Source organism: Nyctereutes procyonoides, unplaced genomic scaffold (genome assembly GCF_905146905.1).
Source record: "Nyctereutes procyonoides isolate TBG_1078 unplaced genomic scaffold, NYPRO_anot_genome, whole genome shotgun sequence".
NCBI classification, from domain to species: Eukaryota; Metazoa; Chordata; class Mammalia; order Carnivora; family Canidae; genus Nyctereutes; species Nyctereutes procyonoides.
The window spans coordinates 60,439,078-60,511,166 of NW_026575140.1; the positions used below are offsets into that span (position 1 = coordinate 60,439,078).

The 72,089-nt window shown below is 43.8% G+C and overlaps 1 protein-coding gene across 1 annotated transcript; it reads right to left on the reverse strand.

Annotated features, from left to right (window-relative positions):
* Positions 1 to 7,534: 7,534 nt before the first annotated feature.
* Positions 7,535 to 55,328, reverse strand: MMP20 (matrix metallopeptidase 20). The gene is made up of 10 exons (XM_055304756.1): positions 55,203 to 55,328; positions 47,669 to 47,916; positions 44,338 to 44,486; positions 42,530 to 42,655; positions 41,606 to 41,767; positions 39,239 to 39,380; positions 28,641 to 28,777; positions 27,331 to 27,487; positions 8,563 to 8,666; positions 7,535 to 7,635 (listed from the first exon to the last, which is right to left on the reverse strand). The coding sequence occupies exons 1-10, from the start codon at positions 55,326 to 55,328 to the stop codon at positions 7,535 to 7,537; spliced, it is 1,452 nt and encodes a 483-aa protein (XP_055160731.1).
* Positions 55,329 to 72,089: the final 16,761 nt, after the last annotated feature.

A 72,089-nucleotide genomic window follows, 5' to 3' on the forward strand; every position in this document is an offset into this window, starting at 1 on the left:
CTTAACACACTATATAAACTTAAGCACTTGTTATGACCACTGCGTTTTGCCTATCTGCCTTGGGGTCCAAAGGAAGCTCACAAAGGGCAGGAGCTTTTGTTTTGTTTGCTGATATAATCCTTGGGTCAAGTAGATGCTCTACAATTAATGTGGAATTGATGCTGGCTGCGAGCACAGATAAGAAGTCACTACCAAGACAGTCAGCCTGACCAGTCTCTGAAAGATCCCCTCTCTCACTACGCTCCAGACTAGACAGTAGAAACATTATAGACACAGCAGCAGCCCCCACAAATCCACAGAGCCTAATGCTGAATTTCTGAGATGATGCTCAGGCTAAGATGGTGGTGAGGATGAGAGATGAGGGGGGCTGAGCCCAGACATCATCACAGGACACCCTCTCTGCCCTCTGGTCCTCAACTCCTTCTCGGTCTCTAAACTCAGCAAGGAAGCCAAGGGTGGGGGCCTTTGCCCTTCCCATTGCCAGAAACTGATAATCCCATGGAAGTGGGAGCTCACAGAGGAAATAAGTGAGACAGCTCTAGAGAGCAGGGTGTCCAGAAACAGCCCTCACACTGCAAACCTATGTCTGAACACACAGAGAACATTTATAAAAATTAGATCACATAGTAAGTCAAAGGACAACTTGTCTGAAATGGACCGTTTCTTTGAAACATATAATTTCTAAAACGGACACTAGGAAGCCAGAAAATCTGAATAGCCCTAGAAATTAAAGAATTAAGGAAATGGAGTTGGTATTTAAAACTTTCCCCAAAGGAAACCCCAGGCCCAGGTGGCTTCACTGTAAATTCTATTGAACATTTAAGGAAAAAATATTGATGATAGATAAGCTCTTTCATGTCATGGATAAGCTCCTAACTCATTTAGTGAGACCACCATAAACCAAATGTCAAAACCAGACAAACACAAGAAAAGAAAATCTCCGGATGAAACCCATCATGTACACAGATGTGAGTATTTTAAACAAAATGTTAGCAAAACAAACCCTGCAACATATAAAGAGGATAATGTATCATGAGTAAGTGGGTTTTATTCCAGGAATAGTACAAGGTTCTACTGAAGATTTGGAAAGTCATTTTATTTAACTGATGATAAAAAGCAAAGAAGTAAGTAAAAGAAATCTATTTAGTCTTTTTGGTATGCAGATAATCATTCTTCAAAATTCAGCGCCTGTTGGTGATAACAGAAGGCAAGTCCTCAGCTGGCTCCCAGTGTGGTGAGACCTTCATTAGGACGCATGTAACCTGTGCAGCTTTCAGGCTTTTGGGGAGATTTGAGCTTATCTCAAGGCCAAAACTTATCCACATGTTTCTGTGACTAACTTGTAATTGACAGAGAAAGAGGGGCAGAGAGGGAGGGGCTGAGAGATTGATGATGCAGTTGTACTTCTTTTGGAAAGGTGTAGGTCCTGTTGGTTAAGCCCAACCACTGGGTGTACTAATGTGAAAAATGTGAGCTTCTTGTTCTTCTGTAGGAAGGAAACTCCAAGCCTTCTTTTCTCTTTCCTTCCCTCTGGCCACGTCTAAGTGATTTGGGCTCCTGTAGCATGTGTGGTCCATGCTGCTCACTTGGTGGTCAGCACTGATTGTCCTTCCTGCACAAGCTAATGTGCATTCCTTTTCTTACCTATGACATGAAGGTAGCAACACCTGTCGGGGTTACTGTGAGTCTCCAAGCACGTTGGTATGTGGTGAGGCTTGAGGAACTCAAGTGTTGCATGCAATTCTGGGATACCAACCAAGTTGTGTGGGGATCAAAGCAGCATTAGAAACCTGTGTGCCGGGAGAGGAGACTGAGGCAGAGGCTGGGCCACCCATGCTAGGTCATTCAGGAAAGAGATTCCTAGCTGGGATTTGTCCCGGCCCCTGGTGTGTGGGGCTGCTGGAGAACAACAGGCTCCACTGACGGGCTGAGTGGGTTCCCAGCATGAATGTTGACTCGAACATTGATTTGGGGACCAGGACATGTCTTGGCCTGTGGTAGAGACACGGAAACTCTGGTTTTCAGGCAAAGACTGCAAAATGTGGTAGAGACCTTGCCAGTCGCCATCTCTATATGGTCTGCTGACAACACAGGGTGTTTTCACTGTAGGAACAAATGGATATTTAAAAGTCTTGGGACATCTTTTATTGTTTTCAACTAATGTTCCCAGGTGACCAATAATTTTCTTCCATGAGAGCAATCCTTAAGATTTTGTGTTTCCTTTTGTGATTGTGCTTTGATTTTTGTACCAAGAAAAAAGAAAAACCAAGCCTCTTGCTGAGAATTAAACCATGTTCTTGAAGAGGGAAGGAGAATGGGTTAGTAAATGGAACAGCACATGTGATTATAGACTGCTTGAGTTCACTTCCCCTGCCTTCTCATCCTTGTAGAATCCGTTTTTGCCCAATTCCTGCGGCAGTCTGTGGGGGTGGAGCTCCCCAGGGTCATGGAGGGCAGCAGGAAGGCCATGACCCCTAGGGGGCTGCCTCCAGCTCCACTTCCTCTTGGCACTCAGGAGACCTTGTCTGTCCACCTGGTCAGCCCCTCCCCTGGCCCATTGGATGGGCAGCTCACACCAGCTGATTCCAGATGGCATGCTGCTCTCACCCTATCTCCTCAGCCCCAAAACCTCAGGGCCATTTTTTACTCTCGGCTTTAATTCCAACGTACTCTTTAGGAGCAAATCCTATTGGTTTTACCTGGAAAAATCTTGTTCACCTGACCTTTCTTAGCATCTGTGCTGCTGCTTCCTTGTCAGTGCCGTCCCCATCTCTACCTGGGAGAAGGCCACTGTTAGGCATCCTTGCACCCCTTGCTCTAGCAAGATGTTTGCTGGCAGCCGGAGTGATTCTCCCAAACATAACTGAGGTCATGTAATGCCCCTGTTCAGAGCCTTGCTTGTCTAATTAGCCAAAACTGATCTTCTTTGGGGGCCAGCAAGGCTTTCTGCAGTTGGGTTGGCTTTCCCCATCTCCTTCACTGCCTCTGGCCTTGCAGACCATCCTGCTACGCCTCCAACATGACTGGCCCCTTCTGTCCTTGAGGCCTCAGCCTGAACCTAGTGCCTCCATGCCTCTCATTCCCTTTGCTCACATCCCTGCGTGAATATCCCCAGCTGAGTAAGTCCTCTCCCCAAACACCTTTAGTAAAATGGCACTCAACACACTTTATCCCCTCCTCTGCTTTATTTTTTTCAAAGCATGTTCGATGTCTTTCATTATATCTAGATCTGTTTATTCATTTGCCTACTGACTGTCTCTCCCATCAGAGGGTGTGTTTCTTGGGGGCAGAAGTTCACATAGGAATGCAGCTGAGCCTTGCTGGTGCCAGTGTAAAGGAAACGCTTCATGAAAACGAATATTTCTCACTGGATTAAGAGTGGACATGAGGGTGGAGATGGTGGGTGGCCAGATCGTCGGGAAGGCTGAAGTGGTTATTTTTGGAGATAAACTATTTTAGGGAAGAGATGAAATCTTTCAAAAGAAACTGCTGATAAAACCACTGACTTCCAGAAATGGCCAGTTCATATGCAGGTACCCGTCTACCGTGTGGAAAAGTAGTACTCCACTGTGCAGCCTGCAGCTCACCTGACGGGCTCTAGTCAGATTTGGGAAGCCCCAGCCTCCCCACCCCCCACCCCGCAGCTGTAAACATCTACTGCCCATCCCCCATAGCTCACATTGTTTATCCTTCCTTAAAAGCTGGGGATTTTCCAAGGATAAACACATTGCTGGCTGCTTACACAGACAGGCTTCCGTTCCTCCCTTCCCACTGTGGATGATCTAAAATGGATTTATGTTACATTTCTCAAGTGGTCTTTGCAAATGTTTTCTCACTGAGTCCCTGTGGTCCTTCTCTCTTCTGATCTCTCCTCCCACTCTTGTCAGGACAGCATGCAACAAAAGTTTAATTTCATCCCCAACCATTTAAAATGATGTCCCAAAATAAAGGGAAGGATTAATGGCAGAGAGACTAAGGACGTGTGCATTACAAGAATCCTCCTTAGAGCCCAGACTCATTCACTGATTTCCTATGACCAGTCATTCACCAGCCATCTTCCTGGTTCTCTTCTTATTCCAGTTACAGGAGCAAGGTAGGCACTGTGGCATGATGAGAACAATAGGATGTGCTTTAGTCTGGTCACGCTGACCGGTCACTGGGGGATGGGAATGGCATCGAGGATAGGCTCAGCAGATGAGAGGAGCAAAGGCTCTCTCTCATCCTTCTACTCAAGTCTATAGAGCAGACATACAGAAAATCTTTGGCTTGGACTTTCCTATGCTCTGGATGGGAGTCTGAAACTCCAATATATTGACCGGCATTATACATTTCTTCTCAAATGGCACTCCATTGGGTAATTTAGCTATGAATATTCACAAAGAACCTCCAATATCATTGTCTATAGAAGGAAATGGTGAAAAAATAAGAATAAAAAGAAAGCATCTGGATAATATAAACAAAAGCACTTGAAGGCGCTGTGATAATTTAAATATATATCAAACACAATTCCAAATAAAAGCCTGCATAGTTTGTTTCCCATCTGCCATGTGAAAGGGGGTCTAAGGCATTTCCAAATGACCACGTGGAAAAGAAGGGAGACCTGATGGACGACGGGGGTCTGCCATTTCACTCTAGGCTAATGGCAAGCAAGGTTCGTTCTTGCCACAGAAAACTTGGTACAGAGCTCTTAGGAAGCTCCCCACCTGGGTGAATCCTCTCATCCTCCCTGGACCCTCTGGTGCTTTCCAGAAGCTTCTGGGCAGTCCATAAACAGTTATCACTGAGGTCAATGGGACAATGATAGAGGTCATGAGAAAGAAAACTCTGTTCTGCTTACTCTTGCTCTCAAGAGGAGTGGTTGAACCACATTGTGTTCAAAACTTACTTAACAAAACATGTTTGCCCTGAGCTACTCTGAAGCCAAGTGACAAATATATATATATATATATAAATTATTTCTACACAAAATTCTTGTTTCAGGTGAGCACATAAATATCCCAATTGAGTTTTGACACAAACACAGTCCCTGTTTCTTCAGGTTTAGGGACTGTCTTTCTGGAATACAGATGACTGTATATCTCTTACCCAACAAAGGGATAATGATTTGTAAGAATTATTTTTTGGGGGGATGGGAGGTAACAACAGTTAGTATAGCATCTGATTATTGATTTCATTTGGAGTTTGGAAAGGAAAACTTCCAGGTGGCTGGTTATCAATCCTCGTGGTGCCAATAGCTCGTCATGTCTTCAGCTATTTTGAGGGATATATATACACATTCTCTGAAATGTTTCAAAACAAAATTATTTCTAATTGCTTCAAAACAGCAAGTACAGAGTCCCTATAGGGCACCAGGTACTATCTAAAGGGCTTTGCATATTTTGACTTATATACTTAAGCCTCTAAATATCTCTAGGACATAAGAACTATTCCTATTCTAATTTTACAAAGGAGGAAACCAAGACAGAGATTAAGGAATTGACCAACATCACACAGCTAAAAATAACAGATCTGGGGGTTGAAGCCAGTCAGACCTCAAAGCACATGCTATTTTGCTTTCAGTAACATTCGTCTAGTTAGTGAAGTGTCTACACTGCATGGGCCTTCTGGCTGGTGGTGCTCAGCACCAGGTGTCTTGGGGATAGTGCTTCACTGCTGTGTAGGCCTCCCTGCTCCCACCCAGCTGGCCAGCCTGTGCACCCTGCAGAGATCATCAGGCCACCTGCATCTCCTTGCTTATTATTAAGACAACAGGTTTATTGGGATGTAGTCACATACAATTTATCCACTTAAAATGTACAGTTCAATGGCTTTTAGTATATTCACAGAGTTGTGCAACCCTCGCCATTGCCACTTGGAGACAATTGTCATCAGCCCACAAAGAAACCCGCTCCCCCCCCTTAGCAGTCATTCCCGCTAAGGCCCCTCCTCCAGCCCCTGGCAGGCACGCATCAGCTTTCTGTTTCTATGGATTTTCTGATTCTGAACATTTCATATAAACAGAGTCATAGAATACGTGGCCTTCCGTGTCGGATGTGTTAACGTGCTGTTTGCAGGCTTCATCCACGCTGCAGCGCGTGGCGTCCGTCTTACGGGCGCTCACTTGAGAGTGGAGCTGCTCGCTCAGATGCTAACTCTGTCTTTAACCTTTGAGGAAGCACCAGGCTGCTTTTCCTCCTTGCTTGTTGCCATTAAACACTTCTCTTCTGCTGACTGTTTGCAAAAGTGACTTTTCTTCCTCAAAAAGGAAGTTGACATTAGAAAGCAGGCATGCTGGAGTCTGTCTTCAATGGTCAAAGATTTAACATCTGGTGGGCTATAAATAGTCACTTTCGGTAACAGAAACCAAGTGGAAGGCCTACAGAGACCTCCAGGAATGGCCCCGTCATTTTCACGCTATGACAGGGGTTCAATCATGATGGTGGCAGGAGCAGCTAATGTGTGTTGAACACTATGGCCTATGAAGTATGCTAAATGTATTTATCATCTAATTTTAGATTCACTTAACCTTTAGATCCTTACATTCTAGAAGGTAAGATAAAAAAGTCATAAGAATGACAAACAGTTGTGGTTTCCATACTGAGGAGTAGATAAGAAAGAGAAAAGTCTCAGCATGAAGTCAGAAAAACTAAATAGAGAGACTCCCCTAAATGCAAAAGTGCTCTGAAGAGACTCACTTTGCCAGGTTGAAGGCGGTTTGCCCTGGTATTTTATTGTCAGGAAGCAGGAAATGGAGCAAGTTACAGTCTTCTGGGTCTGCATGCTCATCTTGGGTTTTGACTTTCCCCTAGCTACATAGAGTTTGTTGCCAAATAAAGTGGGATTGAAGCTAGTAAATATTAACTGAAAGAAATGAGGAACTGTTCTTGTATAGCGTTTTTTTATTGGCTTTTGTTAAAAGTTTCCTGTTGCAGAGTGTCCATCTCTTGCCTAGTGTGAAAAGTCATTTGAGTGGATTTGCCTGCTATGAGCTGCTTCAAAGACCAGTGAGCACAGTTAACTGCCATCAACGAGAAACAAGACTTACACAGTATTTTGTCATGTGTTCAAGGTAAAGATGGACAAATTTACAGTCATCACAATGAATGTAAAGGCCATGAAAGCCACTGCTTGCAAGGAGTGATTATAATTTGTATGCTAATAACATTTCCTATGAAAAAGAATTATAATAGATATTAGGAATAGATATCAGAAACCAAATAGGCCTCTTCTTGGCAATAAGAACGAAATTTATCAATTTGCTTCCGTATATTAGGTAAGGGAAAAAAGCAGTGGGTGTCTCATGGAAGAGAGTATTGGGTTGATTCTGATTTTATGTGATGCTGACCACATAGAAATTGCCCATTTAGATTAAAATTATGAATCTGCAACCATATAAAAATTTAAAAGCATAATAATTTTTTATGAGTTCTATGTTCCCCTTAGGATCAAGGCCATGGGAAGAAGCCCTATCCTACATTCTGCGTTAGTCCTTGTGGTCCCGGGACCCGCTGCTTGCGGTTGTGTTCACTGCTCAGAAAACACGAGACCCTTCTGTTTAGCAGCCGATCCAGGAGCTAGATTTCAGCACACTGACTACATCTTCCTTCTCCGTATCATACTTGTACGCTTTGGGTCCTGAAAAGAAGTAAATGTAGCCTAAAAGAGACAAAGTGGAAAATGTTGTTATTGGAAATGGCTTGCAGATCCGCAAATGGAGGATTTGTAGGTGGCCTCAGGCGTAGCTGCAGTCCTGTGCATGGCTCTGGCAGACCCTTATGACCTGGCACCCCTGGCTTCTCTGTCACTGCTCACCTTTCTTCCAGGGACACTTGCCTGGGAATGTTTGTGCCTCTGCCCTCCTCCAGGAAGTCACCCTGCTTCCTCCCTAGCCAAACCTCTAGCCTGTCCCCCAAACTCGCTGAAGTCCTGCCGTGCCATCTCCACTGTGGATACTGGCTCTCATCTTTCCTTTCTCAGCTTGCCTCTCGCTGTGGCTGTGAGGCCTGTTGCACCACTCCATACCACATTAGAGATAGTCAAGGTGACTAGTAATATAATCTCTGCTGAAGGGGGCTTTTCCCAGGGTTAGTGGCCATTCTGCAAGCACAGAGAATGTGTCTGGAATCATCTGTGAACTTCTGAACAGAGTCCAGCTCTGTGCTCTAGGCTCAGGAAGGATGCGTTGACCAGTCTCCAAGATTTGGTCACATTTATCCTACCCTGTGTGGTTCAACCTTCCCCGCGATGCATCATAGTTCAGGATCAGGTGATGGGGTGGGGAACAGGCTCTAGGAGGTGGACAGTGTGACAGTGTGTGCATTCTCAAGGGCAGAGAGGCAGTGTTGACCTGGTGGGCTTGAAGACGTACCTGGCTTAGGGACTCACACTCTACTTCTTAAGACTTTCTATTCACAGAGAGAGAGTCTCGATGGCAGACAGTTTTACATTCTGGTTAGCTACATTTATAAGGGACTCAGGACCGAGGACCCCCATTTGGAAACCTGCTTTCTGTCATGTGAAAGCAGAGCCCAGATGTCTTGTTACGGTTTTTCCACAAAGGAAGTTTTGGGTGGAGATGCTCACCATTTAGTTCCACTGCAGCATCTATCTGGCCATTAACTCCCGAAAACTCCTCTTCAGTGTTCTTCGGGTAGTCTTTCTCCATTTTCCTTTTTCGCTCATCATAGCTGGAAGAAGTATTATTTCATAAATAATGTTAATAAGAGGTTTTTATTAATTGTAGGTGACAATGCGCTTGTCAGGCATCATTAACCAGGGCTTGCTTATGACTTACTTTAGATGCATATCTGTGTGTCTCTCTACCTCTCTGTGCCACACACATGCACCACACACACACACACACACACACACACTCATACATACATGCACACAGAGTTATCACTTCTCTCTCAAGTTCCTGAGATTCTAAGACTGCTCATTTGTTCTACATAGTCTGTGAACAAATATATTCTTAGAATTAGTCTTAGAATTATTCTCTATATTATAGCAACATGTTCCTATAATTAAAAAAGATATGTTGCCTTTCAAAAGGAGCTCTACACATATTTTTACTGCTTTATTTACTGTTGCAATTATCCCCCACCTGCCTCCTATGTAAAGAATTTCTGGGCTTGGATTACGCAAGAATCCATTGGAAGCCCTTCACAAGGGCTCTTATTCAGGGGCCCCTTGCTATGCATCTGTAGAGGAGGGATTGGACAAAAATGCACAATGAATGAATAAACACACATGTGAATGGTCAATAGATAAGTAGCAAGAAAGTCTCTGATGACTGAGCGTCTGCCTTTTACATTAGATGAATTGAATTAAAACATGCTTTTGTTTCCCAGAAGGATTATATAACTGACCAAATAGTAGATCAGGTTTCTTTTTCTGGATCAGCAACCACTGTGTGATGATAACCCCGAGGAATGTCTTGTACAGCTCTTTGCGATCCGCGCTGCCTCTTGAACAGAGGACTGGCTCATATGAATCAGCATGATGGCTGTGAGCTCGGCATGTAGGCACTTGGGCAGACTTTGTCTCAAGCATGACCAAGTTCCTTCTTCATCTGCACAGTGCCCTCATCAGGGACATTTCTGGGGGGACACCCCACTCTTTTCCCACCAAAAGCTCAGACAGTTTCTGCTGGTGCCCGGGGCTCTGAGCTGCTTCCTGCAGCCACAGACGACACCTACCTTCTGATGTATGCCTCTCCTATGGCCATGACCATGACCATGCAGCCTGGGGACTGGTGTCCCCCGACGCTGAGCAAGCAGGACCAGACACGGGGCAGCAAGTATTCAGGCCAGCGTGACTAGTGGGTTGAGCTGCTCGGGGCAGTGTTGATGGGACTGTACGCTGACTGTCCCTGACGCCCTTGGCAGGAGGGTCAGTGAACCTTGCAGGGGCTCAGGTGAAAACTGTGGTGCAGGTCACTGTAGCACAGACACAGATGGAGATCACTTCCTGTGTTTCCTTGTCCACAGAAGGGCCAAGACAGTGGTGGGGACAGGGCACCTGTGTCATCCCAGTGACTGCAACGGCTCAGGAGTGCAGTTAGGGACAAACTGGACAGAAAAAGGAGTAGCCTGGGCACATTGGCTCCCCCGTGACCCAGACTTGTTTCTTATTTTTTTTCCAGATATGTTTCATTCACTTCTTTCCAAAGCCTGAAATCTGGAGTCCTATATTAAAAATTGTTTACATATTTATCTTTGATCATGAGGCTGTTTTCTTCTCTCAGGTCTCCAAGACAGCTGTACACAGCAAATGGAGGCTCTGGCAGAGGGAGTGAGGAAGAGGATCCTTCAATATTGGTGGGTGGGATGCAGATGAGAGGGCAGAGTGACGGGGAGGCTGCTTGCAGGTGCTGAGAGCACAGGCAGGGCATTGGACAGCCAGGCCTGGACCCCAGCCTTTGTCTCATGCTGCCCGCTGCTCAGGGAGAAAGGTGGCCTCACTTTCACGTCTCTGCTCTCTTCTGTCTGCACGGAACCGAAGATCCAAAGCTGAGCTTTTTTCTTTTTTTTTTTTTTTTATTTTTATTTATTTATGATAGTCACAGAGAGAGAGAGAGAGAGGCAGAGACACAGGCAGAGGGAGAAGCAGGCTCCATGCACCGGGAACCCGATGTGGGATTCGATCCCGGGTCTCCAGGATCGTGCCCTGGGCCAAAGGCAGGCGCCAAACCGCTGCGCCACCCAGGGATCCCCAAAGCTGAGCTTTCTAAACTAAGACTGCGCCTTACCTTTGAGCATGTTAAGCAAACATTTAGGAGGGATTTTAAGAACATAATCACCATTTATATTGTTTTATGGCAAAATATGTTCTCAGTTCCGAGCAGATGACGGAACAAAGACTATCTGGAGGGAGACTATTACAAGTAGGGTCTCCTGTATTCTGTTTAAATTGGATGGGGAAGACTGGAAGGAATCAAAGGACAGAGGAAATATCTTTTTATTCTTGAGAACAGAGAAACAGTTTAAATACAAGAGTGCATTTAAAAGAGAGAATAGTGACTATTAATCCAATAGAAAGATACGGAAGAAAGATTTTTTTCTTTTATCTGTCTGCTTATTTCACTAAGGTGGGCGGGGGACACCAAAATATGATATATACCTGTTCAGAGGATAATGGAGGTCATACTATTATATATAAAATATGTTTCATGGGGTGCCTGGGTGGCTCAGTTGGTCAAGTGGCTGACTCTCGATTTCAGCTTGGGTCATGATCTCAGGATCATGAGATGGATTCCATAGTGCATCGGGGCCCCTGCTTAGTGGGGAGCCTGCTGGAGAGTCTCTCCCCCTGGCTCTCCCCCCCTGCACCCATGCTATCTCTAAAACAAATAAAATCTTTAAAAAAATTTTAGGGAGAAATTTTAGAGAAGTAACATCTAGCTGGGAATTTTAATTCTCAATCACATTTATAAAAACTTGGACAAAATCCTCGGGGAAATTATGAAATCACTGTTTCTTTTCTCCACCTCTTCTAACACTTACGTATTTAACAGATCCTTGCCCTGTTGGCTAGCTTCCTCTCTGCCCTTTTCTTGTCCTGTAACTGCTTCCTAACAAAATCTGTTTCAAAGTATCAGTCTGAAACACAAATCACCATTTTGGCATTAGATGATAACATAGAAATATTTCATTTGGACTTGTTTGGTAGGCACTATGTACATGGGACCTACAAAGTTACCATGGAGTTACCTATTTTTCATGGTACCAAGTAAGAACATTACCACCAAACCATCAAAAAAATTATCACTTATTTTCATTATCAGTTCACAAAGAAAATAAACTTTATCACCAAAAAGGCAGAAAGGACACAATCTCAGCATAAAAGATGGTTCTTGCCAATAATGTGTCTTTCTACTGACCCAGAATATACCCCCCTACATTTATAATATTGTTCTGTTCTTATTTTGATGTGGATTGGTGGAAACTTTGTGATAGTCTAGGCCTTGGCTTGTGGACAGGTATTTGAGGATTTCTGCTGTAGAGCAAAAAGCACCTGTACAATCAGATGGCCCTGGGTTTGAGCTGACTCTGTTACCTCCTGGCTCTGTGATCAGGGGAAAGCACTCTGAGCTCTGATTTCTTTATCTGGAATACAGTGCTCATGAGGATGAGAGACAACTTATACACACACATGCACGCACACATGCACTCACAGGCCTGGCACATGTACACATCCAGGGCACCGAGAACCATTAACTGACCAGTAGGAGCTTGAGTAAACTTCATGATTCGATCTGAGCTCCTAAGTCATCAAGGAGTTTACTCTTTACCTCATCTTCAAACACACCTCCCCTGGATAACATTCTGTAGTAGAGGTAAAGCTGAGAGGATATGGAGAGAGAAGGGCTGGACAATGTGCAGGGAGTCCAGAGAATGCAGCCAAGAAGGGATTAGGATTGAGAATGTCAACTGTTCTGTTGCAGATTTTGTGGAGGATAATAGAAAAGGAAGTTAAAAGACAGGGTGAGAATCATGAGTGGGGTATTTTGGTCAACAGCAAATTCATGGTGAAAAGAATGAAGAAGACTATGTGTGCTGGATGGTGAGGACCTCCACATCTGGACTCGGAAGGTGTGAAGTGCAGCCTCAAAAGGATCACTCCTTAGCTGAGTGACCTGAACTAATGACCTAAACTCTCTGAGATGCAATGTTTTTAACTGTTTCATGGAGATAGGAATTCTTCTTCTCAAGATTGTTGAGAAGGCATATGGGAGGATGACAGAATATGAGGATATACTCAGCAGGATTCCTAACACATAATAAAACATCAATAAATACTAGCTGTATTAGAATGTTAAGGAAAGAAATGCATTTTATTGTGTACCTACTACCTACTAGGGACTTGCTGAAAAGTGATTTCATTTGCTTGCATTTTCTCATGATTGACATCTTGTTTGTGAATCCTAAATACCAAGTAAAAACAATCGATCTGTAACTATGTTTATTTCCTTTATGGGCTTCTATTTCATCATTGAATATTGATTAATGAAAATAGATATTATAGAAATCATTACTGGCAGTTAAACTTTACTGGCAATGTCATGGTGCCATAGATGTGAGGTGTTTTTTTCAGATTTATTATCTTACTCTCCACCTTGGTCATCTAAGGGCTTGGGCACTATTTTGGTAAAGTGCCTGCATGTTGTTTAATCTTATGCTCTGAATTTAGATTTATTAGGAATTTCTGGTGTGTCGATTATGAGGGTTTCTATCACAAATCACTGGCAAAACTGACCCCATCCTGCCTCCTTTGAAGCACTGAATAGAAAGTTGTGTCTGTGAAAGGAGGCTGAAGGAAAATGTGAGAAAGGATGGCAAAAGGAGGAATTTACTGGTAAGGTATCTAAAACACATGTTTTCAGAAAGTTTATTCAAGGAGACCTTTCTAGTGAAATGGAAACCTGGAGGTCCCTTATTCGTAATCCACTTCCAGCCAGGAATTACATGGCTTTCAGGGAGGATGGGGCCTTTGTGATCTGCACCAGAGAAGGAGAGAGGTCAGGGATGGGGATGGGGGAGAATGAGAAGCTGCCATGTGCCATCCCAGATGCAGGTTAGGAACCCTGCCTAGAGGATTTTGAAACAAGACCATGTAACAATGTGAAAGACGTCGATGGCATCAGTTACCACCTGATTGTGTGACAAAATGCAAATTTGTATTGCTCAGAATTCTCTGAGCCTACCACCTGAATAGAGAACTCTCTTCTGGACATTTCCATTCTTGGATTTCACCAACATAGCAACATAGCAAACTCCCCATGCACCAAGTAGAACTCCTGTTTATTCCTTTATTTGTGCTGTACTTTGTCATTGTATCACTTCCCCATTGAACGGCCTTGGCATCTCTCAGAAATCGGCTGAGCCTAGATATACGGGTTTATTTTATTCCATTGATCTATATGTCTATTCTCATGTTCATATTATCCTGTCTTGATTACTCTTGCTTCATAGTGAGTTTTAAAATTGGTAAGTCTGAGTCCTCCAACTTTGTTCTTCTTTTTTAAGATATTTTGGATCCTGTAAGTTTCCATATGAATTTTAAGATTAGCTTGTCAATTTCTACAAAGAAACCAGTTGTATTCTGATAGAGATTGTGTTGAGTCCTATAGGTTAACTGGGGGGAGTATTGTCATTCAAAAAATATTAAGGCTTGGGGAGCCTGGTTGGCTCAGTTGGTGAAGCATCTGCCTTCAGCTCAGGTCATGATCTCCAGGTCCTGGGATTGAGGCTTGCATCGGGCTTCCTGCTCAGCCAGGAGTCTGCTTCTCCCTCTCCCTCTGCTCCTCCCAACTGCTTGTGCTCTTTCTTGCTCTCTTTCAAATAAATAAATAAAATCTTAAAAAAATATATTAAGGCTTCCAATCCATGGACATGAGATATATTTCCATTTAGATTAATTGTTTAATTTCTTTCAGTAGTGTTTTGTAGTTTTCAGGCTATAAGTTTTCCACTTCTGTTAAATTTATTTCTAAATATTATTTTTCTCCTTGACACTATTATAAGTGGAATTGTTTTCTTCATTTTTGGATTATTCGTTGAAGTGTATGGAGATATAACTGATTTTTGCATATTGAACTCACACTCTGCATATTTGCTGATCTTAATCTTATTAGTTCTAACAAATTTTTTAGAGGATTCCTTAGGCCTTTCCTTACAGAAGATCATGTGACATAGGAATAGATTTACTTCCTTTCCAGTCTGACTGCCTTTTGTCTTATTCATTCTTGCTTAATTGCTCTAGCTGGAACTTTCAATATTATGTTGAATAGAAGTGGTGAGAGTGAACTTTTTTTTAAAGGTGTCTCAGAGGAGGTGACATTTATTTTTTTATTTTTATTTTTAAAGATTTTACTTATTTATTCATGAGAGACACACAGAGAGAGAGATGCAGAGACATAGGTAGAGGGAGAAGTAGGCTCTAGGCAGGGAGCCAAATGTGGGACTCGATCCCAGGACTCCAGGATCATGACCTGAGTCAAAGGCAGATGCTCAACTGTTGAGCCACCCAGGCATCTGGAGAGTGAAAATTTTTGTCTTGTTCCTGAATTTAGGGGGAAGGCATCCAGGCTTTCACCACCAAGTATGAGATCAGCTGTGGGTTTTTGTAGATACCTTTCATCAGGTTGAGAAAGTGTCCTTCTGTTTCTAGTTTATTTAGTAGTTTTTATTTTGCAACAGTGTTGGATTTTGTCAAATGCTTTTTCTGTGTTTATTGAGATGATCATGTGGCTTTTGGTTTTTATTCTGTGATATTGTGTATTACACAATACTGTTGATACTGTGTATTACATTAATTGATTTTCAGAAGTCAAACCAACCTTGTATGCCTGGGAGAAATATTACTTGGTCATGGTGTGCAATTCTTTTTATATCCTGCTGGATTTGATTTGTTAGCATTTTTGGAGGATTTTCACATCCGTATTCACCAAAGATATTGCTTTGAAGTTTTATTTTCTTGTGATGCTGGTCTGGGTAATGCTGTCCTCACACAATGAGTTGGGGAATGGCCCCTCCTCTTCTATTTTTTAGATTATTATGTGATAAATTGGCATTAATTGCTCTTTAAATGTTTTGGTAGAATTCACTACTGAAGCATGTAGGCCTGGGGTTTTCTTCGTGCATAATTTTTTTTGATTATGAATTAAATCTCTTTACTTGTTTATAGATTGATTCAGGCTATTTCTTCTTGACTCAGCTTTATCACTTTGTGTCTCCCTTGGAATTTGTCATTTCAGCTCAGTTATGAAATTTACTGGCATACAATTATTCATAGTGTTCCTTTATCATCCATTTAATGTCTGTAAGATTGCTAGTAATGTTCCCTTTTTCATTTCCGATTTTAATAATTTGAGTCTTCTCTTTTTAACTAGGTCAATCCACTGAGAAATCTGTCAGTTTTGTTGATCTTTTCAAAGGACCAAACTTAGTTTTGTTGATTTTCTCAAATTGCTTATAATATTTTCTATTTCATTTATCTTCACCATAATCTTTGTTTCCTTCTTTCTACTTGCTTTAGGTTTCATTTGCTCTTTTTATACAGTGTCTTAGGTGGAAGGGCAAGTTACTGACTTGAGATCTTTTTTAATGAGCATTGAGAGCTATAGATTTCCCTTTGGGTTCTGCTTGCACTGCATCCATGTTCTTAAATACTGTGTCCTTGTCTTCATTCATCTTTAAGTATTTTCAAATTTCTTTTGTGAGTTTCTCCTTGACACATTGGTTGTTTTAGAGTATGCTGATTTCCACATGTTTGTGCATTTTCCAGTTTTCCCTCTTGTATTAATATCTAGCTTTATATCATTGTGATCAGAAAAGATATTTTATATTATTTTAATTGTTTTTAATTTACTGAGACATGTGTGGTGGCCTAACATGTCACCTATTCTGTACTGTGTTCCATAAGTACTTGAGGAGAATGTACATTCTGCCTTTGTGTGAGGTATTCTAGAGACACCTGTTAGGTCTCGTTAGTTTACAGTGCTGTTCATGGCTCCTGTTCCTAATAGGTCTTGTTGTGTAGTTGCTCTATTCACTACTAAAAGTGAAGTATTGAGTTTTTCAAGTATTATTATTCAGTTGTTTTTTGTTTTCTTCCTTAATTTTTGTCAGGTTTTTGTTGTTGTTGTTGTTGTTTTGCTTCATGCATTTTCAGGGGTGTTGCTGGGTTGTTTTATCTTCTTGATAGATTGACCCTTTTATCACTAAAAAATGTCCCTCTGAATCCCTAGTAACCCTTTCTGTGTCCCCCCGCCCCTTCTTTTTTAAAGTCTATTTTGCCTGATATTGGCTAAATATTAGCATAGCCACTGTGGCTTTCTTATAGTTGGTATTTGCACAATAGATATTTTTCCCATCCTTTTGCTTTCAATCTATCTGTATCTTTGAATATAAAACATGTCTCACATTGACAGCATAAAGTTGGGTCTTCCTTTTTTTCTTATCCAGTCCATTCTTATCTACTGTTTGATTATATTGTTTAATCCATTCACTTTTAATGTTCTTGATATAATTGGATCTATACCTGTCACTTTACTTTTTTGTTTTTTACATGTCTCATGTCTTTTTGGTTCCTTTTTGCTCCTTAATGCTTTCTTTTGCATTAGTGAAAAATTTCAAATGTACCATTTTAACCTTCCATGATTTTTTCACTATATTTAAAAAAGTTATTTCCTTAGTGGTTGCTAGAGTTTTTTTTAAATTTTTTTATTTTTTTTTTATTTACTCATGATAGTCACAGAGAGAGAGAGGCAAAGACACAGGCAGAGGGAGAAGCAGGCTCCATGCACCGGGAGCCCGATGTGGGATTCGATCCCGGGTCTCCAGGATCGCGCCCCGGGCCAAAGACAGGCGCCAAACCGCTGCGCCACCCAGGGATCCCGGTTGCTAGAGTTTATCAGATACCTTAACCTTCCATAATCTGCTTCAGATTTATAACAACTTAATTCCAGTGATATTCAGAAACATTACTCTTGTAAAGTCTGTATCTTTGCCCTCCCTTTGATGGTTGTTGTATATATTACATCTGTATGTGTTACAAACCCCCAACATACATTGTTCTAATTACTATTTTATACAATTTAATGTCTTCTTAAAAAGCTGAGAGAAGAAAGGAAAGTATACATTTATAGATTTTAATACATTAACCTTCTTATGTATCATTTCTATTTTCTTTTGTTGTTCCTGTGAATTTGAGTTACTGTTTGATATCATTTCCCTAGCTTAATACATTTTTCCTTTTCCTCACACCCTGCTCTTCTGTGCTGTTATTGGTAAATATACTATGTTTCTGAATGTTATAGGCCAAACAATACAATTTTACATACATAAATATATGTTTTAAACAGTTAATTTTAAAGTTAAGAGAAGGAAAGAGAGGCAATACATCCTTATACTATCTTTCATGATTACATAATTACATTTACTGGAGCTCTTTGGTTTTTCTTTATGTGGATTCAAATTACTGTCCAGGGCCACTTGCCTTCATTCTGAATAACTTTATTTTGTATTTCTTGTAAGGCAGGTGTGCTAGCAACAGATTCTCTCAGATATTGTCTATCTGGTAATGTCTTATTTGGTCTCAATTTTTAAGATAGTTTAGCTGAATGTAGGATTCTTGGTTGAGAATAATTTTCTTTGAGTACTTTTCTGATGTTTCCCACTGCTTTCTGGCCTCCCTGGTTTAGCTGACCTCCCATTTTATCCCCCTCTGCTCCAGGCACACTGCTGCCAGAGGAATATTTTACAAACCTTACTGGGTTACTCCCTTATTTAGGCTAGTTAAAGATATCCCTCTTTTTCTATAAATTCATGCTGGTCTCTCTAGAAAGGTATAGGTCTCCATCATCTATACCCTGCTTATCCTTGGGCCACATCTCCATTTTATCCACACTGCTATCACGCTGAACCATGTGAGGTCTTCCCCATGTATGCAGGTTATTTCATACACCAGTGCCTTTGCTTCACTGCTGTCTCTGCCTGGAAGCCACTCTACCCTCCTGCTTCCTGCCTGGGAAACTCCTGCTCCCTTCTCAAGATGAAGGGCAGTCATCACTTCCTCTAAGAGTACGTTCTGGACATCTTGACTAGCGTTGGCCATTTAGTTTTTTCTTTGGCCCAATTTCCATCTAGTCTTCTCTCAGGTCACCTATCGTACTTGGATGGCTCTTAATTATTTCCCTATACACATCCTCTCTGCTGTAGGCCTTATGGAGGGCATGGACAGCACCCAGTGTGAACTATTTATTGTGTGATGGGTGTCTCACAGTTTTCTCACCCATTCCCACAGCCCTATGAAGAGATGCTATTTCTGCTTCTCTTGTGAAGATGATTAAACCAAAACAGAAAGGTAATCCAGATTGCCTGATGATCACTGTGAGAGTTGAGGTGAACACTCTGTTACTCCTGCCCACATTCTCAGGCAGCAAACTCTGTGCTCTCTCTTGAGTGGTAAGGTCCTAGTACAGAGTCTGATACATAATCATGCCCAATATATGTAGATTGAAAGTGGTAGTTTGGTAATGCAGTTTAAAAAATTTAAGATTAAAAAAAGAAGATTTTAAACTCTACCCATCTTATTTCTATTACTTATTACTTATTTCTCTACAAAGTCTTTAAATAAACAGATCAACTTTCAGTATACTTGGGGCATCCAGGAAGGAGGGAACGTGTTCTGCTTTGCATTAATCATGTCTCCAGTCTGTCTGCATAGAAAGAGTGACTTAAGGATGGAAAGGGGCTGGGGCCTGTAGATCTGCATGTCATTTTACACAGAATTCAGAAAACACTGACTGTATCCTAGGATGATGGAGTCTCTGGCACCCCTAGTCTCCAGGAACTCCCTAGTGTAGCCTCCTCTGCTCTGCTGTTGCTCAGCAAGAGAGAATATCTATAGGGAGAAATTAGCCAAAGGTAATGGAAGTAATGTAAAGAAAGAGAGACTAGTTGGATCATTTGGGCCTGCCAGGAAGAGGAAAGGAAGGAGTAAAACCGAATGGATGGATAGGGAAGAAGCCCTTGTTGGTAAGTTTAAGCAGCACATCATGAAGTGTGTGGTGGCATTAGTGTGGTAGAGCTCCCTTTTGGATTTCACCCTGTATTTCTCTGTGGCTGCTTCCCTATGAGTTACTACTACACTGACATGGGCTCTCACTCCTAGAGCCTGAACCAATCTGACCCCACACCAACACCACCCATCCTCAGTTGGGGGAGCTCTTCAATAGTTTTCTCATGGCACATCATTCACTAGAACTGGTCTCACCTTGGGAGTTCATGGAGACTCTCCCTGAAACAAGCATGTCCAGAGACTTCTCTTACCTTGGCACATCGTTTGTGTCACACCCTGATGTAGCTTGAGGACCGAAGAAGGATGTGATGAATGACTAAGGGAAATAAGTCACACACTGTCAATTGAATTCTCGATCTATAACTTGAGGCTCTGGCCTTGTGAGTTTTGAGTATGACCATGTACTTTACTGACAGAACATTTGTCTCCTTTGGTTTTTCCTCCCATTTCCTCCTTCTTCCTGTTTAGAACAGGATGTAGTGACCAGATGTCACTGGCCACCTTGAGTCTTAGGGCAACCACGAGAGAGGCATCTACATGTTAACAGCAGAGCAAAATGTTAGAAGGAACTTGGGGCTTAGCGACCATGAGCTCACCTTGTCAGCTGTTAAGTCTGTTAAACTTCAGACATGTTAATATATAGAAAAACAGACGCTTAAGTGTTTCAGCCACAGCTACTTTTGGGTCTCTCTTATTATCTGCTGAACATAATTTCTAACCAATACATGGCTTCATGTGACAAGAAGATGTCATACATGTGAGGCTCTGCTGAAACAGGGTTATGAGGGTTATGGAGTTTGCAGGGACAGGGTTCACTATGGAGCAGCTAAAAACAGCCTTTTCTGAACTTCTAAGCTGTGGTCAAGGTTGTTTTATTCTTTAGTGCCTGAACAGTGTGTTGCAGTACATTTGGCAGAGGACCCTCATTGGTGAGAGGATTGTCTATGCTTTGCCAAAAGTTGGAGTTTCAGTGCAGTGTTGGGGCCTTTGGTCTTTAAAAAGGAAATTCCCTTTGAGCAGCTCTCTGCTCTCTTTTGCTGCTCAGAGTACTATTGAGGTTTAAATGATAATTTGTTAATAATCACAACTTTGTAAGCAGGTATTTTTTGATTACCATTTAAGTTCCTACAATTACTGAAAAGTTACTCTATTTGAGCATCTACTATGTGCCAGGCTCAGTGCTAGTGTCTACATGTGTTACTCACTTAATCCTCCCAATAACCTCAAAAATTTAATTTTAGAAGTGCCTAATACCTTCCCTTAATACCAAAATGAATCTTTAACATTTGAGTTAATCCCCCAGACCAACTTTTTAATGAATCTGTCTTATCCAGATTACTGACTTTTCCTTAATAGATACTCACAAAAGCCTAGTTGGAAAGGTGCATTGTGATTTTCTTGGGGTGGAATCAGGCCTCATTAAAATCAGAGCCCCTCTCCCTCCTCAATCTTACATTTACAGAGGATTAAAAACCTCTCATCAAGTCTCTTGTGTTAGCTGCTAAGCCTTGCTTCTGCCTTGCTGGAGGTGCATGCTTTGCTGGTGAATAGTAGCTTAGCCCAAAGACCAGACAATGAATGGAGAACTGAAATAATGGGAGAGTGGATAATTCCCCCAGTGAGAGTCGGCTGTGAGCAATCTTTAGGAAATTAACTGAATAATCATAATATAAATGTCTTCCCGCTCCCACACACATGCTTATACATGCATCTTTCAATCTCATTCTCTGAAAACTCACAATGGGAGGGGAGTTTCTTAATATCTATCTTCCTGTATGTCAGCACTGTGATTACAGCCACTTTATTTTAAAGAAAGACATGGGGGAATCTGCCCAGCAGATATTAGGGGCTTAATAAATACCATCAGGGTTTCAGAAAGGAAGCTCTGAAAGAAAAATAGCTGGCTTAGTGGTTTAATCATTGGACTGGAAGTGACATGTCAGGACACCACATGATAATACGGGCAATGCTACCAGGGCTCTCAGTGGCCTGAATCAGCAGGATCTACATTTGTTTGGCATTCATTTCCAAAAGATAAATTTCCCATTTCATGAAATAGATATGTTCTCCAGTAATACTGTTTTCTCAGTGCCAAATTGGAGAAGATATCAGTCAGGTAGAAGAAGATCACACATGCTTATTTATAAATTTCTTTTATGCCATAGAAATGGCTATTGGAAATGGGTGATATTCCTGTAAAGCTATGATTCAGAATATAAGGAGAGTTGAAGAATTTCCCTGACAAACAAAAACTAAAGATGTTTGTGATCACTAAACCAGCCCTTCAAGAAATATTGAAAGGGACTCTTTGAGTGAAAAGGAGACACTAAAAGTGAAGGTATAAAGGCAGCAAACACAAAAGCAGTAAAAATGAATGTTTTTATAAATAATCAGTCAAAAAACTCACAAAAAAAGGATATAAAATACAGTTACATGTATCTAAAATGTGGGGAGGAGAGGACAAAAGAATGGGTTCAAACCTAATACAGACTGCTATGTGCTGAAAAGATCAGAGAACAGCTCCAGAAATAACCACAAAACAAATAAAATGGCACTAAATAGATATTTATCAGTAATTACTTTGAATGTAGATGGAATAAATGCTCCAAGCATTTTAAAAAAGATTTTATTTATTTATTCATGAAAGACACACACACAGAGAGGCAGAGTCATGGGCAGAGGGAGAAGCAGGCCCCCCCACCTGTGGAATCTGATGCGGGACTCCATCCCAGGACTTCAGGATCATAACCTGTCCCGAAGGCAGACACTCAACTACTGAGACACCCAGGCGTCCCGAAACACTCCAATCAAATGGATAAAAAAATAAGACTCGTCTATATGCTGCCTACAAGGGACTCATTTTAGACATAAAGACATCTGCAGATTGAAAGTGAGAGGATGGAGAACCATCTATCATGCAAAAGAAAGCCAAGGTAGCAATATTTATATTGGACAAATAGATTTTAAAACAAAGACTATAACAAGAGATGAAGAAAGGCACTATATAATCATCAAGGGGACAACCTGACAAGAAGATAAAACAATTACAAATATTTATGCCCCCAAATCGGGAGCATCTGAATATATAAAACAATTCAAAACAAACATAAAGAAACTCACTGATAATAATACAGTAAGAGCTTTAACCCCCATTCCCAGTAATGTACAGGTCATCTAAGCAAAAAATCAATGAGGAAACAAACGCTTTGAATGACACACGGGACAAGATAAACTTAACACACACACTGAGAGCATTTCATCTTAAAGCAGAATACACATTCTTCTCAAGTGCAGATGGGACATCCTCCAGAATAGATCACATACTGGGTCACAGACCAGCCCTCAATGAGTACAAAAAGACTGACATCATACCCTGCATATTATCAGACCACAACATGAAGAAACTTGAAGTCAACCACAAGAAAAAAATTTGAAGGACTACAAATACAGGGACGTTAAACAACATGCTACTAAGGAAAGAATGCATTGATCAGAAAATCAAAGAAGAAATAAAATACTACACAGAAACAAATGAAAATGAATACACAGTGGTCTAAAACTTTTGGGATGCAGCAAAGGCAGTCCTAAGAGGGCAGTATATAGCAATACAGGCCTTCCTCATGAAGCAAGAAAAATCTCAAATACATACCCTAACCTTATATCTATGAGAGCTGCAGAAAGAAGAGCAAGAAGTCTGAAGCCAGCAGAAGGAGGGAAATAATGAAGATTAGAGAAGAAATACATAATATAGAAACTAAAAAAAAAAAAAAAAAAAAAAAAAACAGATCAATGAAACTGGGAGCAGGTTCTTTGAAAAAATTAATAAAATTAATAAACTGCTATCCAGACTTACCAAAAATACAAAGGACCCAAATAAATAAAATCACAAATGAGAGAGGAGAGAGAAAATCTGAAACCACAGAAATACAAACAACTGTAAGAGAATATTATGCAAAGCTACGGGCCAAAAAATTGGACAACCTGGAAGAAATGGATAAACTCCTAGAAACATATAAACTATCAAAACTGAAACAGGAAGAAATAGGAAAATTGAACAGATTTATAACCAACAAAGAAATTGAATCAATAATCAAAAAACTCCCAACAAACAAAAGTCCAGGGCCTGATGGCTTCACGGGTGAATTCTCTCAAATATTTAAAGAAGACTTAATACCTTCTTCACAAACTGTTCTAAAAATAGAAAAGGAAAGAAAACTTCCAAATTCATTCTATGAAGCTAGCATTATCCTAATACCAAACCAGATGAAGACCCCACTAAAAAAAGAAAGCTACAGGTCAATATCCTTGATGAACATAAATGCAAAAATTCTCAATAAAATACTAGCAAACTGAATCCACAATATATTTAAAAAATTATTCACCATGATCAAGTGGGATTTATTCCTGGGCTGCAAGGGTGGATCAGTATTCTTAAATCAATCAATGTGATATATCACATTAATAAAAGAAAGGATAAGATCCGTATGATCATTCTAATAGATGCAGAAAAGGCATTGACAAAGTATAACATCATTCATGATAAAAACCTTCAAGGAAGTAGAGATAGATGGAACATACCTCAACATCATAAAGGCAGAGGCTACAAAAGAGCCAATGGGGAAAAATTGAGAGCTTTTTCTTTATGGTCAGAAACATGACAGGGATGTCTACTCTCACCACTGATTTTTTAATAAATATTTTATTTATTTATTTTTGGAGGAGAGGGGCAGAAGAAGAGGGAGAGAGAATCTTGAGCAGACTCCCTGTTGAGTGTGGATCACTTGAGGGCTTGACTCATGACTTTGAATCATGACTGGGGCTTGATCTCATGACTTTGAAATCATGACCTGAGTCAAAATCAAGAGTCGGATGCTTAACGGACTGAGTCACCTAGGTGCCCCTTACCACTGTCATTTAACATAGTACTGGAAGTCCTAGCCTCAGCAATCACACAACAAAAAGAAATAAAATTTATTCAGATCGGTAAGGAATAAGTCAAACTGCCGCTATTTGCAGACAACATGGTGCTATATATAGAAAACCCAAAACTCTACCAAAAAACTGCTAGAACTGATAAATGAATTCAGTAAGGTTGCAAGATAAAAAAAAAATCAGTGTATAGAAATGTGTTGCATTTCTATAAACCAATAATGAAGGAGCAGAAAGAGAAATTAAGGAACCCATACCATTTTCAATAGCACCAAAAGCAATAAGATACCTAGGAATCTACCTAACCAAGAAAGTGAAAGACCTTACTCTGAAAACTATAAAACACTGATAAAAGAAATTGAAGACACAAAGAAATGGAAAGACATTCCATGCTCATGGATTAGAAGAACAAATAATGTTAAAATGTCTATACTACCCAAAGGAATCTACATTAATGCAATCCCTACCCATATATCAACAGCAGTTTTTACAAAACTGGAACAAACAAATGGAAGCACAAAAGACCCAAAACTGACCTTGAAAAAAACAGCAGAGCTGGAGGTGTCATAATTCTGGACTTCAAGTTATATTATAAAGCTGTGATCACCAAACCAGAATGGTACTGGCACAAAAATGGACACGGATTGATAGAATAGAGTAGAAAACCCAGAAATGAATCCACAACTGTGTGTCAACTAACCTTCGACAAAGCAGGAAAGAATATCCAATGAAAAAAATCTCTTCAACCAATGGTGTTGGCAACACTGGACATCCACATGCAAAGAATGAAACGGACCACTTTCTTACAACATACACAAAAATAAATTCAAAATGAATGAAAGATCTAACTATGAGACAGGAAACCATCAAGGTCCTAGTGGAGAACACAGGCAGTAACCTTTTTGACATCAGCTGTAGCAACTTCTTATTAGATATATCTCCTGAGGCAAGGAAAATAAAAGCAAAAATAACTATTGGGACTTCATCAAAATTAAAAACTTCTACACAGAGAATTAAACAATCAACAAAACTAAAAGGTAACCTATGGAATAGGAGAAGATATTTGCAAACAACTGATAAAGGGTCGGTGTACAAAATATATAAAGAATTTATAAAACTCAATACCCCCAAAATGAACAATCCTATAAAAAATGGGCAGAAAACATGAAGAAACATTTTTCTAGAAAAGACATCCAGAAGCTCAGTAGACACATGAAGAGCTCATTATCACTCATCATCAGGGAAATGCAAATCAAAACCACAATGAGATCCCACCTCACACCTGTCAGATCGGCTAAAATTAACAAGACAGGAAACAACAAATATTGGAGAGGATGTAGACAAAGGAGAACCCTCTTACACTGTTGGCAGGAATGCAAACTGGTGCAGCCACTCTGGAAAACAGTCTGGAGGTTCCTCAGAAAGTTAAAAATAGAGCTACCCTCGATCCAGCAATTGTCCTACTGGGTATTTACCCAAAGGATACAAAAATACGAATTTGAAGGGGTACATGCACCCTGATGCTTATAGAAGCATTATCAACAATAGCTAAACTTTGGAGAGAGCCCAGATGTCCATTGGCAGATGAAAGGATAAAGAAGATGTATACAGAATGGAATATTAGCCATAAAAAAGAATGAAATCTTGCCATTTGCAATGACATGGATGGAACTAGAGAGTATTATGCCAAGTGAAATAAACAAATATCATATGATTTCATTCATATGTAGAATTTAAGAAACAAATAAGCAAAGGGAAAAAAAAAAAAAGAAAAGAGAGACAAATCCAGAAACAGACTCTGAACTACAGAGAACACACTGATGACCACCAGAGGGGAGGTGGTGGGGGGATGGGAGAAACAGATGGGAATGAAGGAGTGCGTCGGTCAGGATGAGCACCAGGTGATGTATGGAAGTGTTGAGTCACAACATTCTAGACCTGAAACTAATATAGCACTGTATGTTATCTCACTGGAATTTAATAAAAATTCTAATAAAAGCTTAAATAAGTCACATAAAATAAAATGAAAACTCTTAGACCAAAGTTGGGTACTTTCCTGCTTCCAACCAGATCCTATCATGGACCTAAAGTATTTTGCATAGTCAAATACTTAGAATCTGTTTTGTTTTTGCCTCTCTCTGAAGTTCCAATGAACAAACACCATGGACGTTAGAGCTGGGAGTAGGGGGGAGGTGTGCAGAGGCAGAGCCTGCCCACCCTTCACATAAGCCAGTTAAGGATAGGAACCCAGGAGGTGGGATGAGGTGAGCAGAGATTGGATGTCAGGGGGGACCTTACTCAGGTCTGCAAGATGGGCAGGGCAACTGTGTATGATCCACTTCATGTAAGAAGAGTCTTCATGTGCTGGGTCAGATAAAAGGACTTTGCAATAAGGGCTTTACCTTTCGGCAGAGCTCTCCTTCAAAGATCCCCACAGTCATAACCACATCCTTTCTGCACGAAATCACAGAGTATTTTGGGATGCATTGGTACCCACATAACAGCGAGTCAGTTCTGTGCTCAGGCAATCCCTGTGGCTAGCATGTATTTGGGGATGCTGCATTCACTCTATTAGGCTACTGGGGTCCAGTTAATAAGTGCATGAAAGGCTAGGGTGTTTCATGTGCCAGAGAACAAACAATGGGATTATTGAATGAATGTTTCACTTATTTAGGTGGTTTCATGTCTTAGAGACCATGTCCACTGTGGGTAAAAGGCACCCCAGGAGCCAAGAGGAGCCAGTGGGTCAATAGCAAACTTGCTTTGCATTCTTTCCTGCAAAACGATTTTTCCTTCTTTTTGAATACATCTGGACTATCAAAAGGAGAAAAGCCATACCTGTAGTATTCATCTCCCACAAAGAAAAGGGTCTTCTGCACATCCTTGAGATAGACGGCAGCATCTATTCGCTGCACATACCTTGGGAAGCCAAAGTCATAAATAGTTCGAGGAGGACCTTGCATTTGGAATCCTCTTGTTATCCAGTAGTGGGGCCTGAAAACAAAAATTAAAGTTTATAAAAACTCTGTACCACTTAATGATGCACTTCATTCATGAGAATTTCTAAGCAGGATCACAAGTGGCAGTACTTTATGGGACATTTGCCATGGCTATAGCCCAATATATAAGCTTTTATTCAATTAAAACTACTCTGGAGGCAAAAATCTCTAGTGATGCCTTAGGAAAACAATAATTTTGATACCATTGTGTCTTAATTTAACACATTAATTTTTTTCAAGATACTTCTCATGTGTATAACCTCATTTCAGTCTCATGAAAGAGAAGCAGCTCATGACACACAAATGCTATGATTCTTTTTTTTTTACAGATTTTATTTGTTTATTCATGAGAGAGAGAGAGAGAGAGAGAAAGAGGGAGAGAGAAAGAGGCAGAGACACAGGCAGAAGGAGAAGCAGGCTCCATGCCAGGAGCCCGATGTGGGACTCGATCCCGGGACTCCAGGATCACGCCCTGGGCTGAAGGCAGGCACTTATCCGCTGGGTCACTCAGGGATCCCCAAATGCTATGATTCTTAAACTGGGACTAGCCTGGGACCTTCATCCCTCAGCATCAAGAAAAATAAGCTGAAATTGACAATTACTACTTATTGGATCACGTCCATTGGTTAGCCACTGTCACATCTGTGAGGTTGACATTACTACAATCACTTCTCACAGGAGGAAAGGAAGGCTCAGGTGTTAGAGAACTCTCCACAATCACTCTAATAGTAAAGGGCTGGAGCCAGAGACTGACACTGCGCCCACCTCCTGACGTCACACGTGTCTTTCTACTCCCCGCTGTTTCCCAGCAGGACAGAGCAGCAAGGGCTTTGTTCTGCTTACTTGGGGCTCTCAGTAGGGGACGCCATGCCACTCTGAGGGGCGGGGACAGCTTTGTAGCCCCCTGGGCACTGTGACTCACCACAGAGCCTCTCTAGGGTAAAGCGTTGGCTCTGAGAGCATTTGAGAGCCATTGTCATTCCTGCCGTTGTTATAGTACAGCAGAGTGATATTTCATGCCCATCCGGAGGAGGAGTGATGGGAGCACGCTCAGTGATCCCGGACCACATGCTGACAGTACGAGATGTTCCAAACCCGAACTGGGCACTACACCCTGCTATTCCTTTCCTCTGGGGATCAGTAGGGTACCTTTGAAGAAGTACGCAGTGCCCCTCTCAGCCACTTCGTAAGCTGCGTCCACGTTGGACATAAGCTGGGGAAAGGAGCTGGTAATGGTGCTGGGCCGGATCCCTGCCATCAGGTGAACCTGCCGGCGCCAGAAAATCCTGTTGGGCAATCCACAAAAGACAGCACGGTCAAGAGGTGATTCAGATCTTGGACCGACTGGACTTGGACCGACGTATTCTACAAGCCACACTCCAGGGGCCATATCTAAATGCCTCTTGCCTTTGCTTGCTTTTAAGGGTAATACATCATTTTTTGACCCTAGTTAACAGTTCTTTCCCCTTTTTGTTCTTCTGGCACATCTGCAATCCCCTTTCCTTCATCTCCTTAAGGATGTTCAAAACATGGAAAGATATAGCAAGGCGATAACACTGGTGTTTTACACATGTAAGCTGTGCACCTTCCATTTCCAAGTATCCCTGGATACAGATGCCCTTTTCCTGTTCTGATCTTTTAAAAACTAAAATCTCACAAAGATAAAATGATCCTGGTGGACATTATGAATATTATAATTGAATCAAAACTGTAGTTGGGATATGTAAATTATTCCCAATAAAGCCAGCAAGAGCATTACCGATGATCAATTATATTGCCTAAATGCTTATCTACCAAGGTGCTTATGTCCTTGAAATCGATGGCTAGTTAACAGAAAATCTGATACACACAAACTAACTCAAGTTTTAGGCTCTCGTCCATCCATTCACCCAAAATTATGTCCATAAAACTGTGGCAGCATCACAAGGCTATTGGGCTGAAACACTCAATGTAAATGTGGTCCAGTTTGAATTTTGAAAGTGAAAATCATTTTTATAAAATATGAATAGTTTACTTGACTCTGTAGAAAGTAGAATATATACATAAAATTGTTTGTGGACAGGGAAACTATAATAAATTTTGACATTTAATTTCCTGGGTAGCTAGTGTAGGAACTCCAAAATCTTATGTTGCATTTTCCTGTTCAGTTAATTTAACAAATATTTATAGGGTGCTCTCAGCAAGGACTGCAGCAGATGTTGAGATGAGACGCAGAACAAGACCCAGGCCCTGCCCTCAGGGAGCTTACAGTCTGAGAGTGCAGACAGGACTACACTGAGGAAGCAGCTAGGACTACAGAGCTACAGAGGCAAGTTGAGGATGCGAACACAGAGCGTACCCCACAGGAGGGAGACTCCACTGCTGTCAGGGATTGGGTGACAGTGTCCCAGGTGAGGCTGTGTCAGCTGATGATGAATTTAGAAGAGCTGTATTGAGAGAGATGTGTCTTCATGTTTCCTAAAGCACATTGTGCTTTAGAAGGTGTAGGCGTGAGTTCTAACTCTGACTGGCATCTCTAAAATCAGGCTTATCATCCCTTAGATGCAAATAATGATACCTAGCCTGTCTCATGAGGTCATTCTGAGGACCCAAGGAGAGATGCATAGGAAAGTGATTAATCCATGAAGTGCCATAGTTTCAGTGGACCATACTGTCCATTTGAAACATGATTATTTACGTAGGCCTTACCCACCTGCTAACTGGGCACCCACCATACATGATACACAGGGTGGCAGGTGTCTGTGTTGGGCATGCTGCCTCGCCCCATGCCCTACACATCACAGCCTTCTTTAGAATGTTTATATTAACAGATGAAACACAGGCTCAGGGAAGCTGGTGGGCCCAAACATCGTCTGGTGGTTAGGGGCAGACAGAGCCGGCTTGGACCCCACCTGTCTCCATGTTCATCTTCACCTGATCTCATCTACTTGTTCAACCCCAGCCTTGTGATCTCTGATTTCCTGTGTTCACAACTTGACCAACCATCCAGTCAGATCTAGGCTTTTCTGAAGGTGCGAGGGACCACCTTCCCCTTTCTCTCTGCCACCACGACATGAGCACAGGTTTGGAGAACCCAGCAGATCTGGGTAATGAAAACAGATAAACGCTTCATGTTCATAGCCTTTCATCTGGTTTTTGGTAATAATGGATTAATTGGGAACCTGATGAGAAATCCAAAAAAGCAAGTGTTTTTCACTTAATTCAGTATATGACTCTGAAATGCTTACTAGGTTCACGCCACTGTGCTGTGTTGACCCAGGCACTGAGGCGCATTTTGGGGGATTGCAGCGGCATGCATGAAGTGAGGAAGGCAGGCAGAGGAGGCTCTATCTGAACCACATCTCTGATGAGGTACAGCAGACTTCCTGCCCCTTTCTCCTTGGGCCCCTAAAGCGGGGAACTATTTTTCTTTCATTTTTCATTTAAAAACCAACAGGTGGCTCTAGTCAAACTTCAGCCCTATGTTTCATTGGGCTTAACTAAGAGCACTGACATCCTGACGACCCGGTAGGAGAGGTGGTAAAATGTAATTAAGAGTGCTGCAAACTGAAAAGTATGCTTTTGGAAACTTTCACATGTAGTAGAATCTAAAATTCCTTCCTAAACAAACCTTGATTTAAGACATTGCAGGAATTATGAGGATTCAGTGGAAGTAGAGTGGTCCTTCTAAACCAAGAGTGATTTTATGGCCCTGGAGACACTTGGCAATGTTTGGTGACTGTTTTGCTTATCTTCCAATGGGTGGAGAACAGGGATGCCAATAAAACATGCCCCAGTGTGTGGGACAACCCAATCCAACACAGACTTAAAATATTAGCAATGCCAAAGTTAAGGAGCCCTGGTTTAAATAGTGTTATTATAACGTATATAATTAAAATGTATTATTATAACGTATTATAATGTATAACCATGAACATTAGGTAGAAATAAATACTATCCATCACTTATGTAAAGTAACACAAATTCCATAAGAATCTGTACTTATGAAAATTTTCAGTACCTAATGGTCGGTAACAAAACACCAGAACATACACCCAGAGGATTTACCAATTTGGAGCTATAGATTACAATAATAAATTAAAATTGACCAAAAAACCCAAGTATAGTAACCTAATGCATCTGTAAATGGATTAAAAGAAAAACAATCTGAACTTATTGGAAGAGAGCAGCTGCAGGGCATGTTGGAACTGGTTGTGGAAATAGGTTTATCGATAGACTTTATAGATATAGATAGCCTATAATCTGATCTTTGGTAAGGAGGAAAAAACAATGGTGTTCATTGATAATAGGGATCTGCTGATTATATATTTAGTTGTTCTGTTGCTGTCTGTGCTCCCAGGAGCCAATACTGTGCCTGGATATAGTCAGGGCTCTATAAATATTTGTTGGCTCAATGAATGGGCACCAGGGAGTGAAAGCAACTCATTAGATCACCAATTTTCATGTTCGCTGAGATTTTCATTCCTCTTTCCCAAAGAATAGCAGCTAACTCAAGGTTGAGATTAGTTCACTTGTGGCCTTCACCCCGGGGGAGGGCCATGGATTATCTGTGTTTCTGTCCTCTGGCTTACATGGTGCCTGGTACACCTGGGAACGTGACTTGCACTTGCTTCTTCCTGTGTCATGTGTAGTGCTCACCTCTCTTCCCTGCCATCTACGTAAGGAGCCTTTCACCTCCTTCTTGCTGGACCGTCAGGGTGATTCAGCTTGAGCTGAGTGGGGATCTTCATGCATCATCATCTTTAGCCCTTTACTCTCCTTGATCTGTTCTCTCTCATCCCGATCCTGGTTTCAGGGGGAAGAAGGGTTTCTCTTCTTTTTGTTTTTGATGCTTGCAGTGCAATTGCTCTGCTGGGAGCTTGAAACCTGGTTTTATCATTGAATGTGTGACCTCGGGTGAGTCACTCAATTTTTGAGACTCAATTTCCTTCTGTCAAATAAAAGTGAGAATACTAATAACATGTGTTCTCATACTTTAAAGGATTAATTGCGATAATACATATGAAAGTGTCTTATAAGCTCTTGACTACTCTTACAATAATTTATGTATCTTGTAAAAAGACATGTTTCACTCTACAAATGTATTTATTGGTGACTGCCAAAACTTAAAGTCTATCAGTGGAGCTGGGTTTCTTTCTGAATTTGCCTCTCTGACATATTTTTGTCACTGGAAACTCTGAGGTACAAAGGGTCATGTCCTTGGCTGACATGCCACTCATTTTGGGAGATTTCACTAACCAGGGCTGCTTATGTCAGAATGCTTTAGAGGCCAAGAAATCAGTTATCATTCATCTCATGGAGCCCTAGAAAAACACAGCTTATGAAATTAAAATCCCAAGTGTAGGCAGTGCTTAAAAATAGTGAAAGCCAGGCAGCCCCGGTGGCCTAGCGATTTAGTACCACCTTCAGCCCTGGGTGTGATCCTGGAGACCTGGGATCAAGTCCCACGTCAGGCTCCCTGCATAGAGCCTGCTTCTCCCTCTGCCTGTCTCTGCCTCTCTCCCTCTGTCTGTCATGAATAAATAAATAAAATCTTTAAAATAAAAAAAATAGTGAAAGCCATGCATAGTGCCCCTAACTTGTTAATCACGCCAGAGGAGGCTGTGGGGATCCCTATTTATTAGCCATAACCTGTGAGCTGTAAAGCCATAACCCCCAACCCTAGCCGGGAGGAGGGAGCTCAGAAGAGACAACGATGAGTCAGGTATTGTACCGCACCTTCTGCCTATTTGTCTGAATTCTTAATATATAACCCAGACTCAGTCTGAGCCAATACAGTGCTGCTTGTTGACTTTTTGTGACTCAATCTTACAGCCAGAAGAGACGTCCCCAGGGAGACTGACGGAGGACGAGGTCCCCTCAGTTGTGTGGGCTTCACTCCTGCCCGTGGACCCTGCAAAATGCCAGATTCCAAAAGTTCTGTCCGCAGTAGGGGTTACTGATTTGCTGTCTCTCCATCCCCCGGTGCCATGCATTTCTGTGTCTCCACTGGTCCCTTGTCCTGTCTTCTCCAGGTCCAGGTATTTTCCAGTTCTGAAAAGTCCTTGTTGGACCTTGCTGCCTGCTGTAGCTCTGATCTGAACCCCCCTTCTCCTTGTTACAACACAACTGTCGGGTGAATGGTCTATACAGACCATTTATTCCCTCCCACTCCCTACCTTTTGCTCTTTGGCTCCTCAGGACCTGGATTCCTCCCTCAGTGCTCCTCTGACATGACACACGTACGTCGTCATGGCCAGTCTGTCCCTTTGCTTCAGTCCACCGGATGGTCCCAGCATCCTTTCCCACTATTGATTACTTTGAAGATTCATTTATTTATGTGAGATAGAGCATGCATGAGCAGGAGGAGGGGCAGAGAGAGAGGGAGGAAATCCCAAGCAGCCTCCACATGGAGCACTGACCCAACACAGGGCTCAATCCCACAACCCTGAGATCACTACCTGAGCCAAAATCAAGAGTCAGATGCTGAATGGACTAAGCCACCCAGGATTCCTTGCACTATTGGTCATTTTGGAAAAAATAGCTTCTTTTCTTTGATTTATGTGAGGCCCCATTGAGGGATTCTGTCTCCGATGTCAAGTGGGTTAAAATTCCAGATGGAGAAATGACACTGTGGATGAAATGAGCAAGTGAAGAAAGCTGAGCACAGCACACAGCACATTGTAAGTGATCATGAAATACCAGCTCTTACTACTAGAGCTCATTTTCAGATCTTTACCTGCCTCCTCCATGTGAGAAGTTGTGCAACCTATGAAGCCTCCAGCTGTGAGTACTCCCCTGAGCTCTGGCTGCTTCTACAGGACCTGTTAGAATCATCATTGTCTTGAATGCAGCACGTCTAACAGTGAGTTTTTGTGTGTGCCCAGAAAATCTCCTTGATTTTCCTATCCATCTTTGACTCTTCTTTTGCAGTGTTTCCTGCACTGAATGAGCCTTCAAGTCCTGCTGGCAGCTCCTTCAGGCCCCTCTTCATCCTTGTCTTCCTCTCCTACCTGCATAGCCTTAAAGATGCTCTCCTTTGCTGGCTAATCTAAGATGTATAACATCTTTCAAAATGTGACTGTTAGTGACTGACAGGTATTTTGAGAATAAAACAGAACGTGGACCAGCCTATCCAACAGTTTCAAGACACCACAATGATCTAAGAACTGTCTTCTCCTTGTGGCTATTTGCCTGACTGGCAGATGAGGGCCTGGAGCACCTGCTTTCCCCACAAACTCAAATGCATACCAGTCAGAAAGTTTGAGTTCATGCAAGTCAGAAAGCACTGCTTCTCTTAGGAGTTCCAGTGCAAGTTCAGGTGTTCTGAGTGACCCGACCGGCTCTAGACTAGGAGCCAGAAGACCCTCAGGAGGGGGCTCTGCTGGGCTGAGATGGATGGGGTGCAGCTTTCCTGTCTCCAACACAAGGATTTGGACAATCAGGCTTGATACTACTTCCTTCTGCAAAATGCTTTTACACTTCTGAGGTCTATTGCTGATTGTGATAATCTTGATTTTATGGGTAAAATTAAATTAGGTAAAACCCATGATGATCTGAGCAGGGCAACCACAGTTTTGGGGTGAGGAGGCCTGGGCGCTGGCCAGTCACCCTGTGGCCGCAGGGCCCAGCTTCGGCCCTCCCAGCTCCATGTCCTTGGACAAGGTGCTTCTCCTTTCAGCATCTTGTGAAAAGGTGGCAGTAATTCCGACCTCATGGGGCTCTTGTGAAGTGTGAAAACAGTGTTTATCACAGGAAGTACCCACTCAAGGAAACCCCTGTGATATCAGAGCACCTTGGTCCTAATAGGGGACGGGGGTGTGCATGTGGCAGACCCAGGGCTGAAAGGAGAGCTCTCCTCACTCCCTGCCTCTGGCTCCTCCTCCTCTGGAACTGCCTGCCCTACTGCACTCCAGGCCACAGACAGGTCAGAGGCCACCGGGCTGACTGAACACAGGTCCCTGTGCCGGCAGCCTTGCTCCCTCCCTCCCCCTACTCCTCCTCTGACCTCTCATTTCTCAAGGTCCCCTGAACCTGGCCTCCCTTCCTATTGTTACCATCCTCACCATCTGCAGCCATGACCCGGTCAAATAGCCAGTAGCCTTTGCTAAATGCTCATAGTTTGATACTAGAGGGTTTTTAAACATTTTTTGCTTTTTAAAGAAAACAGTCATAATTATACATAAGGGCATAGTATCTTTGACATCATGGTTTCCTTTGCATCTCTTACAACCGCCGATATTTACCACAAGAGTAAGCTCTGTGCTATAGGGCAGCCCACATCTCACTTCTTCATTGCCGAACCAGTGCTCCCTGCCCTGTCTGGGCTGACTATCAGCTGACACCACCACCCCTCAATGAGGCTCCTGCACACCAGGCTCCATCTGCTCTGTGCCCTGCCTATGGTTCCTGGGTCAATGCCTACCAATTCTGTTCTGTTTTACTTTTTGGTAACAATAGAAAGAAAGTCAATAATCAATAAGTCTCAATAAAAATCATTAAAAAATAATAAAAAATATTTCAAGTTGTTTCTAAGCCTTAATCCACTGTACAGATTTTCCGATTCTCATTCCTTAATGTAGCGTCTGCTGTTTGAGTGCTCACTGTGTGTTTGGCACATTATTTGCTGGGGGCCTCCGCTCAGCAAGAAAAAAGGCTAGAATTTAAACCAACTCAGGCTCAGGCTAAAACCTGGGTTCTGAGCTCTACTCTAATCTATTTCTGAGAAGTGGATGCCCAACCACTGTTGAAGATTTCCTAATTTTCAAAAATTAGAAACAATTTACAGGCTTAAAAGTACAGCATTGGTTGAATATGTGATGATGTATCTGCTCATATATACAATGAAGATGACAAAAAAAAAACCTCACCGACATGGAAAAATGAGATATTGCTGAGTGAAAAGAGTTTACAAATCAGCATATCTAATTAAAATCCCATCTTTGTGCATATCCCTGATCCCCTCCTGTACTTAGACTATCTCTTTCTATACAGAAAAAAATCTGGAGGGAAATGCATATCTAAAAATGTGATTACTCTGTTATGGGCTGAACATCTGTGTCTCTACCAGATTCATAAATTGAAGCCTAACGCCCAGGGAGATGGGATGGTGATAGTCAGACAGGAGCAGTGGGGTAGCCAGGGTTATCTGAAGCCCTGCTGGGGGATCCCTGGTCTGATGTGATTAGTACCCTTATAAGGAGAGACATCAGAGAGCTCACCCCCTCTACCCACAACGGGGAGACAAAAAAGTCCTGTGAGCACACGGGATCATGGCAGTGTTTTTGAATGTCTCACTCCCTTATGTAACTGAGGTGTGCAAAGACAGGGTGAGTACTGGTCCTTTAGATCTCCAGCCACTACAGTAGTGCTTGGCCCTCCAGTTGGGCTCAATAACCACTCTTCCAATGAAGAAAAGGGATAGTCTTTCCTCCTTTATCAAACAGTTGACCATAAAGTTCAGGGTCCACTTCTGGGTTCTCTATTTTGTTCCATTGATCTATGTGTCTGTTTTTGTGCCAGTACCACACTGTCTTGATGACCACAGCTTTGTAGTACAACCTGAAATCTGGCATTGTGATGCCCCCAGATATGGTTTTCTTTTTTAAAATTCCCCTGGCTATTCGGGGTCTTTCTGATTCCACACAAATCTTAAAATAATTTGTTCCAACTCTCTCAAGAAAGTCCATGGTATTTTGATAGGAATTGCATTAAACGTGTAAATTGCCCTGGGTAACATTGACATTTTCACAATATTAATTCTGCCAATCCATGAGCATGGAATATTTTTCCATCTCTTTGTGTCTTCCTCAATTTCTTTCAGAAGTGTTCTCTAGTTTTTAGGGTGTAGATCCTTTACCTCTTTGGTTAGGTTTATTCTTAGGTATCTTATGCTTTTGGGTGCAATTGTAAATGGGATTGACTCCTTAATTTCTCTTGAAGAAAAGGGATAAAAAGCATTCAGCCATGCTATTCCTGAGCTACCTCTGACTATTCTCCTGTGAACGAATTCTGTCCCCAGTAAAAGGAGGACTGGGGATGAGTGTTGGTAGGTCTTTTCCTCCAAGAAGAGAAGTGATCACAGCCATCAGTGTCATGGACACGGCCCTAATGCTCCCTGGGAGCCCAGAGTGCCAGGAGAAAAGGGGCTATCGGATGTCGATGCATGAGATTTCCAACCATCTGCATATTTGACCTTAATCATTATCTCATCCCACTAATTGTACTTTATCTAGCTATGACTGGTAAATCTGCCCAATTTGGCTTTCACACATGACCTATGACCTAAAATGAATGATTTGCCGTAATGCTTCCATTCCAGCACTTGAACAAAACCTTAGAACATGAAACTTAAAATTTAATTCTCCTTCACCCTTGTGTGAATTTTCCAACCTCCTTGGAGTTTTTCCAATGACTACTCACCACCTCTCACCATTTATCAGTCATTCAAAAAAAATAACATTGTTGTCAATTAGACATACTTCAACTAGGAAATGTATCACCAAAAACCATTTCTTGTCTTCGAATGAAAACTTCAACATTAATTTCAAACCTGAAAGGCTTAATCAAATTATATTTCTGTTCTTTCCTTATTACACTCATCTTGAATTTATTTCTATTTAATTTCCCTGAATGATGTCATGACAGTAAAAATACTAATAAAGATCAACCAGTACTCCCGCCGATCAACTCACACAGCTGTAAACACAGCTATTCATACAGTATTGTCATTAAAGATCCTAGCTTTCTCAACATTATGAATTACTCAATATCGTATGCCATTAAATTTATTTATTTTTTAATTAAAAATTTTTTTAGATAGGTAGAGTGCATGAGCTGGGGGAGGGGCAGAGAGAAGCTCAAGCAGACTCCCTGCTGAATGCAGAGCCCAACTTGGGGCTCAATCCCAGGACCCTGAGATCACAACCTGAGCCAAAACCAAGAGGTAGACGCTTAACCAACTACACCACCCAGGTACCCCTCCTATGCCATTATGTTTAAATACCAACTTCACCTTGCCATCCTTTATAACTCACAGAACTACTAAAACTTCCACTAATCATCCCAAAAGAAACGTTCCTAAAATGACAGTATTAGGTGCTCAAACCTCAGGGTATTCTTCAGGGGCTGTACAGGATAGCCAACACCTATCAATATTCCTCCCTCCCCTGTGCTGACAGCTCATTGGGTTGAAAAGTCAAGGGACCTTGAGAAAGAGGGATTTCAGCAGAGCAGTGGCTTTGAAATTAGCTACCCATCTATGCATCCCTCTGACCATCCATCCATCCATCCATCTGTCCGTCCATCTATCTATCCAATCCCTATTACCTAATATTTATTGAGTATATACTGTGTACTCTTACTAGGGATACAGTGATGAACAAGACAGACAGCCATCAGATAAGCCTGGGCTGGTGTAACTCAGCCACTTAGTGAAACTGTTACCTCAGGAAAGCACCTGAGATTCTCATTGTTCTCATTGAGCTTCTATCTGCATCCGTAAATTGGGGATTCTAATCTCTCCTTTGTATTTAGAATAAGTACTTGATGTGTATGGAAAAATACTGTGTCCATTGCCAAGAGCATGGTAGCTGCCCCACAAATAGTGGTTTGGCAGTTCTGTGTCTCCGCAGAGATCCCTGCCTCCCACTCTACTACCCACACGACGGTGTTTCTGCATGCTCCTCACACGTGGCAGCAGCAAGGACCTCTAGAGGGATGTGAAGGGCTGAGGCTTGGGAAGACTTAGTGCCTCATCTTAGGCTTACCGGTCTCTGAAGAGCAGGAGCTCCTTTCCCAGCATCGTCACAGCATCAAAGGATGAGCTGGAGTCACAGAGGTCGGGGATGGATGGACTTTGGGGCGGTGCGTGGGGCACGGTGGGCTTTCCCAGTTGTGTTTTCCGGGGTCCTAGGATTCAAAGTGACTTGGTCAACATGGTATCAGGACTCTTAGAGTCTGTCCACTGCTCTAGAGACCCCCTTGGACTGCATGAGACAGGCGGTAAGGTGCATGGCTGTCCATGGCAGGCAGACTCATGTTCAAATCCAGCTTTGCTAGTCCTGCAGTTGTACCATAAGCAGGAACATCACCCAGCCTCTGCAAGCCTCTGTTTCTTCCTTTGTGAAATGGGAGGGGGCCAGGACAGTCCCTGCCTCAGGGGGCTTTGGTGAGAAATCACATCTGTGAAGCACTCAGTAGAGTGCTTGGCATGTAGTAAATGTTTAAAAAAAATGGGATCCATTATTTTGTTACCACACATAGCTTCCTTGACACCTGCAAGTGCTCTAAATTAAAGATTTTTTAAGAAGTTGCCACTGATTATTCCTTAGTAATTGAATTCTTTGTTCTCAATAACTTCCTTGTGTATTTCGTATCATTTTCATCTATTTCTGGGCATCCTGGACTGATCAGCCTTTTATCAGGTGCCCAGGAAACCCTGAGTGAGTTCTTGGGCCAGGAGGTACACTGCAGGCACCTGTTATTAAAGGCACCCCCTGCTGGATCCTTCTGTAGAGCAGCCAGGCCCTGGGAGAGCTGCCAGTGAGTTGTCATCCTAGTCCGTGCTCCTGAGGACTATCTGCTGTCTACAGAACACTGCTGGTGCTGCCTGAGCCATTGGCCCCGGCAGGTCCCTGCTCTGGAGCAGAGTACATCTGTGGTGACCAGGAGTGAGGGGCAGGGAGGAAGGGAGGAACAGGGAAGGGCCAGGGGTGTGAGTGAGAGTTGGAGAAGAGCCGGGGTGCAGAAGGCTCAGCAATGGGGCGAGGGTCTGGAAGGTGGTCAGCGCAGAAATGGGCTGCCAGTCTTTGAACATTTACTATGTGCCAAGTCGTCTACGAAGGGTCAGAGGCAGCAGGGTGGCCAGGGGTGAGTGATGTGCACGCTCCCTGGTGATACAGAAGCACATCGGTGCACTTCGTTCACCTGTGCAAAAGTGGCCACATCAAAATATGTGCTTCAGCCCCTGGCCCCATGACGGTGACCATCAGACGCTGGAGATGGTGGGAGCAGACGGATCTACGGGGGCAGGCAAACATTTGGGCTCAGTCCTTCTCGGTGGAGCCAGGGATTGCTTTCCTTGGAGTCGAGCCCTCGGTATCTGAGCCAGGTTCCCACAATGGAGACACTCAGGCAGGAGGACCCAACCCGCGGCGGCCCACGCCCGCGGCCCTGAGGTGGGCAGAGTTGGCTGAATAGTTCTTTGGATGAGATTTGTCTCCTGCTGGAGGCGCACTCTGCAGAAGGGCGTGCTCCATGCTGCACCGATGCTGCACCGCCAGGCGCGCAGGGACTGACCGGACGCCAGAGCCTCCATCAGGCGAAGGCAGAGGAGCCATTCCCCGACCTCAGGAGAAGGTCCATTTCCTAGAGTTGTCTGCCTTTTATCCGTGAAAGCAAAAGTGTCAAGATCTAGGAGTGCTCCAAGATCCCCTCTCAGCCAGGACTTATGGGTCTGTCAGGGTGCTAAGGAAGGCAGGATACAGAGCTCCCAATAATCCTTCGTTACCTTTGAAAGAACGCTAACTCTTAAGACAATTTGATTCTTGGGATCGTTAGTCTCTGAGCCTCAACTTTCTCAGCTCTTCAGGGAGGAGAACACTTGATCACGCCAAACAGGCCGGTCGTCAGGCCAGGTGAGAGGGTGACTCACACAAACCCGAGTAGTTGAGTGCAGGCTGTCTGTGCACCTAGCAGTGTAGGTATTAGCATCACCCTTGCTTTTTTTTAGGATGATAAGGTCAATTATCTGCAGGTGGGTCAGAACAATATAGAAACTACAAAATATACCCATCTTCTTCCAGGATCTAAATTCTGACCCATACTAACAAACAAACAAACAAAACAAAAAAACCCCACCAAAACCCCAGGCAAATGATTTCATTTTCTATGGCTGGTGAGGGACCAGCATGCCCTGGAGGAAAGATGCACAATTTAATTGTGCATCTTACAAAAGAAAGCTGTAGTCATGTCAGGTGAAAAAGCTCTTCCTAAAAGGGCACAGGTGAGACCACAGTCCCCAGTTTCCTCTTTACCTGTGCAAGTAACTCCTGGCAATGTATATTTTCTCTAAATTGGAGACCGAATGCCTGTGGCTTTCCGGGCTAGTAGCCAAAGGAGGATAGTGACTATACCGTACAATGCCTGGATCCCTTTCACATCATCCTTGGGCAGGTGGAATCCGTAGGGATGCTGGTACTTATACGTTGGGTACATCAGAGCTGATGGGTCTGTGGAATGGGCCAGGCCCAGTGCATGGCCAAATTCGTGAGCAGCAACGGTGAATAAATTGAAACCTATGCAGTAGGACACAGAAAAAAGACAGCATCAACATGGGGTTTTGTTTTCAATGTTTTCTGTCTTTACAGGATAATTTATGCCCAAATCCTAGTAAACTTGTTTTCTCATAACCAGTTTATCAAAGGTTGGTAGGTTATCTGGTAGTGAGCTTTGGTGACGTGACTCTGGTGCTTTCCCCCTTGGCTAGAAGGACCTTGAAGTGGGGAAGGTTGGAAGTGTAAATCAATCCATTTTGTTCCTTGTCAGTGATGTTTGGTTGGTAGATACAGGGGCTTGATGGGAGCTACCAGGTGCACGAGATCCAGGTCTGGCCACAGATGCTTCACCAGATCCCTGCTAGTACACGCTACCCCATCATTCACACACACTCAAGACGTCCGGGGTATTCTGAAGCTTTAACACCCATTCCCATCACACTGCTTGAGACAGCACGGATTCCCTGGGGTCGTCTCTGAACATAGCCTATTTCCACCAATGAGTAAGAGACAATAAATGCTGCATAGTTAAAGGACAGAGGGCCATGTGGAGGAGGCCTCTCAGCTCCTCGGTACCATATGCACGAACCAGAGCTCAGACAAGTCTACAGCACGGGGGGCGGGGGGGGGGCTTTTCCCTTTTGGATTTTTGGCTTACTTGTTTTTCCTAGCCAGCCTCCCTAGTTAACGGGTGGCTTGGGACGTTGAACCTCAGGGTGTCATGGTGATGGCCCCGAAGAAGGTACAATATTTTCCAGGTTATGGTGAATTGTGCATATATACCATTCATTCCCATAGTCCACTTCTCAGCATTGTCGAAATGGGTATCCCCTCCCAGGCCTTCTCCAGGTGCAAACGCATGGGCGAGAGTCCCTCGGGGTCCATCGAATGGGTAGGAATCCCCGTGATCTAGACAGGCGGGCAGAAACACCAACAGCAGTTAGGCCTGGCAAGTTTAAGGCATCCTCACATTACAGGGAATGGACACCTCTCTGTTAACAGCGTTGACACTTCCCATACAAATAGATTTACTTTCCAATATTCATTTTTTATAAGAAGTTCACATGTCAATAAGCAATCGTCCATTGATAAATGAAGAGGGATATTTGTCATTTCAAAGATAGTTAACATTAAAAATAAAAAAATGTTCTTTTGTGACTGTTTTTGTTGCAGTGTCTATCGGCTGACTCCTGGCACTCCATGGATTGTGCCCACACTGCAGATTATAAAAGAAGTAGGGAGCAAGACCTACTGGTTGGGGTGCAAGTGTGTAGGCTGATTCAGTGAAGACAGCACATCGAGCAGATGTGTTTTCTGTCTCTTTCCACCAGACAATGTAAGGAGGTGTCCAAAAGGAGAGAGAGTTCCTCTGTAATTTCAACATGCTTTCCTTGTAAAACACAAGCAAGCAATAAAGGTGTCTACAATCATAACTTTTAGAGCTTTATATGTTTTTGTTTTACTTATATTTACATAAGTATATATAAAATATAAAATATATTTACTTATATTTAACTAACAGGTGATTATAACTAACCTGTTAATTAACAGGTTATTACAATAAAAAAGGAGGAGGAACAAAGCGAGGCATGTTGCAGAAGCCGTATTTCACGGTCTCTCACGGGGCCTGGTGCACCGGGTGCCAGGGTTCCGGGTGGGCCCTGTGGACCCTGTTCCTGGCAGCTCCGTGCCCACTCAGGCTGTGCTGTGGGGAGAGGGTACACATTGGCAAGATCAGGGGAGTGTTAGCGTCCCAGCCTCCAAAGCTGCCTTGAACCACACCAGCCTGCCCCTTCCCCAGGGTGACCCTTGTGCAGGAGGTCACGCCCAGGGCCCCCTCTGAAGGTTTCACACTCGGGACCTGCATCACTTCCTGTCTCCTGGCTTCGGCGCATGTACCTCCCAGGATGTGAGGCTGAACTCAGCGTGGAGACAGGGGCCCTTCCACGTGGTGTCTGGGAAGGGAGGATCGGAGCACTTGCTCACCTCCGCTTCGTGGAAGCTGAGAAAGCAAACGAATTTTGTGGCTCTCCCTTTATCTGCTCCTTCAACAGGTGGCCCTGGAAAGGGCTCTGTGCAGACCACCAGGCCCTGTGCCCAGTTGCCAGGCTGAGACGAGGGCAAGGTGCAGCAGGCCTGCAGGCTCCAGAGGCTGTGGGTGAGACGGCAGCACCGCTGTGCTGACCGCTGCTGGGGGAGGTGGTCAGAGCTCCGGTGGGGGTTTCCTTCACTGGGGACTCAAGGTGGGAGATTCTTGGTGAATATGGAAGGGGGGGTGTAGTGGTGACCATGGGGCGAGGGGTCGGGTGGCCTCCCAGCCAACGGGGAGGCTAAACAGGACAGACTCTGTCTCTGATGAGGCAGCAGAACAGGGAGAGCTGAGTCCACTCTGCCACCTGGTCTAGGACTTCCCTGGCTCTATTTTCTGGCCAGACACAAGCATGACTTGACCATGACCTTGGCCTCTGCCCTTCACACCATGTGTGGAAGAAGATCGAGTGGATCCCTTGCACTAAATGTTGGAAAGGAAGATATGTTGGAACATGTCTCCTGTGGATTAGGAAGGCAAGATCCAAGATGCACCACAGTACCTCCGGTTTCAAAAGATATCATAATGTCCGCTTCTCCCGAGTTCACGCGGATGAAGCTCAGAGGCACAGCGCTGCCCCAGGCCTGCAAGGCCATCTCCACCGCTTTGTCCACCTCAGCAGGACTCATGGAGGATGTGTATTTGGAAATTCTGCGAAAACAGAAGGAACATATTTTCCTTTCGGCGAGTGCTCCTAGTGAAGAAGGCAAGCCTTACATTGAGGTGGTACTAAAAATCGAAGGGTTGGATGTGAATCTACAATGTAGGCATATTTCTCCCAAATAGTAAATCTTGGTTTGCTTTCCTATGTGTTGAGTTACTGGAACATACAGAATAACCGGGAAGGTCAAGGGGGAAGTGAAAGAGTTGAGATCACCTGCTGCAGAAGCGGTTTGGCTCTCATTGTTTTTAGATCAGCCTGAACTGTAAAGATGATAACCCAGTATCATTTCACAAGAACCCATTTCCCCTAAAACGGTTTAACTGAGAAGGGAAAAACCTCTTTTTCCCCAAAAGGGACTGAAAACTTTCTATGTAAAAAACAGTGAGTTGTGAGGTTTTGCCCATTCTTATTCAAAGGCCATCGCGATTTCCCCAGTGGGGGATGTTTGTTCTTAAGATAATGCCTATCTTAAAGAGGAAGCTTGGACGCTAAGGCTTGAGTCTGTCCTGAAGTCCTGGGTGACAATGACACCTAGAGGCAGAACAGTGTAGAGCTTTCTGGACAAACCGTGGGTGGAGCCAGTTGGTGTTCCGGACGTGCTGCCCTGAGCCCAGGGGCTGGGAGTCCCAGACTGCAAGGAAAGGAGGGGGCAGGGGAAGGAAACTGACCCCGGAACCTTGCTGGGGGGGACCTTGAGCTCGGAGCACAACCTGGGTGCAGAGCGAGGGGTCCTGCTGGAGCCAACCTGGGGAGCAGCCCCTGCCCTATATCCTTTGTCTCTCCGGCTCCTCATCCTGTGTACATTGTAGATGTTTAGCAAACTCTTCCTAAACGGATGGACCCTGAATAAAAGCCAGTGGTTTTTAAAGCCTCCTGAGTGGTGGTCCAGCTAGCGCCTGTGAGAACTACCTGAGAAGCTGCGTAAATAAATGTGCGGGGTGACCCGCACACCTGCACCGTGGCAGGTACCCGGATTACTGCAATAGAGGTGGTGCTGTCTCAACCACCAGTCACCGGGGAAGGGACCAGGTCCTATGGAGGGCATGGCTAGCAGTGACCTCAGTGGTGGATGGAGGAATTCGAGGATCTTTCACAGAGATGGAGATTGGGCAGTGCAGCGGGGACAGGGGGTGACATAGAGGGGATGGGGGGTGGTAACCATAAATACTCTGAGCATGTGCCCCGTGTAGACATGGGCCCCAGCAAGTCCGTCCTTACAATGGCCGTGAGATATGACCGTGCTGTGCGTGTCATGCCCTCTCTGACCCTAGACGTCTGCACACAGCACTAAGCCACAGTCTATTCCAATCCTCCGTTCTGTTAGAGGAAGTTATCCTGAGGTCCAGTGTCTGCATCGGGTGCCAAGTGGCCTCTAGGGCTTTCTGGGGCTGGGGTCTGCCTGGGAGGGAGCAGGTGGGCAGTGGGAGTGTGCTGAGGGGCTTGGGGGGCCTGTCTAGGGAGTAGTATCACAACAATATACTTCTCTGAGTCTCAGATCAGCTGGATGGACGGGCCTGGTCTTTACTGTGCATACTCACATTCTGTAAGACAGTTTAAGAAAATGATGGGAAGACTTCATGGGTTTATATGTTTCCTGTTCAACTCCACGTGCGGCACTTCTTCCCCAAATATTTAGATTTTTGTCGCATTCTTGGGTGTAAGCAGGGTGATAACTGTGTTCAGAGTGCCACCATCTGGACTCGGGCTCGTAGCCACCAATGGGCAGCCTCTGTGGCTCTGCCCTGCTGCCCTCCCTTGGGCCACCGGGACTGGGAACGAACTGCTGAGCCCTAACCTCTCATTTGAGGGCTTGGCTGATGTCCGTGCTATAAACACTCTCACTGGCGAGAGTTTCAAGCCACCAACCTACCAGCCCTGTGTGTACAGTTGGGAAGAGACAAGCGGCAGCACATCCATGGTACGGATAAAACTGCACCAATGACCTCATGAACGCCGATGGTAGTAACGTGTGACGTGGTGAACAGGTAGCAACGTTTGATCACATTTCTAGTTCTATCTAGCATACACAATGTAATATTTAGCAATTTGTGTAGAAATATAATTTATTTCATTGCAGGTTTTATAGCTTAATTTTTAATAATGGCTCTGTTTACCGACAGCTTGCGAGATTCTAGGGCAGTTAACAACAAGCTGCAAAATTCCAGAGAGCGTTAAGGAGACTTCTATGAGCGTGAGGGGGCAGCTCCAGAACAGCCCTTCGGGGACTAAGCGGTCTGGCCTCGCCCTGTACCCCGCTCTCAGCCAGATTTGCTTATCCTAAGAACAAAATCTGGCGGAAGCCTGGAGTGGCTCTCTGCGGCCCAGGGTGGCACCCGCCCACTGGGCCACCCCCCAGCACACCTCTATCTGCCCGGACTCCACCTGCCCTGGGAAAACGCTCCAGTTAGCCAGGCCTGGTGCAAGAATGCAAGCGTGGGCCGCCCTCTTGCAATGCCACATCTGTCCAGCAGGTGCAAAGCCCATGCAACAGTGTCCCTGGCCTCCAAACCCAGCTCAGGCATTCAGGCGGACAGGGGGTCCTCCAGGAAGGAGGCCTGCTGGCCCAGGAATGGATCCCTGCCCTCCCTCCAGGTGCAACCACAGTTTTCTGCTTAGACCTGCGAGCTCACACTTGTCACTTGAGGACTCGATGATCTGTTTGCTTGTGTGTCTCCCAACAGGGACTGTGAGGGTCGGGGGAGGAGATCTACTCACTTTTGTATCTCCAAAATTGAATGTCTATAGTAGGCATTTAATAAATCATCAATAAATAATTTTTGGAATTAATAAAAAAGAAGTTACTTTGTTAATAGGTGAACTTTATTGTTTCCTTCTGATTGAGGAGGAACTTGTTTTAAGAGAACTGGTTGGTACTGTCAGGCTATTAATCCTAAACTAGGTTATTTTTCTTTAAAGACAAGTGTGTTGTCTCTCGGATTAATAACATTATTTGTAAAGCCCGAAATGGCTGGCCATTATGGTAATCCTGAGATGGTGTTTTGTAGTGAGTCCTCCAATGTCACTGTCTAAACGTTAGCCATAAAATTGCTTCCTAATGATTGTGATGAGTTGGCAGTTTTACACAGATTGGAAGGAAGGAATTTCTAAAAGATAAGAAAAGGAGAGAGGGGGATTTCTCTCTGACTTTGGAAAGACTCCATCTCATTACCTGTATGTCAAAGTATTTTTTTTCCATTTGGGTTCACCTGGGAAGAGGCGATAGTTTGCCACGTCGGGAACTCCGCAGCGGGGCCTCTTGATCATGTCCATCGTGGGCCGGTCCAGCTTGCCAGTGATGCGGAGGCCGAAGAAGGCTTGCAGCTCCTTGATCTTCTTGATCAGGGCTCTGCCTCCTGGCGCCCCCATCTCGCCGACCTGGGGCCCTGCCTTGCTTGTGTAATACTTGTCAAGATATGCCTGGAACGGAGAGGCAGGCTGACATGTCTGCGATACGGTCTCCAGGAGAGACTCAAGCTCAGGTTAGAAAGGGACAATATTCTCGACAAGTTAAAAACAGCATGGACAGTATATTCCCATCTGTGAGAAATATTAGATATATTTGCACAGATAAAGCTTTGACAGGTACATGCCGCATTATTAACAGTTGTTATGTCTGGGAAGTGGGGATTGTAGTCTCTTTACTCACTTGCATTTTGTAGTTTTCCTATGAGGTCTTGTTATTTTAAGAGGGAAAAATAATGGGAGGAAAATAATGTGGACATTTTCCCTGCAGATCACTTATTTGTCATTGAAATCTTCACCCAATTTGCAAAACCAAGACTATTCTATTTCCCTAGAAGGCAGTCCTTGGTACCATGTTTTCATCGTACGTTGTGCAAGATTGACATGTTTTTTTTTTTTAAATTTATTTATGATAGTCACATACAGAGAGAGAGAGAGAGAGGCAGAGACACAGGCAGAGGGAGAAGCAGGCTCCATGCACCGGGAGCCCGACATGGGATTCGATCCCGGGTCTCCAGGATCGCGCCCTGGGCCAAAGGCAGGCGCTAAACCGCTGCACCACCCAGGGATCCCCAGGTTGACATGTTTTTAAGGCTCAGAGGCTTGAGTGTCAGCCTCTCATCTGGTTCAAGGGCACACAGCCCTTCAGTCTCCCTGCTGGTCTTACATCGTTTGGTGTCCAGTGCATGGGCTTGACCTGTCCTGCAGCACATGTTTCCAGGACTGGCGTTTTGTCCCTTGGGGCAAGTGCAGTTACCCATAGATTATAGGCTTTTTGGCACATTAAGGCTTAAAACCTCTAAACTGATCATTCAAGACTTTTCTAGGACTTCCTGGGTGGAGTGAGAGTCCTACAAGTGCCTGGCCAGAGCCTGTGGTTGGCACAGGGATTTCAACTACCCACCTGATTTCAGGGAAGCACAGAGCAGCAAAAGATTTACGTGTATATTTTACTTCACATAAAATTTTATATTTATGTATTATATAGGAAGAATGTATTTACTGTACATAAATATTTATCACATTAGCCATAATTATATTCTATATAAATTGTGTGTATGATTTACGTTATGTGTACAAATTTATATACAAAAATAATAAAACATTGAAACAACTTAATGTCTAACAATAGGGGATTTGTTGGATAGATTATTATAGATTCATATGAAGTGATACTAAGCCTCTAAGATTACATTTTTGGAAAATATTTAATGGCATGTAGTAATGCACTCAATATAATGACAATATACTGAGAAAAGTGGAGGTGAAGTCTTTATACAGATTATAATATATATATTTTAAATATTTTATTTATTTATTCATGAGAGACACAGAGAGAGGCAGAGACACAGGCAGAGGGAGAAGCAGGCTCCATGCAAGGATCCTGATGTGGGACTCGATCCGGGGTCTCCAGGATCAGGCCCTGGGCTGAAGGTGGCGCTAAGCTGCTGAGCCACCTGGGGCCACCCTTTACCTCTGGTTTTAACACTATGGGTGACGATTTATTTTTCATCCTTTCCTACATCCCCAAATTTTTCTACTGTGAACGTGGATTGCAGTTTCTCAGTAAAAAGTAAAAGAAGAGATGTGCTGGCTTGTGTGGACAAGGTGCTCCGTATGCTTCCTGGGAGCCAACCAATCCTCAGCTCCTGCCCGGCTGGCAGGGGAACCTCACTTCCCTGGTGGTGGTTCCTTGTGAGAATCTTCATGGGATGAGGACCCAGGAGGAGGAGGGGTGGGGGTGGGGGGTAGCACGGAGCCTGGGTGAAGAGCTCTGGGAAACAGCCGTGGCCCTGAGGGCGGCTCATTCCCATCTCTGGGTATGCCATTGTAAGCATTCTTGTTTCTGGTGTTTTTTTGTGAGATGACGATTCTTGGAGCCTTTTGTCTTTGCTCAAATTAATGCTGTGATAGCATGACACTCACACCAGGTCTGAATTATGCTTTTTCAGACATAAGTTCTGTGCAGAACAGATGCTCTGTACTTCCTGAGACAGTTTGAGTTTCAAAAAATTCTGTCCCCTTGGTAGTTTCTGTTTTGGTTTACAAACTATGGTCACGTAAGAGAAGATGCTCACGACCTATTAAGCAGAAATAAGTTTACAACTATTCCTACAGGATAAGCCATGTGTGAACAAAGTGTGTGCATACGGATATGCACACAGATGAATACTCATGCACGCGGACTGGAATGAGGAAGGGAGGATCCTCAAAAACTCAGTAATCAGAAAGAATAATATTTAATGCAACACTAAAAAAATTAATGCAGAAAAATCCATGATGAATAAAACATCAATATTTTAGATACAGGCAGGTTACGATCCTCAGCATTCCTCACCCCGGTCTCAGCCTGGAGTCAGAGCAAGGTGTTTTGAGAAACACAGATGAAGGGATGAGTAGTGGTTTTATTTCAGTGATAGAACTGAGGATGATCCTTTTCTTGTTACTTACATTTTATGATTTTCCTGCTGTGAACATATATAATTCTACAATAAATTTTTTTTTTCTTTAAAACATGCAGAAGATGTTAGATCTACAGCTGAAAGGTTTCAGTCTGGCCAGAAAAGAGAGGATTAAAACAGTACCTGCCATGGTTCTGGACTTGGAGTACATGCTCCGTTAATATTTGGGCTCCTCTCTTTCAGGGAAAATATGAGTATTTTATTTTTCTTCTTTGAAGACTCATCAGATGTTCTGTGTATTAAGAGCCCAAGTTATTTGGGGACTTTCTTGCCTACGTTTTTGACAAGCTTGTAGCATCTTTCCAGACTCAAGACACTCAGGGAGGCACTTTGATGAGCACTGAGAATTGCATTTGTGTTCATTCTAACACTTGGGTATTGTTGGCTCAATGCCTGGCCCTGTTGGCCTTGGGGGTCAAGGGTTTTAGGTCCCCCCAGAGTCATCCTATTTGCTCTCCACTTTTCCCACTCCTTGGTTCTTAAAATTATAGGATATTAGTGTTGGCTCTTGGGTTTGAGATAGTGAAATAATGGAGGCCCAGGGGGTCAGTCTCAGCTACTGGCCCAGCTCCTCAGCAACAGCTCTTCATCCAGTGTGTGTTCCTGGCATCCTTCTTGAGAATTAAGAACTTAAACTGAGTCAAGTGTGCTTCAAAACAAGGTGAAGTCCAAGAAAGCATTTCTTCAACATTTCCTTCTGTTTTTGCTGAGCCCCAGAGAGGGAATCATGAGGACTGGGATGCTGTGTGAGGAATCCTAGCTTCTAACAAGCTCAGGCAATGCCCTTCACATGTTTTCAGGGCTCTCATCTACAACACGAGGTTGGCATTTGTTCTACTGACCATACCAGCGCAGGATCCAGGAAGGTCCTCAGTGTGAAAATGTTTGAGTGGCTGGCATATTTTAAATGTGTTACACCCTTTCACATACTAATTCCTCCTCTGGAAATCTGTGCTGAAAAAAATATCCTTTAGCTCAGGCTGGTGTACAGAGGCGTTCACAGCAACACTGTTCATGTGGAAATAATCTATGGATCCAGCAAAGGAAGCAATTAAATAAATTATACCTTACTTATATTCTGGAATATTTGTAATTCTTTAAGGTGATGTTTATGAAAAGCTATGAAAAAATATTTTATAGCATAAAAATAAAACTTTTCTCATGCAATCATAATCAGTGACAAAGTTAGGAACCAAACATAATAATTTAAAAATCTTTTCATGCACAGAAAGTAAAATGGTAGTAAAAACTTCTAGATTTAACAGTCTGTATTTGGAAGCTTTCAGTTTTAATCTTTATCTTTAATAACAAGTTTATAATAATGTGATGAGGAAAGTTTACATGATTTTTAAGGACAGTTTAACAAGGTGTTATATGTTGTTTTATTTATTTTCATTTTTAAAAAAGATTTTATTTATCTATTCATGTGAGACACAGAAAGAGAAGCAGAGACATAGGCAGAGGGAGGTAGGTGGGAGGGATCCTGATGTGGGACTTGATTCTGGGACCCTGGGATCAAGCCCTGAGCCAAAGGCAGACGCTCAATCGCTGAGTCAGCCAGGTGTCCCTATATGTTGTTTTAAATATTGTATTTATATTACTGGTTTTTAAATGCAAATAAAAATAGAATAAAACTCTGGTTTAAGACTAAGTGTTTTATTAGTCATCATTTTCAAAGCCTTTATGCTATCAGAAAAACAGAATTTAAAGAACACAAGTGGACAGTAAGTACGTAAACTAAAAATCTGCTCATCTTTTTAAGTGATTACTGTGCTAGTGAGTTTGGGAGGAAGCATATGGCATTTAGAGATTTTGCCTGTTTCATGTTTGTAGATGCAAGAAATGGTCTGTTCTCCCTGGAAAGAAGGGAGCCATGTGGAAGCTGATTATCCTGACCCTGGCTCGCGGGCCCCCTGGTCCACTGGCCACCTGGCTACAGAACCCAGCCAGTCTCCGTGCATGTTCTCCCAGCTCCCACCACCAGCCTGACAAACAGCCAGGCTCCTTGCCCCTCAGGGTCACGCAACTGGGTCTTTCTTACAGTTTAGGTTCACCTCGAGTATCACTTCCACAGAGAAGCCTTCCTGAACTACTTGGGTGAACCCCCCCCCCCGCCCGCATTGTCCCAGTCACTATCATTCTGGCTCATTTTCCCCAATATCACTTATCACTTTGAAATAATCTCGGGTGCTTGTTGATTGACTATCTCCTCCCAGCACCTTCCCCTCTCAAACCTCCATTATCCCCATGTAAGTGCCCCAAGAACAGGGTTTGACTTGTTTTGTTCATTGACGTTTCTCCAGTTTTTAGAACAGACTCTGGCACAGAGCACACCATCAGCTGTCAGTAAATAATCATTGAACGGATGAACTTAAACTGCATACTTTCATATGGCTTCATTTGTTGTGTTGTAAGGTGGTTACATATAGAAGCCCCCTGATTCACAGAGAATATGATCCAAAGCTCCCAGTGGGTGCCTGAAACTGCAGATAGTACTGAACCCTGTAAACACTGTTTTTTTTTCCTATATGTACGTACTGTAAAGTTTAATTATAAATTAATTGCACAGTGAGAGATTAGCAACAATAATAATAACATATAACAACTATAACAATGTACTGTGATGAAAGTTATGTGAATGTGGGCTCTCTCTCAAAAAATCTTACTGTACTCACCCTTCTTGTGATGATATGAGGTGATGATGTGGGCACTATGATGCGGCAAATGCATGATGTGGGCACTGTGATGTGGCAGGTGCCTGAAGTGGGTGAAGCTACTAATGCACCTTCTGATATGTTAGAAGGAGAATCATCCACTTTCCCACCAGGAATGACTGTGTTTAACTGAAACGATGTGAAGCAGATGGGGGAGGGGCTGCTGTATTTCTATAAACCACAGGGTGGGATGTTAATTCTTTCTAGTCCCTGGGACTCACTTTAGAGGTTTTCCCAGATCACTCTAGCCTGCCAAAGAGGATGCCTTTTTCCTGGCAGAGCTGGTGGCTGGGGCTGTTGCAGGAGCAGGTGCCTTTCTCATGTTTCCCTGGCCCTTGGTTGAAGGTCTTTCTGTGAGTTAAGTGGTGAGGGAGCCCAAGAAAGGCAAACTTACTTTGGAGCAGAAGTAGTAAGGGATCCTCAGCATTCCAAGGCTACTTCATTCTTCCTGAATACTCCTAGCAAGCATATCCTTTCCTGAGACCTTCTGGTCTTATGCGTGCATAGACTGCTCGGGGGCCAGCTACTTTTCCCTGTGAAGGGCGGTAGTATTTGCAGTGCTGCGGGACTCCACCACTGTGGGACAGGAGCAGTGAATGACATGTAGGTGAATATGCATGGCTGGTTTAGCCCGATGACTATCCTTTGTCCGGACTGGGACTAGAATCACGGTCTTCGGCTCTCTTGCATGGATTCTGGCCTCAGCATGACCCTCCTTCCAGAGGTCACAAAGACTGTAGTTTCTCAATCAGAACGGCATGATGCTAGCAGATGGATAATTATAGGTGGGGAGATAGGACCCCAAACTACAACATGATACCATCGAAACACGATTTGAAATATACCTCGGAATTCTGAGATACATTATCTTGAATTTAGTTTATCTAACAATGGCCTCAAATCAAAGGAAGTGCAGTTTAGCAGTTCTCTTCTCGGCATCTGCTACCTTGATTATAAGCAGGGTTGATATTAAAATGTTTAATGACAGGCATGGTGGGGGCTGACTCATCAGAATGGATGGGTCTTGCAAACAGTCAGTGTGAGTGCGTGCAAATCAGCTCTGCAGTGCAACCACCGAAGCACTGCCCAGTGTAGCTTGGCAGGTGGGAAAGCATTGTGGCGGCTAGGCTGGCAATCATAGATGCACTCACATCTGACAGATGATTGAGAGAGAGGCCCTGGCCCAAAAAACATCTCATCTGCACACTGCTCACTAATGTTGAGATCCATCGTTAGACAGTTTTTCCTCCAAGATTTTAAAGTAATCCCTACACTCCACATGGGGCTTGAACCCACAACCCCGACATCAAGTCGCACACTCTACCGATGGAACCAGTCAGGTGCCCCTAGGGATGTCTCGTTAGGTTACAGATTGCCTCTTTCCTTTCAGTGCAAAACTCACTTGGGAGCTAATAGACGTTGAATCATTTTGAGTCACATAATCATTGCAAAAATTCTAGCGTGAATTATTTGTATCCCATCCTTTCCAACCAGTTCAGAAAGATCTTCAAAGAGGAAAGTATGTAAGCAAGGTACTTGGGAACATGCTTTAGAGAGGACAGGCTCTCTTGTGAGGAGCAGGTAGGCACCCAGGACAAACCTTGTTCACTTTGGATTTTGATCTCATTTGCACTCAACACTGGAGCTGTTTGCTACTGCGTGAACACAGGAAATCTTTCTGCTGTGACCGCGGGGAAGCTGAGCACTACGTTTACAACCTATCCTGTGTGTGCGGCACTTATACCTCAGGTTTTATTTTTCTGGCCTTATTCCGACATTACTCCTCAAATTCCTTATCTTTTTGTCTTGCATGTATTTGTGCAAGCTGTTTCAGCTTCCTTATGGAGCAAGCTACCCAGCTACTTGTTTATTTGGTCAGGCCACAAGGGCCCCTAGTGCACCAGACATGGACCTTAAACCTCCAGGATGGAGCCTCTCCTGGGCTCCAGGGCATTTGTGAGATGACCTTAAAACAGTAACAGATTTTCCCTTGATTTCTCCTTACACCCTCGTAGGTTTTCCAGGGCAGGAAGAGAAAGAGGGAATTGCGTAAAGATTTACAAACCTGTGCGAGGTGGTAGTTGTTCTGGGTCGTCCTGGGGGCGGCTGCAGAGACGGAGGGGGCCGCAGTGCAGAACTCGAGGGCTGCGCCGAGCAGCAGAGCCAGGCCGCACGTGGGGAGCACCGTCATCTCCTCGGGGCGCCTCGTGCTTATATCAGCCTGAGGTGAGGCAGACTGCGCATTTGCACTCTGGCCTGGAGCTGCTTTTATAGCATCAAGCAGGTCTGCACCCTTGGAGCAAGGATGAATCATGTCTCAAAAGGTAATTATACCCCTCATTTCTTTCCCTGATGACGGGGTAACAGGACAGTGCACGGGAGTCAGGGAGACCTTCCTTCTCTGCGATTCGCCAAGTCACAGAGGCAGAGATACAGTCTGTTTGCATGAAGTTTGTCAGCTGCTTGCACGAATTGGGGTGTACCTGATTAATTTTAACCCAATCTAATGGAAACATTTGATGAGTCTCAGCTCAGGGGCCTTTTTCCATTCCACTGACAGAAGAGGTCAATGATTAAAATAGAGTTTAATCCATCTTTGGTAATTGTGCCCCTCCCCCCAAATCTGATCCAGCTGCCTGTATCTCCTGCATCCACTCGGGCATTTCCCAATAATGAGCACTATTCCCAAGGATGGTTCTGGGCATGCAGGATCCTGAATCATCAAGGAAACACTGCATTATACAGTGCTGACTTAGGGCAGAAAGCAGGCTGACAGCTGTCAGAAAAGCCTTGAATAAGGGAATGCACGAGATACATCTTAGTTAACTGAAGCATTGGAAGAACTATGCATTCTCTGTGCACTCTGATTAGCTGGGTTCATATTCTTTCTCCTGGATCCAATTAACATAGATCTTGATCTAGAGACAGCGTGGAAAAATGGTTTATATGGTGGGAAAAGCACTTTGACATCAAAGTGAGATCCAGTTTAAAGATACTTCCTACCTGTGTGACCTTGGGCAGGTTATTTAACCTCTCTGGATATCAGGGTTGTTTTATTATTATTATTATTCTGCAAAACACTGACAACAATACTGTGTGTAAGCTCAGTGTTGTCAGAGAAGCAGATAGTGTGCTATCCAATGGCCACTTGGCATCCAGGAGACATAGATTCAAATCCCAGCTCTGACACATGTCCGTGGGCTTGAGGCATGGCACCTGATCTCATTCAGCTGTGGTATTTTAATCTGTAAAATATAGGGGAAGATACCCACGTTGTTGGATTGTTGTAAAGGAGCAAATCAAGGTGTAAGGAAGGCCTCGGCAGAGTGTTCGGTGGACACCAGTTCCTGCAAAATCACGTTTGATTTATCTTTTCACATTGGTGCCAGGCTCCTGGCGGATTGGAGCAAGTGCCTTTGGAATGGATGAATGGATTTGATCAGTGATTCCCAAAGTGTAGTTCCTGGCCCTGCAGCATCACTGTTAACCTGGAACTTGTTGGAAATGCTAATTCTCAGGCCCAACCCAGACTCACTGAGTCAGAAACCCTGGGAATGGGCCCCAAGGGTTGTGTTTTCACTAACATGCAAAAGTTGGAAAACACTGTGTTAGCTGAGCAGATAGCATCGTGGGGATGGGATGAATGAAAAAATGTATCAAAAGTGCCAAGAATATCCCAGTCACAGAGAGCACTCAGTGCTCCTCTTGCCATCAGAGCAGTGCTTTTACTGGTGACATTCTTCTTGTTTGAATGTCATTTGGGAAATTTGTTGCATATAATTTATCACAAATACTTGCTAAGCAGACAAAATGTATAAATGTATAAAAGCCTTCTCACTTAAACTAGATTTGAGGTCATTTCCATAGTGACCTCTCTCTCTCTCTCTCTCTTGCATTCTGATACACTACCCCAGGTCTACTGGAGCTCAGATCCTGTGCCCTTGGCAGTACGGGGAGCACACACACCTGTGCCTATGCCCTGCGCTGCACGGGGGCACACAGGACCTGTGTGGCTGGCACACAGACTGTTGGGCTCCTTGGCTCTCCTGCTGTGTCTTGCCCCACAGAACATGGGTTCTGGGCTAAGCAGACCGAGCAGCTCCCTGATGCTCTTTCTCATTGCAAACAATCCAGTTGTTATTCTGGTTTTTACATTTTAATCTCTAGTAATCTAGCTTTCATAAAGGATTGAAGTTCTGGATTTCCAAGGAGTCCAGTCCCAGCCTGGGAAAATGCCTCACAGTGGGGCCACCTTCTAGCAGTTAGGCAGCAGCTAGCCTCAGCCCACACCCAGGTTCTGTACTTCCTTCAGACTCCTCCAGGAAATACACCCTGCTTTGAACGGTGGGCTTCTAAAAATTGTTCATTTATTTAGCTTGTAGTTCATGTAATATTTTATAATTATATTATGACTTTCGAAGTTTTCAAATTTTTATTAAGATTAGAGAAAAATCTTACTGCTGCAGTAGATTGGGGGTGAGGGGCAGAAGGAGGGGGAGGAAGAAAACAGATCTATCCATTTAGTAGAGAGAAGGAAACAAATAGCCTTTTGATCAAGCCATCATTATCATTAAAATTAAAATGAGCTATTGAAGAAGTTTATGGAGTTGCCTCCAGAAGACTGACTACGAGATAGAGACGCTTGAGGGCGGCTTGACTTACCTGTGGTTCTGCCTGTTGGCTTGGGTTCCGGGTGTACACGGACAAGTTAGATTGGATGATTCTTTCAAATTTTATATATATATATATATATGTATGTAAAAACATATAAAATACAGATTGAACTATATTCAACATATAGACAGTACATTTTTTCAATAAATTCATAGTCCATTTCATTCATTCACATTCATTTATTTCATTAATTCACATTCAATTCCTCTGTTGAGCATCAATTACTCTTTGGGTCCGGATATGCAAAGACATGAGGCAGTTCTCTTGTCCCAGGAGCTCAGACTGAGAACCTGGAATAAGATCGTAGATGAATACAGAGTGACTGTAACAAAAATGAGACTTCACATTGCAAGCAGCTAGAATCCTTCCAGAAAGCAATCATGCCACACATACCAAGAGCCGTGCGAGGGGCTGTACTATGTGGGTAATAGTCCATCCCTAAGAATTTTCACTAAGAAAGTCATTAAAAAGAAGAGAAACAGAAATGTTTATTTTATGTCTAGTTGTACAACAAAGACGTGGAAGACCGCTCAGTGTCTGAAAGAAAGGAAGTGGTTATAGACGTTATGACAACTCAATATTATATAATTAAGTCATTAGAAATAAGATAGCAAGGCATAAAGTTCTAGGATGGACAATCTTAAATAAAAAGAGCAAACTCCAGAATTGGATAGATTTGGTGCTGTGTTTGCTAAAGAAAAGAAGGAAAGTTGGAAGGCAAGCCACCACAGGACTGGACCCTTGGGGTCAGGTGCTCAGACTTTTTACTTCACATTTCTGGTGAACTTTCCTTTAATGCCACCCAATGTTTTAAAAATGGTAAGTGGAGAGATTCCTGGGTAGCTCAGTGGTTGAGCGTCTACCTTTGGCTCAGGTCATGATCCTGGGATCAGTCTATCGGGTTCCCTGCATGGAGCCTGCTTCTCCCTCTGCCTATGTCTCTGGCTCTCTCCTGTGTCTCTCATGAATAAATAAATAAAATCTTTAAAAAATAAATAAAAAAAGTAAGTGGAAATTTGAACATCTCTCCACATACTTTTTACATCTAGTTTGCATTTGCACAAACAGAAGGCGTGTGCGATCAACTTGGCTGTGCATTTTGCTTGTTCCTTTGTCGGCCATGGATGAAAAGCACCTGCATTTACAAGGCACACTGGTTCTGGGCTCAGTGCTGGATGCACAAGCAGTAAACAGAAACTTGTTCCTGCCTGTCAGGGTCTTAGAGCCCCTGAGAGAGACCCGGCTGTACACTCCAAGTACCCTGCAGTGTACTTAGTAGAATAATCTTTAGGTTCAAAGGAGAACAGAAGATGGAAACTCAGTCTGCCTGGGCTTCTGAGGATGGGGAGGGTGGGGGACAGAGGCTCAGGGTGGCCTTTCGGTCCCACTACAGACCCCCCAGCAGGGTGGGTCAGGGGAAAGGACAGGTGGTCAGGGTGATGGGGATAAAGGAGGTAGGAGCTGAGGGGATCGAGGGATGAGATGTCAAGGAGCACCTGCTCTAGGAAGTCGAAGGTATTTTCACACCCAGGGTGACATGGAGGCAGTGTCAGGAGATGGGGCAGAAAAGATGGGCAGAGACCTGTCTGTTGAAGGATCCTTCCCACCCGCAGTTCTGTTGATGAGAATGGAAGGCACAGGCCAGGACCCACACTGGAGATGGAGGGGCAGGAGTGAGATGAGGCTCCAGGGCTCAGAGTGCAATCGTGGTAGGCAAGACACAGAAGGTGCATGGTGAGCAGAGCAGCTCAGACCGAGTCTGCCCCAGGAGCTGCCATGGGAGCGACCACGGAGTGACAGAGGCTTCTGAGGACTTGCTGAGTTTGTTCAAAGGGTGAGGAGTGTCTGAGCAAGGCACTATGTGGGGGGCTACGGCATCTGGACGTTGGCAGTACATGATGGGAAGCCAGGAGAGGGTTTCTTGTCTGAGTGGCAGCGCCAGGTCTGCATCGGAAGAAGGGCTGCCCTGGAAAGATGCACAGCATAGATGGGTGGTGTGTAGGAGTGGGGGTGAGGGGTCACCAAGGAGGAATATGGAAGGCCCAGCCAGGAGGCTGATGGCATGTGTGTCCTGCATCATGAACCATGGAAGACAAACATGTCCATGTAGTTAGCAGTTGTTTGTTGGTATAAAATCCCAGGCTGTAATGCCATGATCACTGACGTGAGCACTTGAGGTTGAATGGAAATGTGTTTACCACTGCACACGGGGAAGGAGGGGTGTCTTAAGTCCATCAGAGCACATTCCACCTGCCCAGCAGCTCTAGTGAGCCACTTCACTAAATTAGACGTGTATTTCAGGGCACAAGTCAGCAGTTTCTGCAAGTGGGTGGCTGCCAGCGGTTCCTTTTGACGTCTCCAGTCTCCCTCTAGGTTTTATCTACATGTAAACACCGAGCCATTTTGAAGGCAAGACACACTCTAACTCCACCACCCTCTCACCACTTCCCCCTCCTTAATTTTCTTTTACAAAGGTCCAAAAATGGAGTGGAGTGTCCTCTGCATGTGCCAGGACTGTTGCGGGTGCAGGAAAAGAAGCGGGAAGCGAGCATAGGAGCAGGGATCTGAATGTGCTGAAAATGCTATCTCGTTAGTATTTAGGGGGAAGGATGCTCCGGGCAGAGGAAATAGTGGATACAAAGGACCTGACTTGGGAAGGAGCCTGGTGTCTGGGGCAGAGGCAGGAGTGGGGTGGCTGGGGCAGGGTGAGTGTGAGGATTGCCATCTGAGGGAGTCCGAGTGCCCTCAGGGTCATCCCATCTGCAGTGGACTCTCTACTGGAGGGAGAGGCACCGCGGGGTTTTCAAGTAGATGTGCCATCGGCTCTAATGGGCCTGAAGGGGGGGGGTCTGGCCCAGGGTGGAAGCAGGGACACCAGGTGGACTGCTCCGTGTGCAGGCAAAAGGTGGTGGTCATTAGCCTGGTGGTTCTCAAGCTGTGGCCCCTGGAACAGATGCATCCACGTCACTTGGGAGTTTGTATATTCCTGGCCCCACTCTAGACCTACTTAATTAGAAACCCTGGTGATAGGGGTCCAGCAACCCATGTTTCAAAAAGCTTGCAGGAGATTCTGATACATGCCTTAGTATGAGGACCACTGACTCAGACTATGATGGGTAACAGTTGTCCAGGCTAGGGTGCATGGAGGTCATAGGGCTGACGGATGGCGAGAATGCGGCGTGTGCGGTAGAGGAGTCAGAATGAATCCTATTCTGTCTGAGAAGTGGTGAACGGGATGCAGGACAGCCTGGTGATTTTGTGCTGCAGTCTGGGGCAGTCAGCCTGGGTTTAGACTCTAACTCCATCGCTAGGTACCCGTGTGACTTTGGGCAGTGCACTCACAGTCTCCTGTGCGAGTGGTCTCCAAGACAACCATCTGGGTGCAGTGACCCCCAGAGTAGGAGGAGGAGCTCCCTGGGTCATTGTTCAGAAAAAGGACAAAAGCCAGTAACAGGTACATTAAAGACAAGGTTACCACTGTGGGCGTTTGGGCCTCTAGCGCACAAAGGACCCTCTGAGGCCTGGTGCGTGGCAGACACTTCAGAACTGTCCCCTGGGAGGGTGAGCTGGGCTGTTTATCCATTCACCCCTGTCCTCACTGAAGTTGCTTTCAAGACATTCATTCCCAAGAGCATCCAGACTGTCCCACATGGGTTAGGTATCCACCTGTGACCAGAGCATGCCCTCCAAAGGAGATGGGGATTGCCTGTGACCTCTGCAACCGGGTAACCTCTGAGGTGGGCCGAAGGGGCAGGAGTGGGTCACGGACAGGTTCTGAGATGTAGACCTCTATGCCTCAATCTTTTCATCTGCAAAGTGGGAATGACAATCACAATGCATCCCTTAACAGGCATGTTGTGAGGATTAAAAGTTAGGGCATATGAAGCTTTCAGAACTGTGTTGGACTCATACCCAGCACTCAGTGGATATCATTTGTGAATTTTTGCCAAGATATGGGGGACCAGAGAAGCTGTGAATTTGTGAGCTGGGGAACTCAAGGGTTCTGTGTTGGCTGTGACCTGTGACTGCAGGTGGACAGTGGGATGCAAGTCCATGTCCACTAAGAGGTGAAGGGCCTGGAACAGGGATACTCCAGGAACAATACACACATCTTGGACCCAGATTTTGGTTTCCAAAACCACCTCCACAAAGAGGAACTAGGACTTCTTGGAAATGGCAGATTCTAGAACTGAGGATGGAAATTAAAAGAAGAACCTAGAACATCTTGTGGTGACGTGTAACGTGGAGATGGAAACATGTCAAAAGACCCAAGGCAGTGTGGTAGAGCCTCCTCCAGCTGAGTCTGGGACACTGTCAGCCTCAAAACACAGAAGGATAGCAAAGGGTATTAGTCCTAAATGAAATAGGAGCCCGTGAGTCTATCCTGATATAAACACACACACACATAGTGGAGAGAAGAGAAAGCTCTTCCTTTCAACTAATAAACAGGCACAAAAAGAATGATGACTTTAGAAACCATGGAAGGAAAGTTTCCATAGGAACTTTGGAAGCCATCTTAGGACTGATGGAGGCAAGAAACATCAGGGGATTGCTGAAGCTGACAGGTGAGAGCAGGTGAAGAAACGGATTTTTACAGAGTTACAGGTGCCATCACACAGTGTGTATCAGGTACCAAGGGGAGAAGCTACCACCACCTGGAATGGGTTAAATAGACACCATGGGCCACTCAACAGGTGGCGAAGAAAAGAACAAAGTTTCTGTAACAATCCGGCCAGAAATATGTAACCTGAGCCTGTTCACAAGGATGCTTCAGGCAAACCCAAACTGAGAGACTTCCTATGAAATAATGGCTATAATTTTTAAACAACGTCAAGGTCGGGGATCCCTGGGTGGCACAACGGTTTAGCGCCTGCCTTTGGCCCAGGGCACGATCCTGGAGACCTGGGATCGAATCCCACGTCGGGCTCCCGGTGCATGGAGCCTGCTTTTCCCTCTCCCTCTGCCTGTGTCTCTGCCTCTCTCTCTCTCTCTGTGTGACTATCATAAATAAATAAAAATAAAAAAAAAACCGTCAAGGTCATGACAGTGAAGGAAGGACAGGAGCTGCCCTGGGTTAAGAAAAAACAGAGGAATGAGACAACTTGGTGCTACATGGATCCTTGGATAAAAGGACATTACTGGCATAAGTCAACAGAATCGGAATGAGATCACGGGGTAAGAATTCTTTTACTGTTCTTGCAGCTTCTCTATAAGTTTGAAGCTTCTTGAAAATTAAATATTTAAAAAAATCATAAAAAACGATGATCTAAACAGCTTCCTGTCCTCCTCGCCTCCTTTCTCCTCCTTCACTTCACCCTTGGGTCACTAATGCTCCCTCTTGACCTGTCTCCCTGCATTAGTCTTGCAACTTTCTGACTCAAACTCTGTCTTGTTACCAAGGTAACATTTTAAGCATGAAATAGAGTCATGCTACTCTCTACCTAACTTTCAAGGGCTCCACAGACCTGTAAGAAAATGCCCATTGTGCTTTGCATGGCATTCCTGTCCTGGCCTCACTTCACTGGCCTCCCTCCCTGCGGCCTTCGCTGCATCCGTCCTAAACTCCATGTCACCCGTGAGTCCTGCCAGGAGCTCCCATGCTGCTCTGCCTTTCCTATATCGTGCTCTCTACGGAAGGGTTCCCTGGGGCATGTCGATCTCTCCTGCCTGTCTCTCTGGATGTGGCTAACCATCACCTCTGCACCTGTGGCCTAATTCGCTAGCGCTGCTTGGCAATTTGTCTGTCCCCTTCCACTGTGCCCCATGCTCAAGAAAGCTGACGTCCAGCAAATGTGCTTGTTGAGGCAGAACTTCCAATAGATTCACAAAATATATTTGTTGGATAAATCAACCTATTTGTTGAATGAAAGAACAAATCACTTGGTAAAAGTGGAAGAAGGATGAAAAGTTGGTATTTAAGAACATCACATAGTCAAAAAAAAAAAAGAATATCACATAGTCATTTCTCTACATTTGAGAAAAAGTTCAAACGTAATGTGGTTTGAATGGAAATATTTGATTTTCATGGTACCCATGACTTGTGTATTGTCACAGACTGGGCATCTGTGGAAGTGGACCCGGAGATGGGCATTAGCGTAGAGAAGTTGCTGGGTCACCACATGGGGAAAGGCAGGGGAGGAGAGCCTGGGGTGGGGGAGGGGAGACTGTCTTGAGACAGTCTCAGGACAGTCTCCCCCCTTCCCCAGGGGGCAGCTCTGCAGCTGACAGGGCCCTTGGAGCTGTCCCAGTCACGAGTGCAGTCTTCCCTGGGAAGGGGATGTGGCTTCAGGGGATGGACATCTCGTGAGTTGAAGGAGTTGAGGAAAGGATGAATGACTGCTGTGCTCCCGATGTCTGGGGAAGGCAATCCACCCCTTGGTTGATAGGGGCATCCGGATGCTGTGCCACAGCATCCACCAATATATGAGCACAGGGTTGGGTGGATTGGGCTGCATGAGCATGGAGTGGGTGATTAGGGATCCTCTAGGCTTCACGGAGCTCCAGGGATGGTGTGGGAAGCTTGCCAGCCCGGGGCGCAACCCAATCCTTGCACAAGCTCCAGGGCAGGCTAGCGGCAGCAGCAGGTCCTTCTGTCTGCAGTCGGAGGAGCAGACCTTCTGCTCCGGAAGCAGAATGCTGGAGGCTGTCAGTCAACTGGACCCTATGTCACCTGAGAAAGAGCAGAGTGCAAGGAAGACAAGGACAACTAGGTCCTATGGTGGCTTCAAAACTCATGCTGTGGATGAACTTAAAATAAACTTGACAATAATGACTTAAAATAACCCTATTCCAGCCTCATCGCTCCTCAGGGCCCATTACTGATGCTTAATGCTTCTGTCCCAAGGATAGAAAAAATAGATATTGAAATTCTGTAAATACAGTCACATAAACCCCTTCAGAGAGAGGATTCTGGTAGAATTGGGAAGTCATTGGATATGAAGACTTGTATTTTTGGGTAAGCAAAGTGGTGGGTAAAGTGCCATGGGAGTAGCAGTGATTGCAAAGAAGTAGAATGAAGAAAGTGTCACTGTCCTGGACTGCACCGTCATAGGGATTCCCAAACACAGACCTTTCCATCCAGTGTCCACAGCAATTACAAATGTACTTTGTATTCACCCAGCCTCTCAAGTAATTTTATTTTAATGTCTATGAGGACAGAGCCACAGATCTCTCTATTCTGCAATCCCAAAGTACTTCTGTAAATAAATGCTTTCTCCAGACCCACGAAATATTACATAAAATCTCAATTTTGTTTTATAAGCACTTTCCCTAATTTAAAAGCACTGTCCCATATTGGGACAGATTCAAAGGAAACCATTCCCTTGTTACACTTACAATTAACCCAATTCTAAACGGGGGCAACATTCCATTTTGGGAAGGCGCTGTTAGTCTGTTTGAGATACAAGTGATGTTTTTGTAAAAAAGCAGGAGTCCTGGCAAGCTCTTTTTGGAACACCTACTCTTTGGACAGGTCTATTTATGCACCATGATGGGAAGTCTCAGTTACTAAGTTATAGATTTCTCTGACTGTTCATATCTACACAAGACAAGTAGGCACGACAGCTGTGTGGTCCTGGGCAAGTGAACTCCTCTAAGCTCTAGTTTCTTCACTATGAAATAGGATATGGAGACCCCACTACATGGAGTTGGAGCGATTGAAGGCAATGGTGTACGTCGATGCTTGGCACTTTGCCTGGAACGTAGAAAGTGCTGGATAGTGTCTGCTGTTATTATATAGCTTTACATATATTATATATTACATACCATCATATATTATGTTCATATACAACATACAATTATAATTTAATATCATAGATAATAATTACTATAATCCTAAGATATGATTTATCTGTCAAAGCCTCCCAATTTAACTCCCCTTTTGATTTGGATGCCTTCAAACAGCTTAGAACTGCTAACACACACATACAGGGTAATGAGAGGTTATAAGAATATTCTGTTTTTCTTCTCTTTCTTTTCCTGATTTTTCCTTCCCAAACTTTTAAACATATCCCAAATGTATCTTTCCTTCCCCTCTTCCTTTCCCACCACTCCACAGTTAAGAAGCATTGTCTTTGAGGACACGTGGCTCACTTTTTTCCCTTTCTCTTGGTCCTCCCTATCTTCCCTGGAACAATGATTAGGAGGTTTCTGTCAGCAAAAGATGGAAGAATTGCTGCCTGAAGTAGACAGATGTCACAGTCACTCACGTACTTGACAAATGGCCACCTGCCTGGCACCAGCGATATGGCAGAAACAGGACCAGCTCCACTCTTCAGGAGCTCGGTGGCTGGTCCGAGAGACGGCCCTACAGATAGGGCAGTCACAGAATGGGAGTCAGGGGCAGGCATGGGATGTCATGTCGCGAGTGATGGCAGAAGTCAGGGAAGTCTTGCTGTGCGTGTTGGGATGGGCAGCATGAACCAGCCTGAGGAAAGGACGGTGTCAGGTGGTCTGGTTTGTGCAAGAACGTGACAAGCGAGAGTTCTCGCAGCAGAAAGGGCAGGTGGAATGGCAGGACATGGGCAGGATTGGCTAGCGGCCCGGATCACCAGGAGTCTTGTGCACCCCACCCAGTGCTTGAACTTCATCTTGGAGATGAGGTGAGGGATAAACACTGAGGGGTTTTGACCCTGCCAACGCTTTCAGCCTTAACTGCTTTACGTTTCCTGTTTGTATTTACCTTCTTCTTTTGTTTTAGTATCAGGAATAGAATCCTGGCTCTGGTTAAAACTGTGCATTCCTGAGCAATTGGAGCCCACAGGCAACGGAAGGAAGTTGTTGCGTGTGCTCCTCACCACCCCAGCCCCACTCCAGGTCTGAGGGTACAGTGCCTGGCTGGGCTGCTCTCCTGGACGTGGTCATGATGCCAGCGCCCTGCTCTTCCACGACGAAGGGGCAGATGGCCCTCTTAAGACTTCTTTCTCTACTCTTGATGTTTATCTCTGCCCGATTTCATCCAGATTAAATGGTGGTGGTCATGGTGAGCTGTACCTCCCTATGGGACTCTTTCTGGGGTATTTTGTGTCTTCTAACCCTGTTTGACCTTCTTAATGGTGAGGCCACACACTGGCTTCCCCTGAAAAGTAATCTGATTAGCAGACGGGTTCCCTTTATGGAGTGATGCTCCAGTCTGGGGCTTGGAGCCTTCTTCCTCTCATGTGGCATCATTGTCTATCATCGTGGTTCCGTTGTTTCTCTCCGCAAGGCTGTAGCTATAGTCATGATTTGATAGGAAGGATAACAAGATATAATAGCACTACAGAAGACGAGGCTTAAGATTTGCAGTGCACATATTTTTCCAAGTCTTAAATAAATGTTTCTTATAAGGTAGTGTTTCCACATAACTCTATTTCAGTATGTACCTCCTTTAACTTGGGTTATTTATCATATTTCTGTTCCCCAAACAAGATTAGGAGTTTGCTAAAAGCAGAAATCGCATTTCCCTCACCTTAGCATTCCCATCCCCATGAGATCAATGCAAACCTCAGAGAGCAGGTTAGCAAATTATCCTTCTGTCAAAGTATAGCAGCAGCAAAAATATGGACTTGGAACCAGAATCATGTTCTGAATTCAGAAATATTTACCACCCCCTGCCACCCCAGAGAACCCAGGATCTTTTTTAAAATGCTAATTTGCAGTTTGAAGCAGTTTAGGTGAAAAATATAAGAAACAGCAGCAAAAGAGACGAAGCAGGCACTTTTGGATGTGGTAATTAAACCTAGCGTTTGCTTTTATTATAGCTCTTCAGGTGTAATCATGCTCTTGATTCCATGAAATGTCATAGAATCACAGGACCAAGAAGATCTCCAATGTCTCTACAGAAACCTGCGTTTAAACTTCTGCAAACAATGCTGACCCTATAGTTTTCTTTTAAAATATCCAGGAAAGGAAGGACACATGGAGGTCCAGGTTTTTTTTTTTTTTAATAAGTTATACTTTTTTCTTCTTTAAGAATGGAAGTATAATTAACATGCATTGTCTTATTATTTCAGGTGCACAATATATAGATTTGACAATTCTGCACAGTACTTGGTGCTCACTGTGATGTGCATGGTCACTTTCTATCACCAAACAACATTATTACCATATTATTGACTATATTCCGTATGCTGTCCAGAATTAAGGGGCACAGATTTCCAGTTGTAAAGTCATGAATAAATAATATTTTATTTCAGCCTTTTTTTGGTGATGGTTTAACCATCTGATACTTCCACTCTCTTCGATTCTTCCTTTTCTTGCTGCTTCTGGGGATTCTCTGAAACCTCTCCTTCTTTTTCTGAAGGGAACTTCAAACCTCTCACTTCTCTATGATACAGAACAACTTCCCAATTGGTTCATGTTTCTAGAGTATATACCTAAGGATGTGAGGCATTCTCAGTTTTGAGTAAGACGTTTATTCCAGGACAAATGCAGTGCTTTCCCTAATGGGGATTTTGGGGACTGCGATTTTTCTTCGTTTCATTACCTCTTTGTGTAGTCCTCTAAATACATGAATACGCACTCCTTCACTCTCTCAACAACACTGCTTCCTTTCCAGAAATAGGACACAGCCCTGTTTCCTCTCTTTCTGGTCTTATGCTCAGGCCAACACCCATCATCGGGATGTGGACTTAGAGCTGATGACAGGGTACTAAAACAGGCCAGACCACTCCAGATTGTAGCGTTCGTGGGTGGCTGAAGTGCTGGTGACTCAGTTCCTGGGATCTGCAAATACCACTGTTTGCAAGCAAACTCTACATCATCATTATTGTTTTTGTCTTCCTTCTTTCCCATCACATTTCTAGGTTTCCCCCCTTACTCATTTTGTCCTGTTCTCAGACATACTAAAGGGGGGCTGTTCTTCTCTATTCTTCAAGGCCAAAGGATTCTAAAGGTCAACACAGTGTATTGCTGGGTGTCCGACTGATTTTTTTTAAGGTATATGCATTGTATCAACTCTCATTATTTGGTTATGGACTTCCTGGCCTGGTGTCTTGAGAAAGAGTTATGATACATATGATGGCACAAGTACTAGTCAGTGTGCTGAGGGAGGGGAATGGGAGGGGAAACTTTAGCAGTGGGAGTCAGGAAGGCTTCCTGGAGGAGGGAGCTATCTCTATCTGGGGTCTTAAAGCTTGCCAAGGAGAAGGCCAGGTAAAGAGGACAGAATGGTAGATGGAGAGAGTCCTAGGAAAACAGAAGAGCAAGAGCAAAGGCTGAAGGTGGAAGAGAACAGGGCCATGTTTGGGCAAGCCTGTCAATGTTTGGCATGGCTCACTCATCAGATACAAGGCTGGGCAGGTGAGGGATGAAGATGAAGCAGTATATATGCTTTTGTCATGTGGGGCCTTGCAAGTCATATTAAGAAGGCAAGAGTGATGGAGAACTACCTAAAGGTCTTGGGATACGAATGGCCTCATTAATTGTATTTTGGAGGGCTTGCTCTGGCCCTGGTGAGAAAAACTGGAAGCAGTAGGACTCTAATAGCTGGATGAGCAATAACCCACCAGAGAACTTGGTGGCTTGAACTGAGGAGGAAAAAATTTGAAATTTGATGAATTTGAATGAATGTAAATAAGGTAAAATGGACAAATGGAACATAATACACTGCCACTTTCATCAATTTTGTAGTTAAAAAATTATGCAACAAGACTTGATCCTGAACAGTGGAATTGGGGGTAATAGCCTGCTTTTGTGGGAGCTGCAGTGAGGAGTAGGAATTCCTTGATTTCTTTGATTGATGGTATGCTTCTGAATAGGCACTGCCTAGAAGTAGAGCGATAAGCTGTCTGGGGCTTGAGATTCCTGCCTTGCATGTATTGTGGGATTGGATGGTCATCCTGCAAATGAAGCGCTGGCCCAGATAATTCCCTGTCTCAGCTCTGATCAGAACACACCTGAACCATTGTGACTAGTTCTTGAATCCCCATTTTAGAATGACCATAAATGGAAACTCCACAGATGGGAATCAGAAAATAAGAGGCACTCAAAGCACATCATACAAGGAAGAGGTCAAGAAAGTTAACGTATTAAGAAGAGAAGATTCAGGAAGAGGCATCAGCAGGCCAGGGGAGGACCTCAAAGTCCCTTGGCTTCTTACTGCATCATTCCACTCCGTCTCCATGGTCACAGTGACTTCTCCTCTCTGCTGTGTCAAATGGTTTTCTGTCTCTTTTATTAAGATAATTGTGAGTAGGTTTAGGGTTTGCACTGATAACACAGGATAATGTCTCAAAATCCTTAATTTTTTAAAAAGATTTTTTCATTTACTCATTTGAGAGAGAGAGAGAGAGAGAGAGAGAAAGAGAGCATGAGTGGGCAGTGGGGGGCGGGGCAGCAGGGAGCTCGACATGGGGCTTGATCCCAGGACCCCAAGATCATGACCTAAGCCAAAGGCAGACACTTAACCATCTGAGCCACCCCCGCCCCTCAAAAATCCTTAATTTAGTTGCATCCACAAAGCCTCTTTTCTAAGTAAGGCAACATATTTAGGTTTCATGGATTAGGATGTGGATCTATCTCTGGGAGCCATTCTTCAGCCTATCACAAGCTTTATAGTCATTTGCAGAAGTAAGGATCCACCAGTATTTTATTTTACTATGTATCCTAGACAGTCGAATTTATGGTCTTCTTTCCCTTCTTCTCCTCTGTCACCACTTTATATTTGTTTGTTATGGTTATCTTTACACATTTATCTATAGATTAAAAGATATTGAATGAAAAAAATGGGACCATTGCATGACCAGAGGAGAACGGACATCACTCAGAGATCCTGGCCTTGGAATGAAAGCAACAAATAATAATAAGACTTTGGGTTGACTATTTTTTTTAAATGTTAGGACAAAGGGTGAACATGTTTTCAGTTGGATAAAGGATAGTGAGTTACGTACATTATCTTTTAGGACAATTTGCTTTAGAAGTATAGTGTAGAAGAAGGATGAATACTGGTGTAGGGAAGATAAAGGAGTGGACTTCTTTGGACATTTTCATCTTTTGTAATCACCCAGTATCTAAACTCTTATCCTATGTTTAGAGATTCTCTACTTATGAGGTCAGATCAGCCTCCAGTGCTGAAATTGAAAATTCCAAGCATTTGACAACAACTAGGGCATAATTCATTTTTCCATACTAGGACAGGAGGACTCGGGGGCTAAACATTCATTTTGGTGGGTCTGGCAGTTGTGCTTACTTCCAGCTACCAGGGTGGATTGGAAGAAATTCTAGTGACAGCATCAGTATCCAGTGGGAGTGTCCTTGGAAGTGCAAGGTATGGTGACTTTGTCCAGTTATGGCGAGGTAGCATCTTTATGGAACAAATTCTGGGAGATATTTGGGTTTCTTGGTTATTGTAGCCTTCAAGTCATATATTCCATAAGCTACTCCACATGTTTTAACTATATTCCCCTTCTGTTCAACTAGCCAGAATTTGCTTCTTATGCTTGCAACTAAATAACCTGACTGATACAAACAAATTGGCTAATTTTATTAAAAATACAAGTGAGGGGCAGCCCGGGTGGCTCAGCGGTTTAGTGCTGCCTTCGGCCCAGGGCCTGATCCTGGAGACCTGGGATGGAGTCCCGTGTCGGGCTCCCTTCATGGAGCCTGCTTCTCCCTCTGCCTGTGTCTCTGCCTCTCTTTCTCTCTGTGTGTCTCATGAATAAATATATAAAAAATTTTAAAAGAAATGCAAGTAAGAAGTAAAGTGAAGGATATTGTCCAGAAAATAATATAAAAATATGAAGAGGTAAGAAAATTGGAGATCAACCCAGAAGAACTAACATCTAACCAAAAAGAGTTCTAGAAAGAGAAAACTAAGAACAGAGAGAGGAAGAAATTAGCAGATAAATAATAAAGGGAATTTTCTCTTTTGTGAAGGCAGAGAGTTTTAGGACTGAAAGTGTCTACCAGATACCCAGAAACAAAGAATGCAAAAAGATCCACATAAAGGCATATTACTTTGAGATTCAGAGTAACAGATAAAGATAGAAAAGACAGATTACAATGAAAGGATTAGAATTCGAATGGCTAGATTACTGGACTCTAGAAGAGGGTGGAGATATGTCTTCAAAATTCTAAGGGAAAATAACTTTAACTTACGTTTTTATACCTGACCAATCTATCAATCAAGACACAAATCAAGAATTCAAAAAATCACTTTTCCATGTATTCTGTCTCAGGAAGTTACTGGAGAATATGGTCCAGTGAATTGATGGGGTAAAGAAAGAGAAAAACATGCTATCTGGGAGTCAGAGGAGATAATACAGAAGAGAAATGAAGGGAAGTTTAAATAGTTTAAATA

Bases quoted from the DNA above. Each gene is read 5' to 3' on its own strand.
- MMP20 (XM_055304756.1), bottom strand. From the start codon at position 55,328: ATGACGGTGCTCCCCACGTGCGGCCTGGCTCTGCTGCTCGGCGCAGCC. The intron at 44,487-47,668 runs GTAATGAGATGG...CTGTTTTCGCAG, and splicing joins AAAAATACTTTGACATACAG to AATTTCCAAATACACATCCT. The intron at 28,778-39,238 runs GTAAGCCTAAGA...ATTGCCCAACAG, and splicing joins CTCCTGCTCTTCAGAGACCG to GATTTTCTGGCGCCGGCAGG.